At 45.9% G+C, this 60,948-nt stretch overlaps 1 protein-coding gene across 1 annotated transcript; it reads left to right on the top strand.

Moving 5' to 3' along the window:
• The first annotated feature begins 3,130 nt into the window (after positions 1–3,130).
• LOC139280295 (digestive cysteine proteinase 2-like) lies at positions 3,131–45,194 on the top strand. Its single transcript, XM_070899967.1, has 10 exons — positions 3,131–3,209; positions 8,754–8,846; positions 14,016–14,188; positions 15,096–15,336; positions 18,292–18,487; positions 25,549–25,742; positions 35,262–35,353; positions 40,239–40,400; positions 42,532–42,721; positions 45,007–45,194. The coding sequence occupies exons 1-10, from the start codon at positions 3,131–3,133 to the stop codon at positions 45,192–45,194; spliced, it is 1,608 nt and encodes a 535-aa protein (XP_070756068.1).
• The last annotated feature ends 15,754 nt before the right edge of the window (positions 45,195–60,948 follow it).

Genomic DNA, 60,948 nt, shown 5'->3' with positions numbered 1-60,948 from the left:
CAGGGGTATTCAACATTCAGGAAGGATAGAATAAAAGGAAAAGGAGGTGGGGTAGCATTGCTGGTTAATGAGGAGATTAAGGCAATAGTTAGGAAGGACATTAGCTTGGATGATGTGGAATCTATATGGGTAGAGCTGCAGAACACCAAAGGGCAAAAAACATTAGTGGGAGTTGTGTACAGACCTCCAAACAGTAGTAGTGATGTTGGGGAGGGCATCAAACATGAAATTAGGGGTGCGTGCAATAAAGGTGCAGCAGTTATAATGGGTGACTTTAATATGCACATAGATTGGGCTAACCAAACTGGAAGCAATACGGTGGAGGAGGATTTTCTGGAGTGCATAAGGGTTGGTTTTTTAGACCAATATGTCGAGGAACCAACTAGGGGGGAGGCCATCTTAGACTGGGTGTTATGTAATGAGAGAGGATTAATTAGCAATCTCGTTGTGCGAGGCCCCTTGGGGAAGAGTGACCATAATATGGTGGAATTCTGCATTGGGATGGAGAATGAAACAGTTAATTCAGAGACCATGGTCCAGAACTTAAAGAAGGCTAACTTTGAAGGTATGAGGCGTGAATTGGCTGGGATGGATTGGCGAATGATACTTAAGGGGTTGACTGTGGATGGGCAATGGCAGACATTTAGAGACCGCATGGATGAACTACAACAATTGTACATTCCTGTCTGGCATAGAAATAAAAAAGGGAAGGTGGCTCAACCGTGGCTATCAAGGGAAATCAGGGATAGTATTAAAGCCAAGGAAGTGGCATACAAATTGGCCAGAAATAGCAGCGAACCTGGGGACTGGGAGAAATTTAGAACTCAGCAGAGGAGGACAAAGGGTTTGATTAGGGCAGGGAAAATGGTGTATGAGAAGAAGCTTGCAGGGAACATTAAGACGGATTGCAAAAGTTTCTATAGATATGTAAAGAGAAAAAGGTTAGTAAAGACAAACGTAGGTCCCCTGCAGTCAGAATCAGGAGAAGTCATAACGGGGAACAAAGAAATGGCGGACCAATTGAACAAGTACTTTGGTTCGGTATTCACGAAGGAGGACACGAACAACCTTCCGGTTATAAAAGGGGTCGGGGGGTCTAGTAAGGAGGAGGAACTGAGGGAAATCCTTATTAGCCGGGAAATTGTGTTGGGGAAATTGATGGGATTGAAGGCCGATAAATCCCCAGGGCCTGATGGACTGCATCCCAGAGTACTTAAGGAGGTGGCCTTGGAAATAGTGGATGCGTTGACAGTCATTTTCCAACATTCCATTGACTCTGGATCAGTTCCTATGGAGTGGAGGGTAGCCAATGTAACCCCACTTTTTAAAAAAGGAGGGAGAGAGAAAACACGGAATTATAGACCGGTCAGCCTGACATCGGTAGTGGGTAAAATGATGGAATCAATTATTAAGGATGTCATAGCAGTGCATTTGGAAAGAGGTGACATGATAGGTCCAAGTCAGCATGGATTTGTGAAAGGGAAATCATGCTTGACAAATCTTCTGGAATTTTTTGAGGATGTTTCCAGTAGAGTGGATAAGGGAGAACCAGTTGATGTGGTATATTTGGACTTTCAGAAGGCGTTCGACAAGGTCCCACACAAGAGATTGATGTGCAAAGTTAGAGCACATGGGATTGGGGGTAGTGTACTGACATGGATTGAGAACTGGTTGTCAGACAGGAAGCAAAGAGTAGGAGTAAATGGGTACTTTTCAGAATGGCAGGCAGTGACTAGTGGGGTACCGCAAGGTTCTGTGCTGGGGCCCCAGCTGTTTACACTGTACATTAATGATTTAGATGAGGGGATTAAATGTAGTATCTCCAAATTTGCGGATGACACTAAGTTGGGTGGCAGTGTGAGCTGCGAGGAGGATGCTGTGAGGCTGCAGAGCGACTTGGATAGGTTAGGTGAGTGGGCAAATGCATGGCAGATGAAGTATAATGTGGATAAATGTGAGGTTATCCACTTTGGTGGTAAAAACAGAGAGACAGACTATTATCTGAATGGTGACAGATTAGGAAAAGGGGAGGTGCAAAGAGACCTGGGTGTCATGGTACATCAGTCATTGAAGGTTGGCATGCAGGTGCAGCAGGCGGTTAAGAAAGCAAATGGCATGTTGGCCTTCATAGCAAGGGGATTTGAGTACAGGGGCAGGGAGGTGTTGCTACAGTTGTACAGGGCATTGGTGAGGCCACACCTGGAGTATTGTGTACAGTTTTGGTCTCCTAACCTGAGGAAGGACATTCTTGCTATTGAGGGAGTGCAGCGAAGGTTCACCAGACTGATTCCCGGGATGGCGGGACTGACCTATCAAGAAAGACTGGATCAACTGGGCTTGTAGTCACTGGAGTTCAGAAGAATGAGAGGGGACCTCATAGAAACATTTAAAATTCTGACGGGGTTAGACAGGTTAGATGCAGGAAGAATGTTCCCAATGTTGGGGAAGTCCAGAACCAGAGGTCACAGTCTAAGGATAAGGGGTAAGCCATTTAGGACCGAGATGCGGAGGAACTTCTTCACCCAGAGAGTGGTGAACCTGTGGAATTCTCTACCACAGAAAGTTGTTGAGGCCAATTCACTAAATATATTCAAAAAGGAGTTAGATGAGGTCCTTACTACTAGGGGGATCAAGGGGTATGGCGAGAAAGCAGGAATGGGGTACTGAAGTTGAATGTTCAGCCATGAACTCATTGAATGGCGGTGCAGGCTAGAAGGGCCGAATGGCCTACTCCTGCACCTATTTTCTATGTTTCTATGTTTCTATGTAAGTGATGTGTATCCCTACGGAGCAACTGTGTACACTCCAGGTTGGGCAAACTGTGTGTTTTCCAATAACTTGGGTTGGAGTCTCATAAACCAGGTGATGCTGTAAAAAAACTTACTAAGCAGTTCTGATTTCTTTGCATACGTTACTCATTCAGATAAATAATTGTGTTCTAAATCTATTTAATTATGCTAAAACATTACTAAAATACAAAACAAATAAAGGCAATTTCATTTCTGCTCTAAACTTGATTGGACTTAAATGAATTCAAATGAATCACAAAACCAAAACCACTTGTCTTATTGAAGTAGCAAATTTAGTGATCACAACTGTAAATGTAGTGTGTGTGTACATATTTATGTAAATGAAATATTTGTTTTATGTAGTGGTCGATGTCAAGTCCTTGAAAGCTCCTACACTGGAAGATGTTTACCATGTTTCAGGTATGGCACACTTTAAGTTTTACAAACACAGAACCAGAATATGGATAAGCAAACATTGAATACGTAAGAAAATGAGTCAATTTTTCCACAGCCTTTTACTAAAAGCTTTTGAAGGGGAGGAGTAAAATAGAACAGTGAAGGACTCATTTGGAAAAGTGTACACAGTCTCTGTGCACCAAGAAAGTCAGTCGCATCATAATGCTGCTCTCAGTATCGACCAATCTCACCACAGTATAACTGGCTGCTTTTACTGGGAGTCCTACTTTACATTATAAAATGCAATATAGAAACATAGAAACGTAGAAAATAGGTGCAGGAGTAGGCCATTCAGCCCTTCGAGCCTGCACCACCATTCAATATGATCATGGCTGATCATGCATTTCAGTAGCCCATTCCTGCTTGGATTTTTCTCACTCTGGATTTTTCTCACGTACTCAAGAATGAGATGGACATTAAATTAAGTCTTTAGGTATGCCAGCAGAAGATACAACAATATTATTACAAGTTTGACACCCGACTGTGCATGTGACAGCAGCGCTTTCTTTGCATTCCCATCAAACTGTCAGACACCCCACCCACCCGTCCCTCCAACCCCTGTCTGCCCCACCTGTGACAGAGACTGTAGGTCCCACACTGGGCTCATCAGTCACCTGAGAACCGGTGTCAGTGTGGGAGCAAGTCATCCTCGACCCTGGGGTACTGCCTAAAGAGAAGAATCAAACTGACTATTCTCATTTGGTTGATGAAATTAATTGGAATTGTTTCTGTGTTTATCTCCATGAACTGTCAATTCTAGAACAGGGCTCAATTTCCCCCAGTGATTTGCGCTGCTTCTTTTGGCCTAAGTTTAAAAAAATACAAGTTTCCCCAAACAATTTGCACCAGCGTAACTCAGTTACGATTTTTTTAGGTTAGTGTTTTTTTTGAGTGAAAGGGGGCGTAACCTGCCACCTGCCAATTCTGGCCAGTTAGGCAAGTTTGTCCAGCTTAGAGTTACTTCAGTTCAGCTTAGGCCTTCTGCTGAGTTAAGGAAATTGGCGCAGGTGAGGAAATTGGCGCAGGTAAGGAAATTGGCGCAGGTGAGGAAATCGGCGCAGGCAAGGAAATCGGCGCAGGCAAGGAAATTGGCGCAGCAGATGCTGTTCCAGGGCCCGGACAGCAGCAGCAGGAGAGGTCAGAGAGAGTGGGAGGTGGATGGGGGAAGCCTTTCAGGTATAGTTAGGTTCAGGGACCGGGAGGGAGGAGGCCATTCGGCCTGGGATAGGAGCAGGGACTGGGAGGGGGGAGGCCTGGGATAGGAGCGGGGACTGGGACGGGGGAGGCCTGGGATAGGAGCGGGGACTGGGAGAGGGGAGGCCTGGGATAGGAGCGGGGACTGGGAGGGGGGAGGCCTGGGATAGGAGCGGGGCCTGGGATAGGAATGGGGACTGGGAGGGGGGAGGCCTGGGATAGGAGCGGGGACTGGGAGGGGGGAGGCCTGGGATAGGAGCGGGGCCTGGGATAGGAGCGGGGACTGGGAGGGGGGAGGCCTGGGATAGGAGCGGGGACTGGGAGGGGGGAGGCCTGGGATAGGAGCGGGGACTGGGAGGGGGGAGGCCTGGGATAGGAGCGGGGCCTGGGATAGGAATGGGGACTGGGAGGGGGGAGGCCTGGGATAGGAGCGGGGACTGCCACCGGCATCGGGATGGTAATGTAATGGCGGTAAGTTGCTGCAGTGTGTAAGGTGCCTGTGCAGGTTGCTGTGAGCTGACTGTATGTGTCACTTTCCAGCCTCAGCCCGCATTGTGTCCCTGGTTACCGTGGCAACCCGATCTTTTTGGCGCAGATCAAGGCTCCACCCCCAAAACTAAAGGACAGGTTAGGCGGTACCAAAATGAAGAAATCAAATGGGGAAACTTGGAAGATTTTTTTTGCTGTACTTGGACCCCCAAAATACAGGCGTAACTCTAAGTACGCCAAAAACAGCTTTGGGGAAAATTGAGCCCTATAGAACGGCCTCGAGTTGATAGTGTACATTGGTAAATGGACTGACTGGTTAAATATTGGAGAATGATGGGATAGAAGCAGCTGAAAGATCAAATATTGAAGCTTTTTACAATAAGATTGTGATCTGTTGTGCAACGCTGCAGAGCTTTGATCAATCCATCTGTTTTTCCCCTTAAAAGAACTGTTTGTAAATACTTCCCCTGCCAAATAATGCAAGTTAGTCTGCACCGAAAATGTTGAAAGCACTTTACCTGTCTGCATTTTTCATCTTTACCTTTGACCACTCAAGGGTAACTGCATACAATATAATATAATACAATATAATATAATCTGAACACTTATTTACTTGTAAGAATTATCCAGTCTAACCTTGTAAGAGATTTGAGAATCAGCAGAACAGAGTTCTGTCATATCCTCAAATTCAGTTTTTTTGGGGGTTATCATTTGATTTAAAATGTGGTTTGATTGTGTGTCAGCTGTGGCTCAGTGGGCAGCCCCTCGCCTCGGAGTCAGAAGGTTGTGGGTTCAAGTCCCGCTCCAGGGAATTCAGCACAAAAATCCAGGCCAACACTCCCAGTGCAGTGCTGAGGGAGTGCCGCACTGTCGGAGGGGCCGTCTTTTGGATGAGACGTTAAACCGAGGCCCCGTCTGCTCTCTCAGGTGGGTGTAAAAGATCCCACGGCACTATTTTGAAGAAGAGTAGAGGAGTTATCCCGGTATCCTGGGGCAATATTTATCCCTCAATCAACATCACTAAAACAGATTATCTGGTCATTATCACATTGCCATTGCTGTTTGTGGGAGCTTGCTGTGCGCAAATTGGCTGCTGCATTTCCCACATTACAACAGTGACTACACTTCAAAAGTACTTCATTGGCTGTAAAGCGCTTTGGGATATCTTGAGGTCGTGAAAGGCGCTATATAAATGCAAGTCTTTCTTTTTTTCACGTGGAATTTGCATCAGGCCAAGTGGTATGAAATATAGAAAATGATTTTGAAGCTGTTCTGCAGATTGGAATCTTGTGCGTGCACCATTAGTGTGAAGTCATATTTAGAACGTTGCTGGTCTAGTTCCAACTTCCCCTGACGTGAGGGAAAGGTTTGTGTAGATCAGCAATGTGTGGCGAGATCCAAATCACAGACTTGACACCAGTGCTGTCAGTAACCACTGTTAATGTTTGCTGGTGCAAAAGGAGGTTTTGGTGCTTCGAGCTCTTGCTGTCAGACACAGCCCTGTAAAATAACCAGTATAGTCATGCTAAATTGTAGTGTCATTGTATCGATGCCATCCTGGACTTTTCCATTGTGAGCAATGAGATATCCATACATTTCGCAACCTAAAAAGCAACTTTGACTTCTTGTAGTTTATAAGTTGAAATTATCCTGTGGCTTATTTGACCTATTTCAAAACACGTCAGGACAAAGCAGCCCGCTTAATCAGCACCCCATCCACCAACTTAAACCTTCACCCCCTCCACCACCCTGGCTGCAGTGTGCACCATCTACAGCACTGCAGCAACTCGCCAAGGCTTCTTCAACAGCACCTCCCAAACCCACGCCCTCTACCGCCTAGAAGAACAAGGGCAGCAGCTGCATGGGAACACCACCACCTCCATGTTCCCCTCCCAGTCACTCACCATCCTGACTTGAAAATATATCGTCACTGGGTCACAACCCTGGCACTCCCTCCCGAACAGCACTGTGGGAGCACCTTCACCACACGGACTGCAGCGGTTCAAGAAGGCTGCTCATCACCACCTTCTCAAGGGGCAATTAGGGACGGGCAATAAATGCCGGCCTTGCCAGCGACGCCCACATCCCAGGAACAAATTTTTAAAAATACAAGGTTTCAATCCTCTAAAGTTGAGGTATGGCTGTGGTTAAATTTGAGTAACAACTTTGAGCGACCTGTCTGTGGATTTGCTGTCCATTTCACTAATGGAGGAACAATCACTCTGCCTAAAATTCCAAAGTTAAACAATAATTTGAACTTCTCTTTGAATGGTATTGCATTTCCATTAATTGCAGATGCATTGGACTTTTCATGTAGTGCAGTGCACTTCCTTCCAACTGTAAAGCTTTATTGAAGGATGCATCCTTGTTAAATTTCTTCTGACTTTGTAATCTTTAGATTTCTCGAGCAGTGATTGTAGCAATAGAGAACTGACATTTCACGGTCTTGGTAAAAGTACCCTGGGAGAAAAATGCAGAATAAGTAGTTATAGTATAGGTCTAGGCATCATGTTTCAGAGAGGCATACATACGGAGAACAATTGCTACGATAACATGTCCAGTATTTTCTTTATACCAGTGTAGCACTTTTACCAGATTGATGATGACCACATGATCTTTTGAAAGATAATTGGGACATTGCATTTGGGGAAGTGAGAATTAAATTGTGTATTCATCTAGTGATCTGGAGATGACTTATTTCCTTGCTGGCCTGATCTACAATGTTGATTTGTCAGTTATCCAGAAGTAGACATCAAGTAGGATTGAAAACACATTGTCCACGTGATTGAGCAATTTTTCCTCGTCAGCATTGGGACTTGCAACATAGCATTTTCCAAAGGAACTTACATATATAACGAAAACCTAAATTAAACTTAGTTCGAGTTTACGAGTCTAGTTTATATAATGTGCATCCACCAACAGCAACAACTTGCATTTATATAGCATAGTAAAACATCCCAAGGCCAACGTTATCAAACAAAGTGCCAGCTGTGGTGTCAGTTGGTATCATCCACTCCAGAGGCTTGAGCATAAAAATCTCAGCTCACACTAAGTGCAGTACTGAGGGAGTGCTGCACTGTCGGAGGTGCCGTCTTTCGGAGGAGACGTTAAACCGAGGCCCCGTCTGCCCCCTCAGGTGGATGTAAAAGATCCCATAACACTATTTTGAAGAAGAGCAGGGGAGTTATCCCCGGTGTCCTGGTGCCAATATTTATCTCTCAGTCAACATCACAGAAACAAATTATCTGGTCATTATCACATTGCTGTGTGTGGGAGCTTGCTGTGCGCAAATTGGTGCCATGTTTCCTACATTACAACAGTGACTACTCTCCAAAAAATACTTCATTGGCCGTAAAGCGCTTTGAGATGTCCGGTGGTCGTGAAGGGCGCTATATAAATACAAGTCTTTCTGCTTTCTTGAAAATTGGACACTGAGTAACATAATGAGATATTGGGCCAAATTACCAAAATCTTTGATAAATAGGTAGATTTTAAGGAGCATCTTAAAGGTGGAGAAAGCGGTAGAGAGGCGGAATGGTTTGGGGGAGGAAATTCCAGAGTTTGGGGCCAAGGCAGCTTTAAGGTACGACCACCAAGGGTACAATCAAGGTACCGAGCGTATCCAATCAAAATCCTCCTAGATGTGTACTGAAGGTGCATCCTTGTAACTCCTCGGTCTCCAGTTGCTGCAAGTTATTTGAAATTGAGCAGTATAAATAATGAACCTATTGAAAACTGTAGAATATTGCTTGCTCTGGTTATGAAGATAATGTTCGGTTTTCCTCTTGTGGGTGAAAGTTATTTTTTTACCAATCTTGTCGACAGGAATTCTGTCATTGCCATATGCTGAAATTGAAGAACCATTTGAAGCTTGGTACAACCTGCCATGGAATGTCAGCCGCATTGATTACTATCATGGTATGGCCTTTGTAAAGTACCCTTTTGCTCCAGTCTGAGAAATATCAGGACCAATATTCAGTTACATTTTTTTTCTGATTGCGCGCTCCCTTTGAGGGGCTGGGCAGTCCGTTGAACATACCGCACATGCCAGTAAGCCGGCTGCATGGGAGCTTTCTGTTTTCAGTCAGGGGATGTGGGCATCGCCGGCAAAGCCAGCATTTATTGCCCATTGATAATTGCCCTCGCCAAGATGGTGGTGAGGTGCCTTCATGGCTTGCCAGGCCATTTCAGAGGGCAGTTAAGAGTCAGCCATATTCTGTGGGTCTGGAGTCACATATATAAACATAGAAAAATAGGTGCAGGAGTAGGCCATTCAGCCCTTCGAGCCTGCACCACCATTCAATATGATCATGGCTGATCATTCACCTCAATATCCCTTTCCTGCTTTCTCTCCATACACCCTTGATCCCTTTACCCGTAAGGGCCATATCCAAATCCCTCTTGAATATATCTAATGAACTGGCCTCAACAACTCTCTGCGGTAGAGAATTCCACAGGTTAACAACTCTCTGAGTGAAGAAGTTTCTCCTCATCTCAGTCCTAAATGGCCTATCCCTTATCCTCAGACTGTGTCCTCTGGTTCTGGACTCCCCCAACATCGGGAACAATCTACCTGCATCTAACCTGTCCAGTCCCATCAGTATTTTATATGTTTCTATGAGATCCCCTCTCATTCTTCTAAACTCCAGTGAATACAGGCCCAGTCGATCCAGTCTCTCCTCATATGTCAGTCCCACCATCCCAGGAATCAATCTGGTGAACTTTTGCTGCACTCCCTCAATAGCAAGAACGTCCTTCCTCAGATTAGGAGACCAAAACTGAACACAATATTCCAGGTGTGGCCTCACCAAGGCCCTGTACAACTGCAGTAAGCCCTCCCTGCTCCTATACTCAAATCCCTTAGCTATGAAGGCCAACATGCTATTTGCATTCTTCACCACCTGCTGTACCTGCATGCCAACCTTCAATGACTGATGTACCATGACACCCAGGTCTCGTTGCACCTCCCCTTTTCCTAACCTGCCGCCATTCAGATAATATTCTGTCTCTCTTTTGTGGGACCTTGTCAAAAGCCTTTTGAAAGTCCAAATACACCACATCCACTGGTTCTCCCTTGTCCACTCGACTAATTACATCCTCAAAAAATTCTAGAAGATTTGTCAAACATGATTTCCCTTTCATAAATCCATGCTGACTTGGACTGATCCTGTCACTGCTTTCCAAATGCGCTGCTATTTGATCTTTAATAATTAATTCCAACATTTTCCCCACTACTGATGTCAGGTTAACCGGTCGATAATTCCCTGTTTTCTCTCCCTCCTTTTTTTAAAAGTGGTGTTACATTAGCTACCCTCCAATCCATAGGAACTGATCCAGAGTCGATAAGACTGTTGGAAAATGATCACCAATGCATCCACTACTTTCCTTAAGTACTCTGGGTTGCAGACTATCAGGCCCCGGGGATTTATCGGCCTTCAATCCCATCAATTTCCCTAACACAATTTCCTGACTAATAAGGATTTCCTTCAGTTCCTCCTCCTCACTAGACCCTCGGTCCCCTAGTATTTCCAGAAGGTTATTTGTGTCTTCCTTCGTGAAGACAGAACCAAAGTATTTTTTCAATTGGTCTGCCATTTCTTTATTCTCCATTATAAATTCACCTGATTCTGACTGCGAGGGACCAACGTTTGTCTTCACTAATCTTTTTCTCTTCACATATCCATAGAAGCTTTTGCAGTCAGTTTTTATGTTCCCAGCAAGCTTCCTCTCGTACTCTATTTTCCCCCTCCTAATTAAACCCTTTGTCCTCCTCTGCTGAATTCTAAATTTCTCCCAGTCCTCAGGTTTGCTGCTTTTTCTGGCCAATTTTGTATGCCTCTTCCTTGGATTTAACACTATCCCTAATTTCCCTTGTTAGCCACCTTCCCCATTTTATTTTTACTCCAGGCAGGGATGTACAAATGTTGAAGTTCATTCATTTGCTCTTTAAATGTTTGCCATTGCCTATCCACAGTCAACCCTTTAAGTATCCTTTGCCTGTCTATTCTAGCCAATTCACGTCTCATACCATCGAAGTTACCTTTCCTTAAGTTCAGGATCCGAGTCTCTGAATTAACTCTGTCACTCTCCGTCTTAATAAAGAATTCTACCATATTATGGTCACTCTTCCCCAAAGGGCCTCGCACAACAAGATTGCTAATTAGTCCTTTCTCATTACACATCACCCAGTCTAGGATGGCCAGCCCTCTAGTTGCTTCCTTGACATATTGGTCTAGAAAACCATCCCTAATACACTCCAGGAAATCCTCCTCCACCATACTGCTACCAGTTTGGTTAGCCCAATCTGTATGTAGATTAAAGCCGCCCATTATAACTGCTGTCCCTTTATTACACACATCCTTAATTTCTTGTTTGATGCTGTCCCCAACCTCACTACTACTATTTGGTGGTCTGTACACAACTCCCACTAGCGTTTTCTGCCCCTTGGTATTCCGCAGCTCCACCCATACCAATTCCACATCATCCAAGCTAATGTCCTTTCTTATTATCGCATTAATTTCTTCTCTAACCAGCAATGCTACCCCACCTCCTTTTGTTTCCTGTCTATCCTTCCTGAATGTTGAATACCCCTGGATGCTGAGTTCCCAGCCTTGGTCACCCTGTAGCCATGTCTCCGTAATCCCAATTATATCATATTCCTTAATAGCTGCCTGTGCAGTTAATTCGTCCACCTTATTACGAATATTCCTCGCATTGAGGCACAGAGCCTTCAGGCTTGTCTTTTTAACATACTTTGTCCCTTTAGACTTTTGTTGTAATGTGGCCCTATTTCATTTTTGCCTTGGGTTTCTCTGCCCTCCACTTTTACTTTTCTTCTTTCTATCTTTTGCTTCTGCCCCCATTTTACTTCTCTCTGTCTCCTTGCATAGATTCCCATCCCCCTGCCATATTAGTTTAACCCCTTGCCCCAACAGCACTAGCAAACACTCCCCCTAGGACATTGGTTCCAGTCCTGCCCAGGTGCAGACCGTCTGGTTTGTACTAGTCCCACCTCCCCCAGAACCGGTTCCAATGTCTCAGGAATTTGAATCCCTCCCTCCTGCATCACTCCTCAAGCCACGTATTCATCTTAGCTATCCTGCCATTCCTGCTCTGACTAACACGTGGCACTGGTTGCAATCCTGAGATTACTACCTTTTGAGGTCCGGCTTTTTAATTTAACTCCTAGCTCCCTAAATTCAGCTTGTAGGACCTCATCCTGTTTTTTACCTATATCGTTGATACCTATGTTCACCAGGACAACTGGCTGTTCGCCCTCCTCCTCCAAAATGTCCTGCAGCCACTTCGAAACATCCTTGACCCTTGCACCAGGGAGGCAACATACCATTCTGGAGTCTCAATGCGCCGCTGAAACGCCTATCTATTCCCCTTACAATAGAATCCCCTATCACTATCGCTCTCCCACTCTTTTTCCTGTCTTCCTGTGCAGCAGAGCCACCCACGGTGCCATGGACCTGGCTGCTGCTGCCTTTCCCTGATGAGTCATCTCCCCCCAACAGTACCCAAAGCGGTGTATCTGTTTTGGAGGGGGATGACCGCAGGGGACCCCTGCACTACCTTCCTTCCACTGCTCTGCCTGATGGTCACCCATTCCTTATCTGCCTGACCGGGTAAGGGCGGCAGATTTCCTTCCCTAAAAGGGACATTGGTGAACCAGATGGATTTTTATGACAATCCGTTAGTTACAGGGTCACCATTATTGATGCTGGTTTTTAATTCCAGATTGATTTAATTAACCCCAGCTGCCGTGGTGGATTTGAGCGCATGTCTCTGAATCATCAGTCCAGGCCTCTGGATTACTCGTCTTGTATCATCACCACTGTGCTACCATTCCCGCAGGTGCAGAGTGCTGCATGGCCGCTCTGCTTAAATGGAACATTAGCTTGCTTCATGACTGAATTTTACCCTAATGGTTTCATTCAGAATAAATTAATACCAAGAGTGAACTCAATGAAAGCCAGTATTGGGAGAGCATTTGAAATACCTCATCCTCTGGGTTAAGGAACAGTGTAATAGTGGGGCTGGAGAGGACAATAGTGTGAAGAGCAACAGCTTTCCAGCATTGTACTCTGTTTCAAATCTCGGATGTTCTGGTCGGTGAGAGTGATAGTATGGAGGAAAAAGTACTTTTTAAAATGTAATAATTTAATGGGCTGAAAATCCCGGCCTCACTGAGTGCGTACGGAGTGTGCGTGTGCGCCGCAAACCGGCTTTTCTGATCCGTCACGATTTCTCGAGACAGATCCTCAGGAGAAGGACATCCGCGCGGGAGAGATCGGGCTATTTGCCCAACTCATGCCCAGCGACTGTCCTTCAAACTCTTACGCTCAGTAAAAGCAGGCGCATAGCTTACTTTTACCAGCATAAGAGTTTTAAAACATATAAAAATTAAATTTAAACACTCATTTTTATATTAAAAACCCTGTCCATTAAGGTAAGTTTATTTTTAACCCAATTAAAACACATTCAAAAAAATTCCCCCCCAAAATGTTTTCTAAAACATTTAACTTCAATGAATTTTAAATATGTGAGGTGCTTTATTTATTTATTATGCTGTGTTTGGGTGTTTTGGGGGGTTTTCTCATTGATTGTAATGGCAGCCCATAACAACAGAGCTCCCATTTTTATCAATGAGAATACTGCCTAGTGATTGGTGGTCCAGGCCCACATGACTCCAGCATGTCCGTATGTACATATGTGCCTGAAAGGCATCTCCCCATGCGCTGCGCAGTGAATCTGGGCCTCCGACCGAGACCTTATGTTTCTCTGGGACCAACAGGTAGATTCGGAGATATTTTTCGGGTTGGAGGCATTCATACGAAGGAAGCCTCCGACCGCAATTATCCCCCCTATAATTTGTTTAAAAATGGGTTCCAGCTTCCTAGTTCTGTATTAATTCTGATGCTTCAGGATTCTACACTGAAGGTAGAATGTCTTTGGAGGTAAGTAATGGACCTGACAATGATTTGCACACAGCAAATTGGAGCCATTTAGTAACGTCTTTACTTTAGATTACAAGTCCTTAACAATTTTAATAGTTACAAAAATCTTCTACCAATTTTACAGGTCAGGTTGTAACTCTACAACATGCATTTGAAAAGCCAGCTGGAATTAGTTACAAGATTTCTCCAGAGACTACAGAAACTGAGTTGAACGTCATCAAATGCTTCCAAGTAAATGGAACCATTGATAATCCTGTCCACCCACAGTCTATCTTTCCAAGCTTGAAAGATTTTCACGTAAGGAGGTGCTTTGTAGAATGAAAATAGCTGAGAAAAGGACTGAAATGCTGATTGCATAGAGAGAACGGCAACATGTCAAGCTAGGAAGACTTTGCTGCAATTTTTTTACCACTGCATTTATTTCAGAATACCTCAAGGGCTGGATTTTCCGGTTGCTCTGTTTTTGGGCGAAAACGTAAGCGATATGTGAAAATTACCGTTTTCACCGAGTTACTGATTTAAGGCCTAACTTTCGGCACTTGATGCATCGCAAAAGGAAGGCGTTGCACAATTATTCGGGGCGCAAAAACACGATCCTCATCTACTTTAGTGCGTGGCCGGGAGCACTGCGAGAGAGGCTTTGGGTGGAGCGGGGATAGGGGGAGAAAATTCAAAAAGAAATTCAAAAACATTACCAAGACCCTTACCTAACAAATCGCTGCAAAAAAATAAAAAAATAAAAACTTTAACTTACCTTTTTTGCAGGTTTTCCAACTTACTGCTGCTGGCAGGGTCGGGTGAGTGCCGAAACTCAACGGTAACGCAATCCGAGCCGTTACACGTCCAGCGCACCTCTCCCCGGCGGTGCTTCCAAGCGCCAGCGCAACAAGGAACCGAGGATCCTGACCGGGCTCAGCGACCAACTTTTGCCGCGGAGGGTCAAAACGCAGCGATAACCCGGTCGCAAGCCCCCTGAAAATCCAGCCCCAAGTGGGCAGCGTGGCTATCTTTCACTAGCAATAGGTTTACCTAACTTTGGATTCTGTTTGAAATGATTGTGTGTGATAGCTGGAGCAAGGGTGAAAGTATCATGGTGAGCGCTCTGCTTGGCAAATACTGCATTTCTGATGGTGAAAGATAAGTGAAAATGAATTCAGAACTTTACTGAAAACTGTGGTCTTATATATACTTACTAATTTCTTAGTTCCTAAGGGAAGAGGACTATAAGGGACATCATTGCAGTGTGTGGCAAAATTTTACGCTTGAGGGTGCAAAGAATAACACCTACACCATATGGATTGCCAATTCCACAGACGGCCCCATTCCGATCTATTATAAAATGAAGGGATTCAGCAACGTGTTTCTTGGACATTATGACAAATATGAATTAGATTACCAGCATTACGACCATGATGTGGAGCCAAGTATCTTCAAACGTCCTGAAGGTAATACATACAGAAAAGATGTGATTGCACTAGAGGGGGTACAGAGGAGATTTACAAGGATGTTACCAGGACTGGAGAATTTTAGCTATGAAGAAAGATTGGATAAGAACATAAGAAATAGGAGCAGGAGTCGGCCATTTGCCCCTTGAGCCTGCTCCGCCATTCAATAAGATCATGGCTGATCTGATCATGGACTCAGCTCCACTTCCCCGCCCACTCCCCATAACTCTTTACTCCCTTATCGCTCAAAAATCTGTCTATCTCCGCCTTCAATGACCCAGCCTCCACAGCTCTCTCGGGAAGAGAATTCCACAGATTTACAACGCTCTGAGAAGAAATTCCTCCTCATCTCAGTTTTAAATGGGCTACCTTTATTCTGAAACTATGCCCCCTAGTTCTAGATTCCCCCAGGAGTGGAAACATCCTCTCTGCATCGACCTTGTCGAACCCCCTCATAATCTTATATGTTTCAATAAGATCCCCTCTCATTCTTCTAAACTCCAATGAGTATAGGCCCAACCTACTCAACCTTTCTTCATAAGTCAACCCCCTTCATCTCCGGAATCAACCGAGTGAACCTTCTCTGAACTGCCCCCAATGCAAATATATTCTTCCTTAAATAAGGAGACCAAAACTGGACGCAGTACTCCAGGTGTGGCCTCACCAATACCCTGTACAGTTGTAGCAGGACTTCTCTGCTTTTATACTCTTATCCCCTTTGCAATAAAGGCCAATTTTTGCTTTCCTGATCACTTGCTGTACCTGCATACTAACTTTTTGTGTTTCATGCACAAGGACCCCCAGGTCTCTCTGTACTGCAGCACTTTGTATTTTTTCTCGATTTAAATAATAATTTGCTTTTCTATTTTTTCTGCCAGTGGATAACCTCACACTTTCCCACATTATACTCCATCTGCCAAATTTTTGCCCACTCACTTAGCCTGTCTATATCCCTTTGCAGATGTTTTGTGTCCTCCTCACAATTTGCTTTCCCATCCATCTTTGTATCATCAGCAAACTTGGCTACATTACACTCGGTCCCTTCATCCAAATCATTAATATAGATTGTAAATAGTTGAGGACCCAGCACCGATCCCTGCGGCACCCCACTAGTTACTGTTTGCCAACCGTAAAATGACTCATTTATCCCGACTCTCTGTTTTCTGTTAGTTAGCCAATTCTCTATCCATGCTAATATATTACCCGCAACTCATGAACTTTTATCTTGTGCAGTAACCTTTTATGTGGCACCTTATCGAATGCCTTCTGGAAGTCCAAATACACCACATCCACTGGTTCCCCCTTATCTACCCTGCTCGTTACATCCTCAAAGAACTCCAGCAAATTTGTCAAACATATGATTTCCCTTTCATAGAACCATGCTGACTCTGCTTGACTGAATAGGCTGGGGTTGTTTTTTTTGGAACAGAGGAGACTGAGGGGAGACCTAATTGAGGTGTATAAAATTATGAGGGGCCTTAGATAGAGAAATAGCTCCTTCCTATCCACTCTTAGCAGAGGTGTCAGCAACCAGGCACATCGATTAAAAGTAATTGGTCGGAGATTTAGAGGGGATTTGAGGGGAACCTCTTTCCCCCAGAGGGTGGTGGGGGTCTGGAACTCACTGCCTGAAAGGGTGGTAGAGGCAGAAACCCTCACCACATTTAAGAAGTACTTGGATGTGAACTTGAAGTGCTGTAACCTGCAGGGCTACGGACCCAGAGCTGGAAAGTGGGATTAGGCTGGGTAGCTCTTTGTCGGCCGGCGCGGACACGATGGGCCGAATGGCCTCCTTCTGTGCCGTAAATTTCTGTGATTTGATCATCTGGCAGGCTTATGGAGCACTGTCTTCTTTGGTTATAATTTACATTTACTTTCTTTGTTTTGTTTCAAAAGTGACTGTTGATAACTTTTTAAAGGAAGGAGCCTGGGATGATTGAAAACATTTGGTCCCTCTCACACTGTTGATCTGCTTCAGAGCTCTTGCTTAAACTGCTCTGGATGTCTCTCACACTTCCTGGTGGTTCCCTGTGTATGTTTAATAAACCAATTTAAATATTGATCATTTTAATTGATAAAGGTGTCCTGCTTGCAGGAGTGGCGCAAAGTGGCCGTGTGCTCGAGCTCCAGTGAATCAATGCTCATGTTGAGATCCCAGTCTCGTTCTCACTGGGTGTTGAGTGGAAGCCGAGTGTTTTCTTGCATGGAAAAGGGTACAGATCATAACATAAGAACACAAAATAGGAGCAGGAGTAGACCATTCGGCCCCTCGAACCTGCTCCGCCATTCAATAAGATCAATAAGATCCTGACCTTGACTCCACTTCCCTGCCCACTTCCCAATCCCCAATCAGAATAATTGTCACTGGGGCTACTCTCTCGAACCTCCTAGTGGCCATTGAGACTTGGGAAGCAGGTGGCTTGGAGGTGATATGTGCTGGGGGAAGTAACCAGAGATTGAAGTGAGAACATTTCGATGTGACCATATTTCAGTTGTAAGTTTGAAATGTTTAATTGTCCAATTTTAGAAGCATTCTTATAAAATTCATAGGATAAATTTGGTGTGACTCTCCCTTAATATAATATGATAGACATAACTGTTTTGAAGTACAACTAGTAACTGTTATAGGTGATGGGCTATCTTACACTCCCCCCCCCCTCCCCCGTTCCACCATTGGCTCAAACGCACAGGTTTCAAAATATCACAATCTTACTGAAGCACTTAATGGAAATATCCTAGACAGTCGATACCAAAACTGCACAAACCATAGCTTGCAACGCACGACGCTATCCTAGACAGTCGATACTAAAACTACACAAACTATAGCTTGCAGCATATCTTGCAGAAAACTTTTGGATATGTACAGGTTTTTGCAGGTGAAGTCATTTGTGTATTAGTAGAATGTTAAACACAAGAAGTATTGGTGATTGTTGTAATTAAAAAAAATTATTACAGGTTTGCCTTGTTCCGGTTTCTTTGCTTCTGGAAAACACCGAATTCTAAACAATCCTATGGAGGAGTTTGTTGAGCCACATAATGCAGACAATGCTCATAATTTCTTCCAGGATTTCAAGAAAAAGTATGACAGGGACTATGAGAATGATGAAAAGGAGCACGAGTTTAGAAAAAGCACTTTTACTCACAACAGGAGGTACAGTTGATTATCATGGTCTATTCTGATGGAAAAATGCAATGATTATACAGAGGTTTGTTTTGCAGGGGATGGGCATAGGGGGTGGAGTAGGGTCTGGTGTACAGTGTAACATCCCCACCGACACCTGGGAATCCCCGGCCCAAGACCACTTAAAGTGGAGGAGAAGTATCCGGGAAGTCCCGAACACCTCGGGTCTCTTCGCCGGGAGCACGCGGAGGCCAAGCGTCGACAGCAGAAGGAGCTCACGGCAACTCAAGCCCGTCCCTCCAACCACCGTCTGCCCCACCTGTGACAGAGACTGTAGGTCCCACACTGGGCTCATCAGTCATCTGAGAACTGGTGTTCGTGTGGGAGCAAGTCATCCTCGACTCCGGGGACTGCCGAAGAGACAAGAGGGGTATAGTATGTCTAGTTGTCAAACTGAAGGTCCACTAAAGCTCAAAGTTATTTTTTAAATTGCAGTCGCACTTGTCTCCAGAAATGCAATGCTCCTGTTTCCAGCTCACCAACACTGTGGGAATATTTAAATGAAATCTAAAATAAATGTCTAAATGTTAAGGCTTGATGCAAAAAGTAAGTTGTAATCTCACTTTGGGTGTTCACAGAAATGTGATCAGTGAGTTCCTCCTCTAGCTTTCGTTTAAGAACAGCTTTATCAGATTGTAGGTTTTCTGGATTGGATGAACTGTATTTATATATGATAATCTGCTGACTTTTGACCTTTAGTAAGTTGAAGACACTTTATTTGTTTTAATCATTACACCAGTAGGATTCATTTTTACATTAGTAGATCTTCTAATTTATCAGGTTCATTCCTACATTTGAATCAAAATATTGGGCGCAATCAACTATGAGCATATGCTGGCTTTTTTTGGATCTAAAGTAAGCAGTGTTGGTGGTCAGAAAACTGTTGCGTTATCAACAAAACAATTTTTGGAGAGAACAAATAAAATGGGTTAAATGTCATGATTGTCCTTGCAAAGTATAAAGCTACTTGAACTCATTGAATGGCGGTGCAGGCTAGAAGGGCTGAATGGCCTGCTCCTGCACCTATTTTCTATGTTTCTATGTTTCTACTGTAAATTGGGCTGGGTTATTGGCTGCATCTCGACCGCCTCCTTTCTGTTTGAGCTTGAATAAGCCTATTGTATGGAGCACATGTCTAGTACACTCTGCCGATAGTGGTCATCATTGTATTATAGATGATCTTTTAATATTAAGAGTCAGCCGTGGCTCAGTGGGCAGCACTCTCGCCTCTGAGTCAGAAGGTTGTGGGTTCAAGTCCCACTCCAGGGACTTGAGCACAGAAATCTCGGCTGACACTCCCAGTGCAGTGCTGAGGGAGTGCTGCACTGTCGGAACGGCTGTCTTTCAGATAAGACTTTAAAACCGAGGCCCCGTCTGCTCTCTCAGGTGGACGTAAAAGATCTCATGGCGCTATTTCGAAGAAGAGCAGGGGAGTTATCCCAGTATTTATCTTCCATAGATTTATGAGAATGATTCCTAGATTTACGAGAATGGTTCCAGGGATGAGGGACTTCAGTGACGGGGATAGACTGGAGAAGCTGGGGTTGTTCTCCTTGGAGCAGAGAAGGTTGAGAGGAGATTTGATCGAGGTGTTCAAAATCATGAGGGGTCTGGAGTAGATCGGGAGAAACTGTTCCCATTGGTGGAAGGGTCGAGAACCAGAGGACACAGATTTAAGGCGATTGGCAGAAGAACCAAAGGCGACATGAGGAAAAACTTTTTTACGCAGCGAGTGGTTAGGATCTGGAATGCGCTGCCTGAGAGGATGATGGAGGCAGACTCAATCGTGGCTTTCAAAATGGAATTGGATAGGTACCTGATGGAATTTTTTTGCAGGGCTCCGGGGAAAGGGTGGGCTGTAAAGTGCTTTGGGTCGTTCTGTGTTTGTGAAAGGTGCGATATAAATGCAAGTCTTTCTTTCTATCTATGGAGCACAGTGTTTGGTAGAACCTGCTGATAATTGTCATCCTACAAGTGAAGATCTTCTAGTGCAAGACAGAAAAACATTGCTTGTATCAGAATAGGACTTGCTGATTTTTGATGTTTCCTGGTTTTACTGGATTTAACCATAATTTTGAAATTCATTATGCAGAAAGGGGGCAGTTGAGTTTGATTGAAACTCTTGGGCAGTCCCCTGGAGTTGAGGAAGACTTGCTTCCACACGAACACCAGTTCTCAGGTGACTAATGAGTCCTATGCGGGATCTACAGACTCTGTCACAGGTGGGGCAGGTGGTGGTTGGAGGGACGGGTGGGTGGGGGGCTTGGTTTGTCGTGTGCTCCTTCCGCTGTTTGTACTTAGCTTCCACGTGCCCCCGACGAAGAGACTCTGTGTTCGGCGCCTTCTCGAATGCTTTTCCTCCACTTTGAGCGATCTTGGGCCAAGGATTCCCATGAGTCGGTGGGGATGTTACATTTTTCCAAGTAGGATTTTAGGATAGCCTTGACGCATTTTCTCTGCCCTGCTGGGACACGCTTGCCGTATCGGAGCTCGGAGTAGAGCGCTTGTTTTGGGAGTCTAGTATCGGGCATGCGGACGATGTGGCCCACCTAACGGAGCTGGTCGAGCGTGGTCAATGCTTCGATGCTGGAGATGTTGTTGAATTGAAACTAATCTTGAAATGAATGCTGTCACATCTGAAAATGTGGAGAGAAATGTTTTTGTGTGGATATACAGCAGACACCTCAAATCGCTGGAGAAATACCACCAACGATGCCTCCGCAGGATCCTGCAAATCCCCTGGAAGGACAGACGCAACAACGTCAGTGTTCTCGATCAGGCCAACATCCCCAGAATCAATGCACAGACCAAACTCGACCAGCTCCGTTGGACTGGCCACATTGTCCGCATGCCCGACACAAGACTCCCAAAGCAAGCGCTCTACTCAGAACTCCTACGCGGCAAGTGAGCCGCAGGTGGGCAGAGGAAATGTTTCAAAGACACCCTCAAAGCCTCCCTGATAAAGTGTAACATCCCCACTGACACCTGGGAGTCCCTGGCCAAAGACCGCCCTAAGTGGAGGAAGAGCATCCGGGAGGGCGCTGAGCACCTCGAGTCTCGTCGCCAAGAGTCTCGTCAACCGTGGCTATCAAGGGAAATCAGGAATAGTATTAAAGCCAAGGAAGTGGCATACAAATTGGCCAGAAATAGCAGTGAACCCAGGGACTGGGAGAAATTTAGAACTTAGCAGAGGAGGACAAAGGGTTTGATTAGGGCAGGGAAAATAGAGTACGAGAGGAAGCTTGCAGGGAACATTAAGACGGACTGCAAAAGTTTCAATAGATATGTAAAGAGAAAAAGGTTAGTAAAGACAAACGTAGGTCCTCTGCAGTCAGAATCAGGGGAAGTCATAACGGGAAACAAAGAAATGACAGACCAATTGAACAAGTACTTTGGTTCGGTATTCACTAAGGAGGACACAAACAACCTTTCGGATATAAAAGGGGTCAGAGAGTCTAGTAAGAAGGAGGAACTGAGGGAAATCCTTATTAGTCGGAAAATTGTGTTGGGGAAATTGATGGGATTGAAGGCCGATAAATCCCCAGGGCCTGATGGACTGCATCCCAGAGTACTTAAGGAGGTGGCCTTGGAAATAGCGGATGCATTGACAGTCATTTTCCAACATTCCATTGACTCTGCATCAGTTCCTATGGAGTGGAGGGTAGCCAATGCAACCTCACTTTTTAAAAAAGGAGGGAGAGAGAAAACAAGGAATTATAGACCGGTCAGCCTGACATCGGTAGTGGGTAAAATGATGGAATCAATTATTAAGGATGTCATAGCAGCGCATTTGGAAAGAGGTGACATGATAGGTCCAAGTCAGCATGGATTTGTGAAAGGGGAATCATGCTTGACAAATCTTCTGGAATTTTTTGAGGATGTTTCCAGTAGAGTGGACAAGGGAGAACCAGTTGATGTGGTATATTTGGACTTTCAGAAGGCTTTCGACAAGGTCCCACACAAGAGATTAATGTGCAAAGTTAAAGCACATGGGATTGGGGGTAGTGTGCTGACATGGATTGAGAACTGGTTGTCAGACAGGAAGCAAAGAGTAGGAGTAAATGGGGACTTTTCAGAATGGCAGGCAGTGACTAGTGGGGTACCGCAAGGTTCTGTGCTGGGGCCCCAGCTGTTTACACTATATATTAATGATTTAGACGAGGGGATTAAATGTAGTATCTCCAAATTTGCGGATGACACTAAGTTGGGTGGCAGTGTGAGCTGCGAGGAGGATGCTATGAGGCTGCAGAGTGACTTGGATAGGTTAGGTGAGTGGGCAAATGCATGGCAGATGAAGTATAATGTGGATAAATGTGAGGTTATCCACTTTGGTGGTAAAAACAGAGAGACAGACTATTATCTGAATGGTGACAGATTAGGAAAAGGGGAGGTGCAACGAGACCTGGGTGTCATGGTACATCAGTCATTGAAGGTTGGCATGCAGGTACAGCAGGCGGTTAAGAAAGCAAATGGCATGTTGGCCTTCATAGCAAGGGGATTTGAGTACAGGGGCAGGGAGATGTTACTACAGTTGTACAGGACCTTGGTGAGGCCACACCTGGAGTATTGTGTACAGTTTTGGTCTCCTAACTTGAGGAAGGACATTCTTGCTATTGAGGGAGTGCAGCGAAGGTTCACCAGACTGATTCCCGGGATGGCGGGACTGACATATCAAGAAAGACTGGATCAACTGGGCTTGTATTCACTGGAGTTCAGAAAAATGAGAGGGGATCTCATAGAAACGTTTAACATTTTGATGGGTTTAGACAGGTTAGATGCAGGAAGAATGTTCCCAATGTTGGGGAAGTCCAGAACCAGGGGTCACAGTCTAAGGATAAGGGGTAAGCCATTTAGGACCGAGATGAGGAGAAACTTCTTCACCCAGAGAGTGGTGAACCTGTGGAATTCTCTACCACAGAAAGTTGTTGAGGTAATTCACTAAATATATTCAAAAAGGAGTTAGATGTAGTCCTTACTACTAGGGGGATCAAGGAGTATGGCGAGAAAGCAGGAATGGGGTACTGAAGTTGCATGTTCAGCCATGAACTCATTGAAGGGCGGTGCAGGCTCGAAGGGCCGAATGGCCTACTCCTGCACCTATTTTCTATGTTTCTATGAGAGCATGCAGAAACCAAGCGCAGGCAACGGAAGGAGCGTGCGGCAAACCAGACTCCCCACCCACCCTTTCCTTCAACGTCTGTCTGTCCCACCTGTGACAGAGACTGTAATTCCCGTATTGGATTGTTCAGCCACCTGAGAACTCACTTTTGGAGTGGAAGCAAGTCTTCCTCGATTTTGAGGGACTGCCTATGATGATGATGATGATGTTTTTGTCTCATGTGCTAAATCTGCAACATCAGTCGAAAAAAATTCCTCATGTAGCTACTACTCTTTAACTGCATGAAGGACTTTAATTTTTACATCCAATGTAATGTTATCTTGTGCTGCTGTCTCCCCCCCCCCCCCACCCCCACCCAATAGTCCCCTTTAAACCTGGCACTGAATAACATTTTCAGCAAAAATGAATGTAAACATGCCAGCTACAGTTGGAGATTAATACTAATAAGCACTGCTCTGAAGGTTGAAAGTGGCAGTGAGGTTTATAATTATTGCATACTTCATTAGCTATCCACCTTGGCTCAGTGGTCACACTCTAGCCTCTGAGTCAGATAATCATGGGCCCTGTGAATTGAGCACATAATCTGGGCTGGCACTCCAGTACTGAGGGCGTGCTGCACTGTCGGAGGGGCAGTACTGAGGGCGTGCTGCACTGTCGGAGGGGCAGTACTGAGGGCGTGCTGCACTGTCGGAGGGGCAGTACTGAGGGCGTGCGGCACTGTCTGAGGGGCAGTACTGAGGGCGTGCTGCACTGTCTGAGGAGCAGTACTGAGGGAGTGCTACACTGTCGGAGGGGCAGTACTGAGGGAGTGCCACACTGTCGGAGGGGCAGTACTGAGGGCGTGCCACACTGTCGGAGGGGCAGTACTGAGGGCGTGCTGCACTGTCTGAGGGGCAGTACTGAGGGAGTGCCACACTGTCGGAGGAGCCGTCTTTTGGATGAGATGTTAAATGATTCAATGACACTATTTGAAGAAGAGCTGGGGCATTCTCCTGGTAACCTGGCCAATATTTATCCTCAGGCAACATCAATAAAAATCAGGTTATCTGGCCATTTACTTTATTGATATGGATGGAAATAAAGAACTTGCATTTCATGACCACCAGACACCCCAAAGCACTTTACAGCCAATTAAGTAGTTTTTGGAGTGTAGTCACTGTTGTAATGTGGGAAACGCGGCAGCCAATTTACGCACAGCAAGCTCCCACACACAGCAATGTGATAATGGCCAGATAATCTGTTTTAGTGATGTTGATTGAGGGATAAATATTGACACTGGGGCGAACTCCCCTGCTCTTCTTCAAAATACTGCCATGGGACCTTTTATGTCCACCTGAGAGGACAGACGGGGCCTCGGTTTAACGTCTCATCAGAAAGACGGCACCTCCGACAGTGCAGCACTCCCTCAGCACTGCACTGGGAGTGTCAGCCTAGATTTTTGTGCTCAAGTCCCTCGAGTGGGACTTGAACCCACAACCTTCTGACTCAAACTACAAACTGCTTCCATGTTGCTTATGGGCATTACCAATGGAAGTGATCCTGGAAGCCAAACTACCGATGAAGAAGGAAGATTTGAAAAATCAGGGAATATTTGGAGAGCAACTGGGAAGAGTAATTCTACAAGGAATGGACAAGGCTAGGTAGAACAGCAGCAGGGAATACCCGCCATTTTGGATGTATCCTGATGTGATCTGTCTGCTTCCTCGAAGCCTGTACTACCTGACTGTTCAAATACAAAGTTATACAAACAGGGAGGATTGCGCAGGCCAAGAGTGGGTGGGTGTGCAGGTTTTACAGGTTTTAAGATAAAATGGTGTAAGCGAGCTCTCCACCATCTGGGCTCAATTCCCACTTTTCCAGCTCTAGGGTATGTACTTTAGTGTTATGCTTATGATTTTTCTTTTAAAATCAGGTACATCCATTCAATGAATCGGAGAAACCTAACATACAAAATGACAATTAACCACTTTACTGACCGAACTGGAGAGGAGATGATCAGTATTAGAGGAAGACTGAAGGTCACCTCACCAAACAAAGGACAGCCCTTTCCTGCAGAGAGTTACAAATCAGTCGTGCTGCCTCCCAGTATAGATTGGAGGTCATATGGTACGTGGTTTTTTTATCCTCTCCCCTTGCACAGCTAATGCAAATTTCTTGCATGCAAGCATTGCAACGATTGCCAATGATTACTGGTTATCACATTATGTATTGGTGACTTTTGAGTACTGAGCAACTTTCATTAACTGCAGATTTCAAATTTTGTCGCTACTTTGCAATAACGATGGGCATTAAAATGTGATCCATTGTAGTAAACGTTAATAATATTTACAGTGACCACAATTTTCTACAGGTTCTGCTGGTATTCGAGAACCTGGAGTCATGGGTAAGATGGCCCTAACAATATTGTATCTTTGATTCTATTTTTGTTCCATAGCCATAACTTTGGATTTAACAACATAAGAAAAAGGAGCAATAGGCCATAAAGCCTCTCGAGCCTGCTCCACCATTTAATACGATCATGGCTGATCTGATCATGGACTCAGGTCCACTTCCCTGCCCGTTCCCTATAATCCCTTATTCCCTTATCGGTTAAGAAACTGTCTATCTCTGTCTTAAATTTATTCAATGTCGAGCTTCCACAGTTCTCTGAGGCAGCGAATTCCACAGATCCACAACCCTCTGAGAGAAGAAATTTCTCCTCATCTCAGTTTTAAATGGGCGACCCCTTATTCGAAGATTATGCCCCCTAGTTCTAGTCTCCCCCATCAGTGGAAACATCCTCTCTGCATCCACCTTGTCGAGCCCCCTCATAATCTTATATGTTTCGATAAGATCACCTCTCATTCTTCTGAATTCCAATGAGTAGAGGCCCAACCTACTCAACCTTTCCTCATAAGTCAACCCCCTCATCTCCGGAATCAACCGAGTGAACCTTCTCTAAGCTGCCTCCAAAGCAAGTATATCCTTTTGTAAATATGGAAACCAAAACTGCACGCAGTATTCCAGGTGTGGCCTCACCAATACCCTATACAACTGTAGCAAGACTTCCCTGCTTTTATACTCCATCCCCTTTGCAATAAAGGCCAAGATTCCATTGGCCTTCCTGATCACTTGCTGTACCTGCATACTAACCTTTTGTGTTTCATGCACAAGTATCCCCAGGTTCCACTGTACTGCAGCACTTTGCAATCTTTATTTAAATAATAACTTGCTCTTTGAATTTTTTTCTGCCAAAGTGCATGACCTCACACTTTCCAACATTATACCCCATCTGCCAAATTTTTGCCCACTCACTTAGCCTGTCTATGACCTTTTGCAGATTTTTTGTGTCCTCACATATTGCTTTTCCTCCCATCTTTGCATCGTCAGCAAACTTGGCTACGCTACATTCAGTCCCTTCTTCAAAGTCGTTTATATAGATTGTAAATAGTTGGGGTCCCAGCACTGATCCCTGCGGCACCCCACTAGTTACTGATTGCCAACCCGAGAATGAACCATTTATCCCGAGTCTCTGTTTTCTGTTAGTTATCATTATATCTGCGCCGACTAACAAAAGGTCATCTAGTCTAATCCCAATTACCAGCTCTAGGTCTGTAACCCATCAGTCGTCAGATTCAGAGGATTTATCTGCCTTTAGTCCCATTATCTTACTAATTACCACCTCCTTAGTGATTGTGATTGTGTTAAGTTCCTCCCCCCTATAGTCCCTTGATTATCCACTGTCGGAATATTGTTAGTGTCCCCTACCGTAAAGACTGATACAAAATATTTGTTCAGAGTTTCTGCTATCTCCATGTTCCCCATTACTAATTCCATGGTCTCGTCCTCTAAGAGACCAACATTTACTTTAGCCACTCTTTTCCTTTTTATATATCTATAGAAACTCTTGCTATCTGTTTTTATATTTTGTGCTAGTTTACTTTCATAGTCTATCTTCCCTTTCTTAATTATTTTTTTAGTCATTCTTTGCTGGCTTTTAAAAACTTCCCAATCTTCTGTCCTCCCACTAGTTTTGGCCACTTTGTATGCCCTTGTTTTTAATTGGATATCATCCTTTATTTCTTTAGTTAGCCATTTCTGGAAAATAAGGGCAAATTTACGATCTTATAAAATTTGATCTGCACAATTTGAAGCTACCAGTGACCATTAGCTAAACAACAGAGGAACTGTAGTTGTTATATATGTAAACTTGTATTTACTCTGTACAGCCACCAGAGGGCTCATCTCATGGAGTTCCAAGGGATCCCATAATCTTTTGGAAGCAGTGGTATTTAAGGAGGCCTCACAGGTTGGAAAGGCACTCTGGAGACCTGCAATAAAAGACTAAGGTCACACTTTAGCTTACAGTGTTCTGTCTGACTCTTTCTCCATACATAACAACTGGCGATGAGATACAGATAGCAAACCCAAAGATGCAGAGAACAGTGGGCATCCTGGAGAAATTCTCAGAGGGAGATGATTAGGAAACTTTTGTGGAGCGACTCGACCAATACTTCGTGGCCAACGAGCTAGATGGGGAAACGAACGCTGCCAAACGAAGGGCGATCCTCCTCACCGTCTGTGGGGCACCAACGTACGGCCTCATGAAGAATCTGCTCACTCCAGCGAAACCCACGGAGAAATCGTACAACGATTTGTGCACACTGGTCCGAGAGCATTTGAACCCGAAGGAAAGCATTCTGATGGCGAGGTACCAGTTCTACACCTACAAAAGGTCTGAAGGCCAGGAAGTGGCGAGTTATGTTGCCGAGCTAAGATGCCTTGCAGGACATTGCGAATTTAAAGGATATTTGGAGCACATGCTCAAAGACTTTTTCATACTTGGCATTGGCCACGAAACCATACTTCACAAACTTTTGACTGTAGAGACCCCAACCTTGAGTAAGGCCCTAGCAATAGCCCAGGCATTCATTGCCACCAGTGACAATACTAAGCAAATCTCTCTGCTCACAAGTGCTGCCAGAAGTACTGTGAACAAAGTGATGTTGTTTTTGAAACATAACGTGAATTGAAGGGCAGGTCACACATACCTGCAGCTGCACATCCGCAGATGTTTCAGAGTCCACCATCAAGGGTGATGAATGCAAGGCCATTAACAGCTTGTTGGTGCTGCTGGGGTGATCATCGTTTCCATTCATGCCGATTCAAAGGGTATGTTTGCAAGGGCTGTGGAACAATGGGACACCTCCAATGAGTGCGCAGGCGAGCTGCAAATCCTGTTAAATCTGCAAACCACCACGTTGCAGAGGAGGACAGATCCACGGAGGATCACGACAAACCAGAGCCTCAGGTCGAGGAGGCAGAGGTACATGGGGTGCACACATTCACCACGAATTGTCCCCCAATAATGCTGAATGTTGAACTAGTGTCAATGAAGCTGGACATGGGCTCGAGCCAGCCCATCAAGGGCAAAAAGACTTTTGAAAGATAGTGGTGCAACAAGGCCTCAAGGCCAGTCTTAACTCCAGTTCGCATGAAACTAAGAACTTACACGAAAGAACTGATTCCCGTAATCGGCAGAGCTACCGTAAAGGTCTCCTATGATGGAGTGGTGCACAAGCTACCACTCTGGGTGGTACCGGGCGATGGTCCCACGCTGCTTGGCAGGATCTGGCTGGGAAAGATACGCTGGAACTGGGACGACGTCCGAGCTCTATCGCCCGGTGACGACACTTCGTGTGCTCAGGTCTTAAACAAATTTCCTTCGCTGTTCGAACCAGGCATCGGGAAATTCCAAGGAGCAAAAGTGCAGATCCACCTAACTCTGGGGGCGCAACCCATCCATCACAAGGCAGGAGCAGTACCGTACATGATGAGAGAAAGGGTAGAGATCGAGCTAGACCGGCTACAACGAGAGGGCATCATTTCACCGATCGAGTTCAACTAGTGGGCCAGTCCTATCATCCCAGTCCTCAAGGGAGACGGCACCATCAGAATCTGTGGCGATTACAAAGTAACTATCAATCGTTTCTCCCTGCAGGACCAATCCCGATTACCAAAGGCCGATGACCCCTTTGCAACGCTGGCGGGAGGAAAGACGTTCACAAAGCTGGATCTGACTTCAGCCTACATGACGCAGGAACTGGAGGAATCATCGAAGGCCCTCACCTGCATCAACATGCACAAAGGTCTTTTTATTTATAACAGATGCCCGTTTGGAATTCGATCAGCGGCGGCGATATTCCAGAGAAACATGGAAAGCTTAATGAAGCCGGTCCCGCACACCGTGGTCTTCCAGGATGACATCTTGGTCACAGGTCGGAACACAGTCGAGCATCTGCAGAACCTGGAGGAGGTTCTTAGTCGACTCAATCGCGTGGGGCTCAGGTTAAAACCCTCGAAGTGCGTTTTCCTGGCGCCTGAAGTGGAGTTCCTGGGAAGGAGGATTGTGGTGGACGGCATCAGGCCCACCAACGCGAAGATGGAGGTAATCGAGAATGCACCAAGGCCACAGAGTGTGACAGAGCTGCGGTCATTGCTCGGACCCTTGAACTACTTTGGTAACTTCTTACCGGGTCTCAGCACACTGTTAGAACCACTTCATGTCTTACTATGAAAAGGGGATGAATGGGTTTGGGGCAAAAGCCAAGAAAATGCCTTTGTAAAAGCAAAAAAATTGTTATGCTCAAACAAATTGCTTGTGTTGTACAATCCATGTAAGCGTTTGGTACTAGCATGTGATGCGTCGTCATATGGCGTCGGGTGTGCATTGCAACAAGCTAATGATTTCAGGAAACTGCAACCGATTGCTTATGCATCCAGGAGTCTGTCTAAGGCTGAGAGAGCCTACAACATGATTGAGAAAGAAGCGTTAGCGTGTGTCTATGGGGTAAAGAAAATGCATCAATGCCTGTTTGGGCTGAAATTCGAATTGGAAACTGATCATAAGCCACTAATATCCTTGTTTTCCGAGAGTAAAGGGATAAATACCAACACATCAGCCCGCATCCAGAGATGGGTGCTCACATTGTCCGCATACAACTACACCATCCGCCACAGGCCAGGCACAGAAAACTGCGCCGATGCTCTCAGTAGGTTACCACGGTGGTGGAAATAGCGCAGCCTGCAGATCTAGCCATGGTTATGGAAGCATTTGAGAGTGAGCAATCACCGTCACTGTCCGGCAGATCAAAACCTGGATGAGCCAGGACCCCTTATTATCTCTAGTCAAAAGCTGTGTGCTTCACGGGAGTTGATCCAGTGTCCCAGTGGAAATGCAGGAAGAGATAAAGCCGTTCCAGTGGCGCAAAGATGAAATGTCTATACAGGCAGACTGCCTTCTGTGGGCAATCGAGTAGTGGTTCCCAAGAAAGGCAGAGACACCTTCATCAATTACCTCCATAGTACCCACCCAGGCATCGTAATGATGAAAGCGATAGCCAGATCCCACGTGTGGTGGCCCGATATCGATGCGGACTTAGAGTCCTGCGTTCACAGATGTAATACATGCTCGCAGTTAAGCAATGTACCCAGGGAGGTGCCGCTAAGTTTATGGTCTTGGCCCTCCAAACCGTGGTCTAGGGTACACGTTGACTATGCAGGCCCGTTCTTGGGTAATGTTTCTTGTGGTTGTAGACGTGTACTCCAAGTGGATTGAATGTGAGATAATGTCGGCTAGCACGTCCGCTGCCACTACTGAAAGCCTGCGGGCCATGTTTGCCACACACGGCCTACCCGATGTCCTGGTGAGCGACAATGGGCCATGTTTTACCAGTGCTGAGTTCAAAGAATTCATGACCCTTAACGGGATCAAACATGTCACATCTGTCCCGTTTAAACCAGCGTCAGGCAGAGCGAGCAGTGCAAACCATCAAGCAAGGCTTGAAGAGAGTAACTGAAGGCTCACAGCAGACTCGCATATTCCGAGTCCTGTTTAGCTACTGCACGAGACCCCACTCACTCACTGGGATCCCACCTGCTGAACTCCTCATGAAAAGAGCACTTAAGACAAGGCTCTCGTTAGTTCACCCTGATCTACATGAACAGATTGAGAGCAGGCGGCTTCAACAAAATACATACCATGATAGCGCAAATGTGTCACGCGAGATTGAAATCAATGATCCTGTATTTGTATTGAATTATGGACAAAGTCCCAAGTGGCTTCCAGGCAATGTCGTGGCCAAAGAGGGGAGCAGGGTGTTTCGGGTCAAATTTTCAAATGGACTCATTCACCAGAAACACTTGGACCAAATCAAACTCAGATTCACGGACTACTCTGAGCAACCCACCTTAGACCCTACCTTTTTTGATTCCCCCAACATACACACCAGTGGCAACCGGCACCACGGTTGACCACGAAGCAGAACCCATCATCCACAGCAGCCCTGCAGGGCCCAACACACCAGGCAGCCCAGCAAGGCCAGCTGCACAGCAGCCCAGCGAGGGTCCAACAAATGATTCAACAACACTGAGACGATCAACCAGGGCAAGAAGGGCCCCAGATCGACTCACATTGTAAAGGGGGGGGGGGGGTGTTGTTTCGATGTGAACTTGTATTTACTCTGTACAGCCACCAGAGGGCTCAGCCCCTGGAGTCCCAAGGGATCCCATAATCCCTTGGGAGCACAGTTATTTAAGAAGGCCTCACAGGTTGGAGAGGCACTCTGGAGACCTGCAATTAAAGACTAAGGTTACACTTTACTTTGAGCTCATAGTGTTCAGTCTGACTCTTTCTCCATACATAACAGTAGTCTTACCTATAAAATCTCTGGTCAAAACAAGGAACTTTGAACATTTTTTTATTGTTGTAATATAATGGTGCCACTTCTTAAATCAGCTGGCAGGTGATTTCCACCCTTCCCAACCTACAAATAGAATTGTAATTGTACGCTTCTGCCTGTGGAAGGACCGGCAAATGTCTTTGGTCCCTGCCACAAACTCTGTTCCCCAGCCACCAACTCCATTCGTCTCCCTGGCATCTGCCTGAGGCAGAACCAGACTGTTTGCAACCTTGGTGTCTTATTTGACCCTGAAATGAGCTCCCGACCACATATGCGTGCCATCACTAAGACTGCCTATTTCCAGCTCTAAGCTATTCCGCCCGCCTCAGCTCATCAGCTGCTGAAATCCTCATTCATGGCTTTGTTACCTCTAAACTTGACTATTCCAACGCATTCATGGCTGGCGTCCCACATTCTACCCTCCATAATCTGGTCATCCAAAATGCTGCTGCCTGTGTCCTAGCTCGTACCAAGTCCTGTTCACCCATCACTCCCTGTGCTCACTGACCCATATCCTAGCTCGCACCAAGTCCTGTTCACCCATCACTCCCTGTGCTCAGTGATCTACATTGGCCCAGTTAAGCCATGCCTTAAGTTAAAAATTCTCATGCTTGTTTTCAACTCCCTCCATGGCCTTGCTCCTCGTTATCTCTGTAATCTCCTCCAGCCCCACAACCCCCCGAGATATCTGTGTTCCTCCAATTCTCTTGCACACCGCGATTTTAATCGCTCCACCATCGGTGGCCGTGCCTTCAGCTGCTGAGGCCCCAAGCTCTGGAATTCCCTCCCTAAACCTCTCTACCTCTCTTTCCTCCTTTTAAGATGCTCCTTAAAACCTACCTCTTTGACCAAGATTTTGGTTATCTGCCCTAATATTTCCTTATGTGGCTTGGTGTCAAATTTTGTTTTATAACACTACTGCAAAGCGTCTTGAAACTTTTTAGTACATTAAAGGTGCTATATAAATACAAGCTGTGTGTGAATGTCTTTTCACCTTCCTGTAGGCCAGGCGATTAAGAGCGTTTTATTTTTCTGGGTCACGTAGGTGCACATCATTGAGTTTCACTGGCCACACTTAAGTTTGACTGTTCCCATTCATTTGCTTATGTCACAATCTGCCTCGCCTTTGTTGCACTTATTTGCACCATGGGTTGTATTTGAACAACCCTGCTGTAAGCTGACCACCCTTCCATAATCACTTGTAAGCTGGAGTTCTCCCACAGAGGAACGCACAGGATCGGAAGACCCATTCAGATCCATTTTGGTCGGCCACAAAGTTTGAAATCAAGTTTTGTTTTCTCTTGCACAAATAGCCAACTGGTTCCTTCCTGAATTTGCCGACATTGTCCACTTCCCATTGACCCCACTTCATACAATCTATCCTATTCTCAGCCAGGGCTCAATGGGCAGCATTCTCGCCTCCGAGTCAGAAGGTTGTGGGTTCAAGTTCCACTCCAGAGACCTGAGCACACAAATCTAGCTGACATTCCAGTGCAGTGCTGAGGGAGTGCTGCACTGTCAGAGGTGCAGTCTTTCAGATGAGACGTTAAACTGAAGCCCCGTCTGCTCTCTCAGGTGGACGTAAAAGATCCTATGGCACTCTTTCGAAGAAGAGCAGGGGAGTTCTCTCTTGTGTCCTGGCCAATATTTATCCCTCAATCAACATACAAAAACAGATTATCTGGTCATTATCACAGTGCTGTTTGTGGGATCTTGCTGTGCGTAAATTGGCTGCCACGTTTCCTACATTACAACCGTAACTACACTTCAAAATATACTCCATTGGCTGTAAAACACTTTGGGACGTCCGGTGGTCATGAAAGGCGCTATATAAATGCAAGTTTTTCTTCTCTTTATATATTCACCACCCTTTATACAATGTAGTTATATGTAAACTGGTGGCTTGCCTCCCGTTCCCTGAGCTTGAGTCAATGCCAATATGTTGTGCAGATTTTGATTATCAAATATATTAGGATGAAATCTATCTATTAGACATCTGTCCAGATGACTGGGTTGATTTGTTTTGAGTGTCATATGTGCTTTAAAAAACAAACTGCAAGTAAGGGAGTTCCTGACTTTTAAAAAATACATCTAACTAAAAAATTCTCAACTCATCAACCATGTGTTTTCACCGTGTCAGTCGAGCAACTTTCATAGTAGCTCAGGTGGATTGTATCTGGCCAGACGTATTTATGGGAGTCAGAGCGTTTTATATTGGGAATACATGTCACATAAAATGAGACATTTGGAATTCAATTTAAATAACACTTGTTGCTTCAATGCTTTGAACATTCCACTTACACTGCAGCTGAATGTTTTAACATTTCATAAAACTACTAAAACATCGAATCATTTTGTGAACACTGCAAACCCAGAAGATAAGCTGAAACAGCGGGTTTCCAGAGGAGGAACAAAATATATATTTTTTTACGTGTAAAATTTGGAGGATGCTATTAAGTATTTAAAACTTCTCATCCTTGTTTTCAAATCCCTCTATGGCCTCACCCCTCCCTATCTCTGTAATCTCCTCCAGCCCCACAACCCCCCCGAGATGTCTGCGCTCCTCCAATTCTGCCTTCTTGCACATCCGCGATTTCCATCGCTCCACCATTGGTGGCCGTGCCTTCAGCTGCTGGGGCCCCAAGCTCTGGAATGCCCTTCCTAAACCTTTCCACCTCTCCACCTTTCTTTGACCAAGCTTTTGGTCAGCTGCCCTCATTTCTCCTGGTCAAACTTTGCTTGATATGGCTCCTGTGAAGTGCCTTCGGTTGGTTTACTACGTTAAAGGCGCTATATAAATACAAGTTGTTGTTGTTTTTGAATTTGTCTAGCAATACTCAGATTCATTCAACTTATTTAAAGGAAAGATTTATGAATTTTCCTTTGAATTTTTTGTATCTCCCAGGTGCAGTCACTCCTGTGAAAGATCAAGCTGTCTGTGGTTCCTGCTGGAGCTTTAGTTCAACTGGTGTGTTAGAAGGAGCGCTCTTTCTGAAGGTGAATGATGTGCTTGAAAATTATTACAATGGTTAGAATCATAGAATCACAGAAATTTACAGCACAGAAGGAGGTCTTTTTGGCCCAATGGGTCCGTACCGGCCAACAAAGAGCTATCCAGCCTAATCCCACTTTCCAGCTCTTGTAGCCCTGTAGGTTACAGCACTTCAAGTGCACATCCAAGTATTTTTTTAAGTGTGATGAGTTTCTGCCTCTACCACCCTTTCAGACTGTGAGTTCCAGACACCCACCACCCTCTGGGTGAAAACATTTCCCCTCAAATCCCCTCTAAACCTCCTACCAATTATTTTAAATCTATGTCCCTGGTTGTTGACCCATCTAAGGGAAATAGCCTCCTTGATAAAATGCAACATCCCCACCAGCTGCCACTCCAGTGCAGTGCTGAGGGAGTGCTGCACTGTCGGAGGTGCCGTCTTTCGGATGAGACGTTAAACCGAGGCCCCGTCTGCTCTCAGGTGGACGTAAATAGATTCCATGGCATTATTTCGAAGAAGAGCAGGGGAGTTATCCCCGGTGTCCTGGCCAATATTTATCCGTCAATCAACATAACTAACACGGATTATTTGATCATTATCACATTAACCATAACCCTAATCCTTGCTGTGCGCAAATTGGCTGCTGCGTTTCCTACATTACAACAGTGATTACACAGCAGAAGTACTTCATTGGCTGTAAGGCGCTTTGAGACGTCCGGTGGTCGTGAAAGGCGCTATATAAATGCAAGTCTTTGTTTACGTGAATAATGATTATCTGCTGTTAATCAAGAACTCCTAATTGTTGGTACTCAAAACTTTGATGGAGACCTGCTTCAAAATTGTGAAATATCAAATGAATTGGACAATTTTAGTCGGAGATGGGAACGATTTTACCCCTACTCACTCAGCAGAAACCTGCCGTGTGGGCAGTTAAAATTGCTCTGGCCATGATCGTAACATCTGTAATTTTAACCTGCTCTCCTGAGCAGGCAGCAAGAACACACGCCCGGAGCCAACAGGGGTCCTTCTTTACATCTGCAGGTTGTGGTCCAATGGCATTATTGAGACCAGACTGTAATTTTAACTCGGGCCTGAGTGGGGAATCTACGTAGAGTTAAATTCGGGGCCACTATCTCCTTTATAGGTTAGATTTAAACACATGATTGGGACAGAATGGACAAAACTTTAATCTGTACTATACTTGCCATAATGGTAACTCTCGTTTTTTTTTTAAAGTGGACTTTTTCATTTTGTGTTTGTGTGAGTGAAAGAGAGAGAAAATGTTGCGCTCAAGATGAGGGATGTCTGTGTTGAGCAATGGAACACTTTATTCTGAGCACTGTGTAAGCATTTAAAAACCTCCAGGATCAGGTAAAGCATGGTTAGAGGCAGAATAATATGCCTTGGCTTTCTAGATAGCATCCCTGCTGCACCAATGTGATATTTTCCAAATCCCAACCCCGCCATCCTCTAGCCTTTGGAGTGAGGTTTGCCGGTTCATGCCAATTCGGGGCAATTTTGTGCTGTGAACCCTATTCACTAAAAACAGAAAGCTCATTTCACCTTGCAGTGCAGACTTCCATCCCATCAGTGTGGGCTGGTTCTCAACAGACATTCAGATAGTATATAAATAGCATTTAAATTGTTACAGTAATAATTTCGGCAACAAAAAGTGGGCCTCCACTGATGGAGACTGTTTGGGGTTGAAGTGTTATCCAGAATAATGGAAGTTGACATGGACAGATGTGTGTCATTGGGAGCTAAAAAGATGAGAAGGTTGTCCTAACTCAAAATTGCCCACATGCTGCACTTAACTGTGCTGCACAGAGTAAACCTTTCTGAAGTCTAATACTGGAGGTGCAAGGGAAGAGTTGGCCACTCCAGCATGCCTATTTTAGAGGTGCCACAGGATCTACCTTTTAGATCGAGGGTAGACTTGCAATGACTCCTCCAACATTCCCAGGCGAGTCATCATCATAGGCAGTCCCTTGAAATCGAGGAAGACTTGCTTCCACTCTAAAAGTGAGTCCTTAGGTGACTGAACAGTCCAATATGAGATTACTGTCTCTGTCACAGGTGGGACAGACAGTGGTTGGAGGAAAGGGTGGGTGGGGAGTCTGGTTTGCCGCACGCTCCTGATTGCTCTCGGCAATGAGACTCGAGGTGCTCAGTGCCCTCTCGGATGCACTTCCTCCACTTAGGGAGGTCTTTGGCCAGGGACTCCCAGGTGTCGGTGGGGATGTTGCATTTTATCAGGGAGGCTTTGAGTGTGTCCTTGAAACGTTTCCTCTGCCCACCTTGGGCTCACTTGCTGTGTAGGAGTTCGAATAGAACGCTTGCTTTGGGAGTCTTGTATCAGGCATGCGAACAATGTGGCCCAACGGAACTGGTCGAGTGTGGTTAGTGCTTCGATGCTGGTGTCGGGGTAAAAAGACTTCTCTTCTTCAAAGTGGACTCCATGAAATAAGGAGTCGACACCTGCCTGTATAGCGACCATGGAATCACTCAGATGAAACCTTGGTTCAACCGATCTTTATTCAAGCATATGCAGGGGAAGCGTTCCAAACCTAGCCGCCTAGGAGTGAACCTTCAAAGTACAAGGGTTCTACATGCACAGTTTTCGAGGTGTGCGACCCTCCTACAAAACCTTCTATGACCACCGGTTGGCCGACAGCTTATCAGTGGAGCATCATTGATTGGTTGACCCTGATCAGACTGGCTGCTGAGTGGTTTCCCAACCTGTCCATCTCCCATAGCATATGAGGCCGATCTCAGCCTTCTGAAATGTATTGTTCTACAGTGTTATCCTTGCCTTGGTTTCCCATGATGTGTTGTTCAACCCTGCCCTGGTTTCCCATGGCTTGTTATGCACCTGGCTTCTTATCAGCAAACTATCCCTTTCCCATGAGTTCAGCTGCTACAATAGTATTATCTATGTTTCCAGACAGCTTACTCCCTACTGTCCTTGGAGATTTATTGTCAACTCTGCCCTTCGTTCCCTTAAATGTATTGAATATGTAAAGTTTCCATTTAATGTTATACGGCCATTTGAAAGTGAGTTTTACATACAGGCCTGGTCGAGGACGCTAACGTTGGTGCGTCTGTCCTCCCAGGGGATTTGCAGAATCTTGCGGGGACATCGTTGGTGGTATTTCTCCAGTGATTTGAGGTGTCTGCTGTATATGGTCCACATCTCTGAGCCATACAGGAGGGCGGGTATCACTACAGCCCTGTAGACCATGAGCTTAGTGCCAGATTTGAGGGCCTGATCTTCGAACACTCTCTTCCTCAGGCGGCCGAAGGCTGCGCTGGCGCACTGGAGGTGGTGTTGGATCTCGTCGTCAATGTCTGCCCTTGCTGATAATAGGCTCCCGAGGTATGGAAAGTTGTCCAGGGTCGCGCCGTGGATCTTGATGACTGGGGGGCAGTGCTGTGTGGTTGGGTCAGGTTGGTGGAGGACCTTTGCCTTATGGATGTTTAGTCTAAGGCTTTTGGCTATGTCTGTGCGCATATGCAAGCGCCGTCCGTGTACTGTAGCTCGATGACAGAGGTTGGGACGGTCTCGGATCTGGCCTGGACACGACGAATGACCAGGCGAGTGACGAAGTGCTAAAACATAAGAAATAAGAGCAGGTGTAGGCCACAGGGCCCCTCGAGCCTGATCAATAAGATCTGATCTTGGCCTCGACTCTACTTTCCTGCCCGCTCCCCATAACCCTTCACTCACTTATCATTCAAAAATCTGTCTACCTCCACCTTAACTATATTCAATGACCCAGCTCTCTAGGGTAAAGATTTTCAGAGATTCACGACCCTCTGAGAGAAGAAATTCCTCCTCATCTTTTTAAATGGGCGACCCCTTGTTCTGAAACTATGCCCCCTAGTTCTAGATTCCCCGGTGTGGACACATCTAAATTAAATGTAATGGCTATATTATTGCAGGTATTTGTGGACTGATGCTGTATTCTGTTTGACTTTGAATGTGGAGGGATAGAAACAGAGAAGTTTATGGCACAGAAGGAGGCCATTCGGCCCATCGTGTCCGTGTCAGCCGAAAAAGAGATACCCAGCCTCAATCCACTTTCCAGCTCTCGGTCCGTAGCTCTGTAGGTTACGGCACTTCAAGTGCACATCCAAGTACTTTTTAAATGTGATGAGAGTTTCTGCCTCTACCACTCTTTCAGGCAGTGAGTTCCAGACCCCCACGATCCTCTTGGTGAAAGATTTTCTCCTCAACGTCCCTCTAATCCTTCTACCAATTACTTTAAAAACAGTGGAATTAAATGTAAAAGCCTCATTATTGTACATACAAAATCGTTGAACTATTTCACCCTTTTAAAGCTTTCCAAAAACATGACTCTCACATTTGGTCACTTCAGCATATCTATTTTGGAGGTGTCACAGGACGTAGTCTACCTTCTAGACCGAGGGTAGACTTGCAGTGACTCCTCCAACATTCCTAGGCGAGTGACCAAGGGATAGAACATAAGAACATAAGAAATAGAAGCAGGAGTCGGCCATTCGGCCCCTCGAGCCTGCTCCATCATTTAATACGATCATGGCTGATCTGATCCTGGACTCAGCTCCACTTTCACATTTGGGCTGCTTCTGATTCTTAATTTTGGGTAAGTTGTTTCTCTCTTTTCTTCTTTAATGATTAGTTGGGAAGTGTCAAATGATCAGATTATTTTATTGAATGAAACTGATTAAACATTCTATGAAGCCCCGAGTCTAATTTATAAGGTGTAGATCAATCGGATCTCGAAATGGACATCCTTTATGGTTTCCTAAACAATTGTTCAGGAGTCGTTTCATTTTTTTCTGAATAATCATGAACAACATTGTTGCTGTAAACTTATATTCGGTACTTGGTTTGCGTTTCTTTTCAGACCGGATTTTTAGTCCTGCTGTCTCAACAAATGTTGATGGATTGTTCATGGGGTTTTGGAAATATTGCTTGTGATGGAGGACTAGAATCGCAGGCGTTTGAATTTGTCCTGAAACATGGTGGAATTTCTACTGAAGAGTCGTATGGTTCTTACAGGGGACAGGTTAGTATTAAGGGGTTACCTGCTGAGTTCTATTTCCCTCTGTAATGTATGCACCTATAAGAATGCTCACAGGTTTGCCGAGCTGTTGAAAGCTCCGAAACCTCCCTTGGGAACTGCATCTCACAACTTAAGCCTCATCCGGGAAATCCCCTCCGTGCTTTTCAGTTCTGCATGGAGGGGATTCCTGCATGGGCTGCTCTTGCACACCCTCCATTTGTCATCCTTGTCTGCCGTCCGGACACGCCATGGCGTACCAAAGTGCCATCCGGAGGAGGCGGCAGGCCCCAATGGAGTGCTCTCTATACGGGAGTCCTCCCTTTATTCATTGAGGACTTGGCCTAGAGGGTGTTGCACGGCTTTTAAGTAGATTCACGGACTCCCAGGCCACCTGTAACTTCTTCGGTCTGGAAGAGTCCGTGTTCCATGTGTATATAGAATGTGTCAGGTTGCAGCCCCTCTTCAGTTATTGGAAGGGGCTGCTCCTTAAATTTTGGCTGCACTTCAGTCCCACGCTCCTGATCTTTGGTCACCCTGTGCGGAGGGGAGCGGGCAGGTCAGAAGGCCTCCTCGTTGGACTGCTCCTGGGCCTGGCCAAGGTGGCCATTAACCGGTCCAGGCAGTGGGCGGTCGAGGGGGTCGTTCAGCCCGACTGCCTGCCTCTGTGTTAATATGGTTGCTCAAGATAAGTGGTGACCCCCAAGATGTTGACAGTGGCAGACTCGGCAATTGAAGATCAGAGGGGGATAGCTGGGCTTTCAATAGAGCAGTCACTGAAATACAAAATCTGTCTTTGCAATTTCAACCATCTTTTTGGCAGGTTATAAAGACTGGTATGCTAATCAATCAATTTGATAAAAATGCACTCTCTCTTCCAAACTCCGGATTTGTGCGAAACAAATTCCTTAAACGCTGAATAGTTGAAATAATGGTTTTGCGGTCCCTACGGGTGCATACAAAGAGCCCACAAGTTCTGGGTTTAGGTGTGCACTGCGCATGCCCTGAAATCCGGAACTTGCGATCTGTCAAGAATTCTCTTAACAGATCGTATGAATCCGAAAGAAAAGTGCATTCACGGGCGGAGAGTTGGGCTATTTACCCAACGTCTGCCCAGCGCATGTCCTTGAAATTCTTGCATGCTTTTAACAGGTGTAAGGCCTGCTTTTCCCAGCATAAAGTTTTACAAAAATAGAAAGATAAAATGTTATCACTCATTTATACCTGCACAATAAAAAAAAACCTGCCCATTAAGGTAAGTTTATTTTTAGCCCCATTAAAACAAAATATTTTTTCAAAAAATTAAATTTTTGTTTTAAATATTTAATTAAAAGGTTTTAAATATGTAATTAAAAAAAATTAATATTTAGTTTTAAATATGTAATTAAAAAAAATTATTTCACGTATTTTTTTTAAGTGATCTCCATTCATACCAATGGGAGTTCCGTAGTCCATAAGTATGAATGGGGATCCCCTTCTTTTATTGGTTGGCCAAACCCAAGTAATCCCAGGGGTGCTTGCGAATCGAGGGAGGTAGGAGCTTTTACATTACATTTGAAGCTGTCAACTCATCAGCTGATTCAATGGCCACTGAACTCCCGCCTCAGCTTGACAGACATGGTCCACGACCAGCGTGGAACTCGTGGGCAAGCTGTCAGATGCCAAAAGGTAAGCTGAAAATCATTCTTGAGTGGCTGTAAACAAGCCACTAATGACCTGAATTGGGTTGCCCACAACTGCCTGTCGGCTCTGCTCAGCACTGACAGACCAGACATCGGGAAAGGCACGTGGGAGCGGGTTGACAGCGAGGTCCCAACTCACTGTCAAAAATATCAAACTTCCCACCCGACCCGCCACCAATCCCGCCCGCTGACCCACCCGGAAAATTCCGGCCAGTGCTCCCGATTTCCAAAATAGTGAATGACTGTTCTCAAGTAATGGAAATGGTTCACTTTTTACTAGGCAGTAGACAAAAAGATAAAAGTGTATTGACAGTAATAGCTAGACTGTTCTGTGCAGTTTGAAGCCTTGCATTCCTTTGAACAGTGATTGTTGTGGTTTTGAAATCTATGGTTAGCTTTACACTTACGTTTTCAGTGCTATCTATTTTGAACTTTCTATTTTTACTCCATCCCAGAATGGATTCTGCCACTATAATCAATCCACAATGACAGCAAAGATGAAGCACTACACCAATGTCACTTCAGGAAACCAGGATACCTTAAAGATGGCCATCTTCAAAAATGGACCAGTGTCTGTTGGGATGGATGCTACACAAAAGTCCTTTCGATTTTACAGCAATGGGGTATATTATGAGCCAAAGTGCAGTAAGTATTCTAACTTTCATATTGTACAGGTGAAGGAAAACAGAACAAATTTTTCTTTGTAATAAACATGTTCAAATAGTCAGTATTTCAAAAGAAAGTATACAACAGAACGTGTAACTTCATAATAAACTGTTCTTTTACTGTCTAGCTAAATTGAGTATCATTTTTAATGAAGTATATTACTTTGCAGTATAATCACAATTTAGCAGTCTCAAAATATCGACAATTAGTGCGATGTTTACCAGGTTCTTTTATAGTATGTTCAGTGCATCTTATTCAAATTAAAAACTAAATAAAGTAACAAATGTATAAATATTCAGCATTTGTTAGCACTTCGATATATTGGTTCCAATGTGCAGTCTGGCAAGGTGATCATAATTTTGTTAGTCTAAAATATATATAGGGATATATATAGCTAGAGATATATATTGTGTTTTTTTTTAATGAACATAAGAATTAGAAGGAGGAGTCGGCCATTCGTCCCTCGAGCCTGCTCCGTCATTCAATGAGATCACGGCTGATCTTCGACCTCAACTCCATTTTCCTGCCTGATCCCCATATCCAAAAATCAAGCAATCTCGGCCTTGCATACACTCAACGACTGAGCATCCAACAGCCCTTTGGGGCAGAGAATTCCAAAAATTCACCACCCTCTGAGTGAAGAAATTGCTCCTCATCTCAGTCTTAAATGGCCGACCCCTTATCCTGAGACTGTGACCCCTGGTTCTAAACTCTCCAGTCAGGGGGAAACATCCTCTCAGCAACAATCCTTACAATCCCCCTCAGAATCTTGTATATTTCAATGAGATCACCTCTCATTCTTAGCTCGAGAGTGTATAGGCCTAATCTACAAATTTAGTGGCTCTTCTAAATCAATGCAAGTGTAAATCTACTTACTGATGAGTTTTATTCACTGTTTGTAGTGGCAAATTGAATTTAGTGGGCACAGTCACAGTCAGCTACTGGGTTGAAATTCACCCCCATTGGAAACGGGTGGCACCTTCCGTTTTTGTTGTGTTTTGGCTGCTGCAATGGGTGCAGTGGCCCATCCTGCGAAATTCAGCTCTGTCATTTTTTTTCGAGTGGGGCAGAAGTCAGTCATAATGGGGGCAGAAGTGGGAGCGAGACAGAGTCTCTGTCACTGTCAGTCATCAGTGCCGGGCTGTGACGTCATCGTGTTGGCGCGTCACAATGTCTCTCCCCTTCAGTTAAAGGGGAGGGCCGCTGCGGGCTCTGCATGTTTTTAAGTTAGGTCCACTGGGCCACCAGAGAGGGTTTCGGCCAGGCCTGGCACCCAAGAGGGGCTGCCAGGCTGCCTGTTGGCGGCCCAGCCAAACCCGGGGGCATAATTGTCGGTCCGACCTGGCAGTCGGGCAACAAAAAAAATAAAATGGCGTCGCCAGCAGCGCCATCTCCCCTTTAAGGGCAGCTGCGCCTCTGACCAACAGGAATGCATCAACACAAAAAGCTGTCGGAGGCACCGACCGGCATCCGGAAGACTTTTGCAGCTGAATTTCCCTCCCGGAGCGGCACCATTGCGGTCCGCTGACGTCTTTAACGACACAGCAGGAGCGGGGCGGAAGTGGGGGGAGCAGGGCAGATATTCACACTGCAGCAAAAAGCCCGGAGCTGAATTTCTAGGTATGAGGGCCAAGGAGAACAGATCCTAGAGCATGAATTGAAGATGCCTTTCACAAGCAATATCTTCACCAATAGCAGCTGTTTCCCCACAGTAGCCCCTGTCGTATGGCTTTTGGCAGTGGTTTCAAACTTATTAACGAGTCTCATTTGCCCAACACTCTTAAGGATCCTTAAATAATTGATTATGAGCAATCTCATTGAATTATTTGATAAGAACATAAGAAAATAGGAGCAGGAGTAGGCCCTACAGCCCCTCGAGCCTGCTCCGCCATTCAATAAGATCATGGCTGATCATCGACCTCAACTCCACTTTCCCGCCCAATCCCCATATCCCTTGATTCTCTGAGAGGCTGCAGCAATGGCTAGTGTCTGAATTGAGTTTGTGGTTCAGATTAATCATTGCTGCAGAGCAGTGGAGCCTTTATTTCGCAACTAATCCATGCCATACCGAACCTCGGAAAATTTGTTATTGAATGCATCGCTTTTTTTGATCACAAAACTCCTTCTTACCCTGACTCATAAATTACAATATTCAAACCATTTCCAAATTGAGTTTGTACTTGAATATAGTATAGAAATATTTAGGATGTATGCATTGCACTGGATTGGACATGGTTTTTAGCATTATGATGTTGTTCTTTCAGGACAAAGTGTGTATGACCTGGATCATGCTGTGCTCGCTGTTGGTTATGGAATCCTGGATGGTCAGTCGTACTGGCTTATTAAAAATTCCTGGTCAGCATACTGGGGTAATAATGGATATGTCCTGATATCTATGAAGAACAATGACTGTGGAGTTACTTTAGATGCAACTTATGTCACTCTTGAGTGAATGCACATGAAGACATAATTGAATGTTTGATTTGTTACTTTCAGGGATCACACTTCGAATGTTTTATTCGCAGGCTTTATTTAATTGTCTTACTTTAGTGTATGTATTGTGAAATTTTTCTTGACATGCATATTTTAAGTAAACTTTTACTGAGACTGAAGAGATATAAATCAATATATACTCCCTCGACTGTAGCATTTTTTTTGGTTTTGATAAAATTGCAGTGCCATTCAATAATGTCTCAGTACAGTAGCTTTTGATTCTGCGTGTCCTTTTGTTCAAATGTTTACAACGGTGGAAAAAATACTTAAACAATTGAATTAGAATTACTAAGTGATTTTTTTAATTAAGTAAATCTTTGTGAGATTACAACTGCCTCTGGCTTAATGTCCTTCATTATATTATGTGTTTTTCCATTTTGATTGTTACTGTTTAATGATACAGCCATCTTTGAAGTATACACATACATTCTAGTACAACGTAGACAATCTTGACAGATTGTAACAAAGTAAAAATACTGTAGCAATGTCCCCGAAAGCCTTTTCATTACAGAAGAGGATATGTTGATTCTTTGATTTGCCATGTCTTTACAGAACTTCATCGTCGCTGGGTCACAATCCTGGAACTCCCTCCCTAACAGCACTGTGGGAGCACCTTCACCACACGGACTGCAGCGGTTCAAGGCGGCGACTCACCACCACCTTCTCAAGGGGCAATTAGGTGGGCAATAAATGCCGGCCTTGCCAGCGACGCCCACATCCCATGCATGTTGCCTATCATCACTTTCCCTTGAGAAATTCCACTCTGAAGTTCCATGAGTAATTCATTTTCATCAAAGTAGAGAGACCAAAATCTATGGCCGTCTGCCCTTGTATTGGTGTGGCAGCGATCAAGCATATCTCACCATTGTTGCAAAGTTCACTCGTGAATTACATATGTTCATTTCACAATGAATTTTGAAACTTGTATCGCAAAATAGTGTGCTGCTCATTTGGTCACATGTAGTGCTCCATGTTGAACCTTTAAAGGGTTTCCATGTCACTACCTTTAGTTGTATTTTGACATCAATTAATACATGTAGAATGTGGGTTTATTAGATCTTCCAGTACATACGGAGATGACAAAAGCAAAGTGAATTTTTTTTACAGCAACTAATTTTCCACAAATGTATTTTGATAGAGCACGAAATTTGTTATGCTCCAACAATCTATTAACGCTATATGACCCATGTAAGAAACTTGTTTTAACGTGTGACGCATCATCCTATGGTGTCGGGTGTGTGTTGCAGCATGTTAATGCCAAGGGTCAGTTGCAGCTGGTAGATTATGCCTCCAGAAGTCTGTCCCAGGCAAAACGGGGCTATAGGATGGTAGAAAAGGAAGCGCTTGCATGTGTATATGCTGTAAAACAAAAATGCACCAGTACCTGTTCGGCAGGAAATTTGAGCTGGAGACAGATCACGAAACCCTAACGTCCCTTTTGGCCGACAACAAGGCCATAAATGCAAATGCATCGGCCCGCATACAGAGGTGCGCACTCACGTTAGCCGCCTATGACTATACAATTCGGCACAGAACGGGCACTGAAAACTGCGCCGATTCACTCAGCAGGCTCCCACTAGCCACCACCGAGGGGGCAACCGAGCATACTGCTGAGATGGTCATTGCTGTAGAAGCTTTCGAAAGCGAAGGCTCACCCGTGACAGCCCGTCAGATCAAAGTCTGGACAAATAGAGACCCGCTACTGTCTTTAGTCAAGAAATGTGTCCTTAATGAGGACTGGGCAGCCACGTACGGGGCATGCCCTGAGGAATTCGAACCATTTCGCAGGCGCAAGGATGAACTCTCGATTCAGGCAGGTTGCCTACTATGGGGAAACTGAGTAAGTCATGCCCCAGTTGGGCAGAGAGATGTTCATCAGAGAACTCCACAATGAGTACCCGGGCATTGTCATGATGATGGCAATTGCCAGGTCACACGTTTGGTGGCCAGGGATAGATGCAGACCTGGAACTTTATGTTCGCAGGTGCAACACATGCCCGCCAAACCATGGTCACGTATCCATGTGGACTACGCAGGTCCTTTCATGGGAAAAATGTTTTTGGTTGTAGTAGACGCCTACTCCAAATGGATCGAGTGTGACATTCTCAATTCAAGCACATCCTCTGCCACGGTAGAAAGTCTACGGGTAATGTTCGCCGCCCATGGTCTACCGGACGTCTTGGTCAGTGACAATGGCCCGTGCTTTACAAGCATTGAATTCTAGGACTTCATGGCAGGAAATGGTATCAACCATGTCAGAACGGCACCGTTCAAACCGGCCTCAAACGGCCAGGCAGAATGAGTAGTGCAGATAATCAAACCGGGGATGCTCAGAATCCAAGGGGGTTCCCTACAAAGCCGCTTATCACGCCTCCTGTTGGCCAATAGATCCCAACCACACTCGCTCACAGGGGTCCCACCCGCAGAGCTGCTAATGAAAAGGACGCTCAAAACCAGGTTATCCCTTATACATCGCACCATGAAAGGAATTGTTGAGAGCAGGCGCCAGTCACAATGTGACTGCCATGACAGGAATGCGAGGGCGCGATGTATTGATGTAAATGACCCTGTTTTTGTCCTCAACTACGCTGCAGGGCCTAAATGGCTCGCAGGCACTGTGATTGCCAAAGAGGGGAATAGGATTCTGGTAGTTAACTTACCAGTCGACAAATCTGCCGCAAACACGTGGATCAAACAAAAAGGAGGTTCAGCAACCCCATAGAAGAAGTAGAGGAAGAACACGATGTGGAGTTCACTCCTCCACAGGTGACTGAACACCGGAACCAAGTGGAGGAGAGCCCAGTCACTGTGGGCAGTCCAGACAGGCCTGAGGCACCGCAAACAGCAGACACTCAGGCCAGCGCCCAACAACCGGAGCCCCAACTCAGGCGCTCTACAAGGGAACATAAACCATCAGAGAGACTTAACCTGTGATCCCAATAAGACTTTGGGGGGGGAGGTGATGTCATGTATTTAACTGTCATTGAACTCATGTATAAACTGACCCAAGTTGTACACCGTGAGAATATTGACCACTTGGTGGTGAACTTGTGGGAGACACTCCTAACCTGGTCTTTCAGGTATAAAAGGGGAAGCTCCACCCACCTTCATCTCTTCAGTGCTAGGAAATAAAGGACTGGTCACAGAGTGACCTTCTCTCAAGTATGGGCCTCATGTGCATTTGTACTGTATAGTAAGGACATATCAATGTCCTTCCTTACTATTGCGTTAATCTCTTTAACCAGTAACGATACCCCACCTCCTTTTCCTTCCTGTCTATCCTTCCTGAATATTGAATACCCCTGGATGTTGAGTTCCCAGCCTTGGTTATCCTGGAGCCATGTCTCCGTAATCCCAATTACATCATATCCGTTAACAGCTATCTGCACAGTTAATTCATCCATCTTATTCCGAATACTCCTTGCATTGAGACTCAGAGCCTTTAGGCTTGTTTTTTTAACACTCTTTGTCCTTTCAGAATTATGTTGCAATTATTTTTGCCCTTGATTTCTCTGCCCTCCACTCTTATTTTTCTCCTTCTGTCGAGGAAATATTTAGCTTAAATTAACTCAGGCGGAGACGTTCAGAAGTGCACTTCGAGATAATTTATTTTAAAAAGCAAGATATATCTCGGAGAGCCTGCTTGGACCGTACCAAGGCAAAAACTCTGCCGTACAGGCAAATTGTCCCTATCTTTATACAGAAATTGAATACAGAAATATAAAAGGAATCTTATTCATTAGTCCCGCGAGTACAAAGGTCGTCTCGGGAGGTACACACTCTATATTTCCTTGCATAGTTTCTCTCTGTTCACAGTCTGATAAGCAGAATAAAAGGAGACTCCCTTTTAATACCAGATGGTCATTTAATTGCATCTCTAAGTTTCAAGGCTAAAAAAAGTGTGGCTATTTTTCTAGTCCTATTATTTCTTTAAGCATAGCAAAAACAGAATTTAACCCTTCCCTTTTCCATAAGCCATAGATTCATAGATTCTTTCTTCCACACCTTCCTACCTTTTGCTTCTGCCCCCTTTTTACTTCCCTCTGCCTCCCCGAGTAGATTCCATCCCTCTGCCTTTTTAGTTTAAACCCTCCCCAACAGCATAGGCAAAGGACATTGGTTCCGTCCTGCCCAGGTGCAGACCGTGTGGTTTGTACAGGTCCCACCTCCCCCAGAACTGGTTCCAATGTCCCAGGATTTTGAATCCCTCCCCTTTGCACCATTCCTCAAGCCACGTATTCATCTGAACTATCCTGCTATTCCTATTCTGATTAGCATGTGGAACTGTTAGCAATCCTGAGATTACTACCTTTGAGGTCCTACTTTTTAAGTTAACTCCGAGCTCCCTAAATTCAGCTTATAGGACCTCATCCCGTTTTTTACTTATATCGTAGCTATTGTGTTCCTAACACAGATGAGGCTGCACACAGGGAGGTTAAAGTAACAGTGACCTCAGTCTTTAATAAGACACTCCAGAGTGAGGAACAGGCCTTAGAGGCCAGCTTATATACAGTGCTCCCAAGGGATGCTGGGATCCCTTGGGACTTCAGGGGATGCGCTCCCTGGTGGCGGAACATGGGAATGCATGCTTTACAGATACACAACATCACTCCCCCTCCAAAGTCAAAGTGAAAACTATTTACAAGGTGAGGCGGTCAGGAGCCTTTCTTTCCCTGGTGGACCGCCTCGGCACAAATGTCTGTTCTGGTGTGTTGGCTGTGCCCTCGCTGGGCTGGCGTGTTGTTGGCCCTGCAGGGCTGCTAGGTGAGCCTAGCCTTGCTGGGCTGTTGGGTGTGATGGGTTTGATTTCCTGGTCCGGCGTGATGTTGTTGATCCTTTGGGTGTGTGTTGTAAGCGCGAAAAAGTTGGTGTCTGCTGTGGGTTGTTCAGGGCAGTCTGTGAACCGCAGCCTCGTTTGGTCCAGGTGCTTTCTGCAAATTTGTCCATTGTCTAGTTTGACGACAAACACCCTATTCCCTTCTTTAGCTATCACTGTGCCCGCGATCCACTTGGGACCATGTCCATAGTTTAGCACATACACAAGGTCAGTCAAATCAATTTCCCGTGACACAGTGGCGTGACCATCGTTTACATTTTGTTGCTGCCGCCTGCTCTCTACCTGATCATACAGGTTGGGGTGAACCAGCGAGGGTTTGGTTTTAAATGTCCTTTTCATGAGTAGCTCAGCCGGGGACACCCCTGTGAGCGAGTGGGGTCTCGTGCGGTAGCTGAGCAGTACTCGGGACAGGCGGGTTTGGAGTGAGCCTTCTGTGACTCGTTTAAGGCTCTGTTTGATGGTTTGTACTGCCCGCTCTGCCTGCCCATTGGAGGCTGGTTTAAACGGGGCCGAGGTGACATGTTTGATCCCATTGCGGGTCATGAATTCTTTAAATTTGGCACTGGTGAAACATGGCCCGTTGTCACTGACCAGTATGACAGGCAGGCCGTGGGTGGCAAACATGGCCCTCAGGCTTTCAATGGTGGCGGTGCTTCCCGACATTATTTCACATTCAATCCATTTTGAAAAAGCATCCACCACCACCAAGAACATTTTACCGAGAAACGGGCCCGCATAGTCGACATGGATCCTCGACCATGGTCTGGAGGGCCAGGACCACAAACTTAGTGGTGCCTCTCTGGGCGCGTTGCTCAATTGAGCACATACGCTGCATTGCCATACACAGGACTCTAAGTCAGAGTCGATACCGGGCCACCACACGTGGGATCTGGTTATCGCTTTCATCATTACTATACCCGGATGTGTGCTGTGGAGATCCGAGATGAACATCTCCCTGCCCTTTTTTGGTAGCACTACGCGGTTACCCCACAACAGACAGTCTGCCTGAATGGACAGCTCGTCTTTTCGCCGCTGGAATGGCGTGATTAGCTGTTGCATTTCATCGGGGATGCTGGCCCAGCTCCCATGCAGTACACAGTTTTTTTACTGCGGACAGCAGAGGATCTTGGCTGGTCCAAGTCCTAATCTGGCGGGCCATGACAGGTGATTTATCATTTTCAAACGCTTCCATGACCATCAACAAGTCTGCGGGCTGCGCCACCATCAACAAGTTTGCAGGCTGCGCCATTTCCACCCCCGTGGTGGGCAATGGTAGCCGACTGAGAGCATCCGCACAGTTCTCAATGCCTGGCCTGTGGCGGATGATATAGTTATACGCTGATAGCGCGAGTGCCCACCTTTGTATGAGGGCTGAGGCATTAGTATTTATCCCCTTGTCTTCAGCGAACAGGAATGTGAGGGGCTTATGATCGGTTTCCAGCTCAAATTTCAGGCCAAACAGGGACTGATGCATTTTCTTCACCCGAAAACACACGCTAATGCCTCTTTCTCATTCATGCTGTTGGCCCTCTCGGCCTTAGATAAGCTCCTGGAAGCTTAGGCGACAGGTTGCAACTTCCCCGCAACGTTAGCTTGTTGTAATACACACCCGACTCCGTACGACGACGCGTCACATGTTAACACAAGTCTTTTACACGGGTTATACAATACAAGCAGCTTGTTGGAGCATAAAATGTTTCTGGCTTTCCCAAAAGCAATTACCTGTTTTTTTTCCCCATACCCAGTTCTCACCTTTGCGCAATAACACATGTAGGGGCTCGAAGAGGGTGCTTAAACCCGGTAGGAAGTTACCAAAATAGTTGAGGAGTCCCAGGAACGCCTGCAGCTCCATGACGTTCTGTGGCCTGGGCGCATTCCTGATAGCCTCTGTCTTGGTGTCTGTGGGCCAAATGCCGTCCACCGCAATCTTTCTCTCCAAAAACTCCACTTCTGTTGCCATGAAGACGCATTTCGACCTCTTCAGCCACAGCCCTACGTGATCCAGTCGCTGGAGGACCTCCTCCAGGTTTTGTAGGTGTTCGAACAGTTAGTGGGAAAGCGGGTTGTGTAGAGGACACAGAGAGGCTGCAAAGAGATTTAGATCGGTTAAGCGAATGGGCAAAGGTTTGGCAGATGGAATACAATGTCGGAAAATGTGAGGTCAAGCGTCTTGGGAAAAAAACCAGTAAAAGGGAATATTATTTGAATGGGGAGAAGTTACAACATGCTGCGGTGCAGAGGGACCTGGGGGTCCTTGTGCATGAAACTCTTTTTGGAGTTTATCTGAAAAACATAAAACATTAATCGGTGCCACCCGACCTGGATGACACACCAGACATTTACAAGGCCCCTTTTTTTTCCTTTTCTTTGGGTTTTTTTTTGGGCACTAAAATCAAATATTCCTTTTTCCAGTGCCCCCTTTCAAAGGGGAGGGGGACACTAAAAGCACCGGCAATTAAAACAAATTAAACTTAAAAAATGTAAAATCAAATTAAAATTTGGTTGCCGGGCGTGATGATGCACTCCAGTCCCTCCGGTGCCCACCTCTCGCGGAAGGCCGCGAGCGTACCGGTGGACACCGCGTGTTCCATCTCCAAGGACACCCTGGACTGGATGTAAGAGCGGAAGAGAGGCAGGCAGTCAGGTTGAACGACCCCCTCGACCGCCCGCTGCCTGGACCGGCTGATGGCACCCTTGGCCGTGCCCAGGAGCAGTCTTACGAGGAGGCCCTCGGACCTACCCGCTCCCCTCCGCACAGGGTGCCTCCTTGTGCATGAAACTCTTTTTGAGTCTACCTACAAAACAAAACACATTAAACCGTGCCACCCGCCCTGGATGACACAGCAGACATTGACAAGGCCCTTTTTTTGGGTTTTTTTTTGTGTTTTTCTTTTTTTGGTTTTTTTTTTGGGCACTAAAATCACAATTTTTCCCCAGTGCCCCCTATAAAGGGAAGGGGGACACTAAAAGCACCGGCAATTAAAACAAATTAAACTTTAAAACGTAAAATCAAATTAAAATTTGGTTGCCGGGCGTGACGATGCACTCCAGTCCCTCCGGTGCCCACCTCTCGCGGAAGGCCGCGAGCGTACCGGTGGACACCGCGTGCTCCATCTCCAAGGACACCCTGGACCGGATGTAAGAGCGGAAGAGAGGCAGGCAGTCAGGTTGAACGACCCCCTCGACCGCCCGCTGCCTGGACCGGCTGATGGCACCCTTGGCCGTGACCTGGAGCAGTCCTACGAGGAGGCCCTCGGACCGACCCGCTCCCCTCCGCACAGGGTGCCTCCTTGTGCATGAAACTCTTTTGAGTTAACCTGCAGAAACATAAAACATTAAAACCATGCCACCCGACCTGGGTGACACAGCAGACATTTTCAAGGCCCCTTTTTTTTTTTTTTTTTTGGGGGCGCTAAAATCAAATTTTCCAGTGCCCCCTATAAAAGGGGAGGGGGACACTAAAAGCACCGGCAATTAAAACAAATTAAACTTTAAAACGTAAAATCAAATTAAAATTTGGTTGCCGGGCGTGATGATGCACTCCAGTCCCTCCGGTGCCCACCTCTCGCGGAAGGCCGCGAGCGTACCGGTGGACACCACGTGCTCCATCTCCAAGGACACCCTGGACCGGATGTAAGAGCGGAAGAGAGGCAGGCAGTCAGGTTGAACGACCCCCTCGACCGCCCGCTGCCTGGACCGGCTGATGGCACCCTTGGCCGTGCCCAGGAGCAGTCCTACGAGGAGGCCTTCGGACCGACCCGCTCCCCTCCGCACAGGGTGCCTCCTTGTGCATGAAACTCTTTTGAGTTAACCTGCAAAACATAAAACATGTATCCGTGCCACCCGACCTGGATGACACACACAAGACATTTACAAGGCCCTTTTTTGTTTTTTTTTGTTTTTTTTTGTGGGGTTTTTTTTTTGGGCACTAAAATCAAATTTTTCCTTTTTCCAGTGCCCCCTATAAAAGGAGAGGGGGACACTAAAAGCACCGGCAATTAAAACAAATTAAACTTTAAAACGTAAAATCAAATTAAAATTTGGTTGCCGGGCGTGATGATGCACTCCAGTCCCTCCGGTGCCCACCTCTCGCGGAAGGCCGCGAGCGTACCGGTGGACACCGCGTGCTCCATCTCCAAGGACACCCTGGACCGGATGTAAGAGCGGAAGAGAGGCAGGCAGTCAGGTTGAACGACCCCCTCGACCGCCCGCTGCCTGGACCGGCTGATGGCACCCTTGGCCGTGCCCAGGAGCAGTCCTACGAGGAGGCCTTCGGACCGACCCGCTCTCCTCCGCACAGGGTGCCTCCTTGTGCATGAAACTCTGAATCCCAAAAAGTTAGTTTGCAGGTGCAGCAGGTAATCAGGAAGGCGAAGGGAATGTTGGCCTTAATTGCGAGAGGGATGGAGTACAAAAGCAGGGAGTCCTGCTGCAACTGTATAGGGTATTGGTGAGGCCGCACCTGGAGTACTGCGTGCAGTTTTGGTCACCTTACTTAAGGAAGGATATACTAGCCTTGGAGGGGGTACAGAGACGATTCACTAGGCTGATTCCGGAGATGAGAGGGTTACCTTATGATGATAGATTGAGTAGACTGGGTCTTTACTCGTTGGAGTTCAGAAGGATGAGGGGTGATCTTATAGAAACATTTAAAATAATGAAAGGGATAGACAAGATAGAGGCAGAGAGGTTGTTTCCACTGGTCGGGGAGACTAGAACTAGGGGACACAGCCTCAAAATACCGGGGGAGCCAATTTAAAATCGAGTTGAGAAGGAATTTCTTCTCCCAGAGGGTTGTGAATCTGTGGAATTCTCTGCCCAAGGAAGCAGTTGAGGCTAGCCCATTGAATGTATTCAAATCACAGATAGATAGATTTTTAACCAATAAGGAAATTAAGGGTTATGGGGAGCGGGCGGGGAAGTGGAGCTGAGTCCACGGCCAGATCAGCCATGATCTTGTTGAATGGTGGAGCAGGCTCGAGGGGCTAGATGGCCTACTCCTGTTCCTAATTCTTATGTTCTTATGTCCTGACCCCTGACCAATATGTCGTCCTGAAAGACCACCGTGTGTGGTACCGACTTGAGTAGGCTCTCCCTGTTTCTCTGGAAGATCGTTGCAGCCGACCAAATTCCAAACGGGCATCTGTTGTAGATGAACAGTCCCTTGTGTGTGTTGATGCAGGTGAGGCCCTTCAAAGACTCCTCCAGTTCCTGCGTCATGTAGGCCGAAGTCAGGTCGAGCTTGGTGAATGTCTTGCCTCCTGCCAGCGTCACAAATCGGTCGTCTGCCTTTGGTCCTGTAGCGAGAAACGATTAATAGTTATTTTATAATCGCCGCAAATATTGACTGTGCCATCACTTTTGAGTACTGGAACAATCGGGCTGGCCCACTCGCTGAATTCCACTGGGGAGATGATGCCCTCACGTTACAGCCTGTCCAGCTCGATTTCCAATCTCTCCCTCATCATGTGAGGTACCGCTCGCGACTTGTGGTGAATGGGTCGTGCCTCTGCGACCAAGTGGATCTGCACCTTCGCCCTGGAAAAGTTTCCAATGCCTGGCTCAAAAAGGGAAGGAAATTTGTTCAGTACCTGGGTACCTGAGGCCTCATCGACATGGGATAGCGCTCGGATATCATCCCAGTTCCAGTGGATTTTGCCCACCCAGCTCCTTCCAAGCAGTGTGGGGCCATCGCCCGGGACAATCCAGAGTGGCAGTTCGTGCACCGTGCCCTCGTAGGTGACCTTGACCATGGCACTACCCAGGACAGTGATAAGATCTTTGGTGTACGTTCTCAGTTTCATGTGGATGGGGCTCAGGGCTGGTCTGAATGCCTTGTTGCACCACAGTCTCCCAAACATCTTTTTACTCATGATGGATTGGCTAGCGCCAGTGTCCAGTTCCATGCCTACAGGTAAGCCATTCAATTTTACGTTTAACATTATAGGTGGACATTTCATTGAAAATGTGTGCACCCCGTGTACTTCAGCATCTGCCTCCTCTCTCTGAGGCTTGAAATTGCTTTGATCCACCATGGACCGATCTTCCTCTGCCACATGGTGGTTAGCAGGTTTTGCAGAGCTTGCAGCTCGTTTGCAAGCTCGTTGGAGGTGCCCCATTGTTCCACAGCTCTTGCAAACATACCCTTTGAAGCGGCACGAATAGGCTGAATGGAAGTCTCCACAACGCCAACAAGGTGTGAACTGCCTTGCATTCATCCTTTGTTGGGGATTCAGTCATCTGGGTCACCCGAGGGCTGCTGGCAGTTGCAGACTTGTGGGTTCTGCCCTATACATTTCTGCTCGCAAACACAGTTCCAGTTAATTTATGAACATTGCTAGCACTTATGAGCTGAGAGATTTGTTTGGTGTTATCACTGGTGGACATAAACGCTTGTGCTATTGCAATGGCCTTACTGAGGGTCGGTGTCTCTACAGTCAAAAGTTTTTGTAGGATGGTCTCGTGGCCAATGCCTAGTACAAAAAAGTCTCTTGAGTATTTGCTCCAGGTAGCCATCAAACTCACATTGTCCTGCAAGTCGCCTTAGCTCGGCGAAGTAACTCGCCACTTCCTGACCTTCAGATCACTGGCACGTGTAGAACTGAGACCTCGCCATCAGCACGCTCTCCCTCAGGTTAAGATGCTCTCGAACCAGTGTACACAGCTCCTCGTATGACTTATCTGTGGGTTTCACCGGAGCCAGAAGATTCTTCATGAGGCTGTAGGTCGGTGCCCCGCAGACCGTGAGGAGGACCGCTCTCCTTTTTGCAGCGCTTCCTTCTCCGTCCAGCTCGTTGGCTACAAAGTACTGGTCCAGCCGTTCGACATAGGCTTCCCAGTCCTCACCCTCCGAGAACTTCTCCAGGATGCCCACAGTTTGCTGCATCTTTGCGTTGGATTCGTATTCTCGTCGCCAGTTATTGTGTTCCTAACACAAATGAGGCTGCACACAGGGAGGTTAAAGTAACAGTGACCTCAGTCTTTATTAAGACACTCCAGAGTGAGTAACAGGCCTTAGGGGCCGGCTTATATACAGTGTCCCAAGGGATGCTGGGATCCCTTGGGACTTCAGGGGATGCACTCCCTGGTGGCAGAACATGGGAGTGCATGCTTTACAGATACAGAACAGTTGATACCTATATGCACCACATAGAAAATAAGTGTAGGAGGCCATTCGGCCCTTCGAGCCTTCACCACCATTCAATAAGATCATGGCTGATCATTCCCTCAGTACCCCTTTCCTGCTTTCTCTCCATACCTTTTGATCCCTTTAGCCGTAAGGGCCAGATTTAACTCCCTCTTGAATATATCCAATGAACTGGCATCAACAACTCTCTGCGGTCGAGAATTCCACAGGTTAATAACTCTCTGTGTGAAGAAGTTTCTCCTCATCTCAGTCCTGAATGGCCTACCCCTTATCCTAAGACTGTGTCAGCTGACTCTGGACTTCCCCATCATCGGGAACATTCTTCCCGCATCTAACCTGTCCAGTCCCGTCAGAATCTTATACGTTTCTATGAGATCCCCTCTCAACCTTCTAAACTCCAGTGTATAAAGGCCCAGTTGATCCAGTCTCTCCTCATATGTCAGTCCTGCCATCCCTGGAATCAGTCTGGTGAACCTTCGCTGCACTCCCTCAACAGCAAGAACATTCTTCCTCAGATTAGGAGACCAAAACTGAACACAATATTCCAGGTGAGGCCTCACCAAGGCCCTGTACAACTACAGTAAGACCTCCCTGTTCCTTTCCTCAAATCCCCTCGCCATGAAGGCCAACATACGATTTGCCTTCTTCATCGCCTGCTGTACCTGCATGCCAACTTTCAGTGACTGATGAACCATGACACCCAGGTCTCATTGCACCTCCCCCTTTCCTAATCTGCCGCCATTCAGATAATATTCTGCCTTCGTGTTTTTGCCCCCAAAATGGATAACCTCACATTTATCCACATTATACTGCATCTGCTATGCATTTGCCCACTCACCTAACCTGTCCAAGTCATCCTGCACCCTTTTAGCATCCTCCTCACAGCTCACACTGCCACCCAGTTTAGTGTCATCTGCAAACTTGGAGATATTGCAGTCAATTCCTTCATCTAAATCATTAAAGTATATTGTAAAGAGCTGGGGTCCCAGCACTGAGCCCTGCGGCACTCCACTAGTCACTACCTGCCATTCTGAAAAGGACCCGTTTATCCTGACTCTCTGCTTCCTGTCTGCCAACCAGTTCTCTATCCACGTCAGTACATTACCCCCAATACCATGTGCTTTGATTTTGCACACCAATCTCTTGTGTGGGACCTTGTCAAAAGCCTTTTGAAAGTCCAAATGCACCACATCCGCTGGTTCTCCCTTGTCCACTCTGCTAGTTGCATCCTCAAGAAATTCTAGAAGATTTGTCGAGCATGCCCATGCTGACTTGGACCGATCCTGTCACTGCTTTCCAAATGCGCTGCTATTTCATCTTTAATAATTGATTCCAACATTTTCCCCACTACTGATGTCAGGCAAACTGGTCTATAATTACCCGTTTTCTCCCTCCCTCCTTTTTAAACAGTGGTGTTACATTAGCTACCCTCCAGTCCATAGGAACTGATCCAGAGTCTATAGACTGTTGGAAAATGATCACCAATGCATTCACTATTTCTATGGCCACTTCCTTAAGTACTCTGGGATGCAGACTATCAGGCCCCGGGGATTTATCGGCCTTCAACCGCATCAATTTCCCTAACACAATTTCCCGCTTTATAAGGATATCTTTCAGTTCCTCCTTCTCACTAGACTCTCGGACCCCTAGTATTTCTGGAAGGTTATTGTGTCTTCCTTCATGAAAACAGAACCAAAGTATTTGTTTAACTGGTCCGCCATTTCTTTCTTCCCCATTATAAATTCACCTGAATCTGACTGCAAGGGACCTACGTTTGTTTTCACTAATCTTTTTCTCTTCACATATCGAAAGAAGCTTTTGAAGTCAGTTTTTATGTTCCCAGCAAGCTCTCATACTCTATTTTCCTCCTCCTCTGCTGTCTTACAAAATTCTCCCAGTCCTCAGGTTTGTTGCTTTTTCTGGCCAATTTATAAGCCTCTTCCTTGGATTGAACACTACCCTTAATTTTACTTGTTAGCCACGGTTGAGCCACCTTCTCCGTTTTATTTTTACTCCAGACAGGGATGTACAATTGTTGAAGTTCATCCATGTGATCTTTAAATGTCTGCCATTGCCTATCCACTGTCAACCCTTTAAGTATCACTCGCCAGTCTATTCTAGCCCATTCACGTCTCATACCATCGAAGTTACCTTTCCCCAAGTTCAGGACCCTAGTCACTGAATTAACTGTGTCACTCTCCATCTTGCAGAGTTGGAGCTGAGGGTGGATTCACTCTAGAGCATCCACGATGCTGAGAATGACGTGAGTATCACGTGGAGCGAGTTGGTCTTACCGCAGAAGGGTCCACAGCCAGCTAGGGAATGGAAGACCAGCAGGAAGAGTAGTGCAAGGAAGGTAGTGCAGGAGTCCCCTGTGGTCATCCCCCTGCAAAACAGATACACTGCTTTGGGTACTGTTGAGGGGGATGACTCATCAGGGGAGGGCAGCAGCAGCCAAGTTCATGGCACCGTGGCTGGCTCTGTTGCACAGGAGGGCAGGAAAAAGAGTGGGAGAGCGATAGTGATAGGGGATTCAATTGTAAAGGGAATAGATAGGCGTTTCTGCAGCCGCAACCGAGACTCCAGGATGGTATGTTGCCTCCCTGGTGCAAGGGTCAAGGATGTCTCGGAGCGGGTGCAGGACATTCTAAAAAGGGAGGGAGATCAGCCAGTTGTCGTGGTGCACATTGGTACCAACGACATAGGTAAAAAAAGGGATGAGGTCCTACGAAACGAATTTAAGGAGCTAGGAGCTAAATTAAAAAGTAGGACCGCAAAAGTAGTAATCTCGGGATTGCTACCAGTGCCACGTGATAGTCAGAGTAGGAATCGCAGGATAGCGCAGATGAATACGTGGCTTGAGCAGTGGTGCAGCAGGGAGGGATTCAAATTCCTGAGGCATTGGAACCGGTTCTGGGGGAGGTGGGACCAGTACAAATCGGACGGTCTGCACCTGGGCAGGACAGGAACCAATGTCCTAGGGGGAGTGTTTACTAGTGCTGTTGGGGAGGATTTAAACTAATATGGCAGGGGGATGGGAACCAATGCAGGGAGACAGAGGGAAACAAAAAAGAGGCAAAAGCAAAAGACAGAAAGGAGATGAGGAAAAGTGGAGGGCAGAGAAACCCAAGGCAAAGAACAAAAAGGGCCACTGTACAGCAAAATTCTAAAAGGACAAAGGGTGTTAAAAAAACAAGCCTGAAGGCTTTGTGTCTTAATGCAAGGAGTATCCGCAATAAGGGGGATGAATTAACTGTGCAAATAGATGTTAACAAATATGATGTGATTGGGATTACGGAGACGTGGCTCCAGGATGATCAGGGCTGGGAACTCAACATCCAGGGGTATTCAACATTCAAGAAAGATAGAATAAAAGGAAAAGGAGGTGGGGTAGCATTGCTGGTTAAGGAGGAAATTAAGGCAATAGTTCGGAAGGACATTAGCTTGGATGATGTGGAATCTATATGGGTAGAGCTGCAGAATACCAAAGGTCAAAAAACGTTAGTGGGAGTTGTGTACAGACCTCCAAACAGTAGTAGTGATGTTGGGGAGGGCATCAAACATGAAATTAGGGGTGCGTGCAATAAAGGTGCAGCAGTTATAATGGGTGACTTTAATATGCACATAGATTGGGTTAACCAAACTGGAAGCAATACAGTGGAGGAGGATTTCCTGGAGTGCATAAGGGATGGTTCTTTAGACCAATATGTCGAGGAACCAACTAGGGGG

This window comes from Pristiophorus japonicus, chromosome 14 (genome assembly GCF_044704955.1).
Source record: "Pristiophorus japonicus isolate sPriJap1 chromosome 14, sPriJap1.hap1, whole genome shotgun sequence".
NCBI classification, from domain to species: Eukaryota; Metazoa; Chordata; class Chondrichthyes; family Pristiophoridae; genus Pristiophorus; species Pristiophorus japonicus.
The sequence above is the reverse complement of the archived record's forward strand: the minus strand, read 5'-3'. Positions and strand labels throughout refer to the sequence as shown.

Bases quoted from the DNA above. Each gene is read 5' to 3' on its own strand.
- LOC139280295 (XM_070899967.1), top strand. From the start codon at position 3,131: ATGAAATATTTGTTTTATGTAGTGGTCGATGTCAAGTCCTTGAAAGCT. The intron at 14,189-15,095 runs GTAAGGAGGTGC...CTAATTTCTTAG, and splicing joins CAAGCTTGAAAGATTTTCAC to TTCCTAAGGGAAGAGGACTA. The intron at 15,337-18,291 runs GTAATACATACA...AAATTATTACAG, and splicing joins TATCTTCAAACGTCCTGAAG to GTTTGCCTTGTTCCGGTTTC.